This window comes from Apostichopus japonicus, chromosome 14 (assembly GCF_037975245.1).
Source record: "Apostichopus japonicus isolate 1M-3 chromosome 14, ASM3797524v1, whole genome shotgun sequence".
Taxonomy (NCBI): Eukaryota; Metazoa; Echinodermata; class Holothuroidea; order Aspidochirotida; family Stichopodidae; genus Apostichopus; species Apostichopus japonicus.
In genome coordinates, this window is record NC_092574.1 from 16,605,576 (window position 1) to 16,677,664 (window position 72,089).

General features: G+C 37.8%; 3 protein-coding genes and 1 long non-coding RNA gene across 7 annotated transcripts; 1 reads left to right on the forward strand and 3 right to left on the reverse strand.

The window, feature by feature from the left end:
- Nucleotides 1-4,936: 4,936 nt before the first annotated feature.
- Nucleotides 4,937-12,745, reverse strand: LOC139980034 (alpha-amylase 1-like). Its single transcript, XM_071991391.1, has 4 exons — nt 12,618-12,745; nt 9,172-9,379; nt 7,303-7,535; nt 4,937-6,909 (listed from the first exon to the last, which is right to left on the reverse strand). Exons 2-4 carry the CDS (start codon nt 9,330-9,332, stop codon nt 5,648-5,650), a joined length of 1,656 nt encoding a protein of 551 aa, XP_071847492.1. The 5' UTR covers nt 9,333-9,379; nt 12,618-12,745; the 3' UTR covers nt 4,937-5,647.
- Nucleotides 12,746-19,294: 6,549 nt separating this feature from the next.
- On the reverse strand, nt 19,295-22,344 carry LOC139980334 (uncharacterized). The gene is made up of 4 exons (XR_011797542.1): nt 22,131-22,344; nt 21,760-21,806; nt 20,000-20,086; nt 19,295-19,380 (listed from the first exon to the last, which is right to left on the reverse strand). It is a non-coding gene; the product is annotated as an uncharacterized lncRNA (long non-coding RNA).
- A 773-nt stretch (nt 22,345-23,117) lies between these two features.
- On the reverse strand, nt 23,118-34,375 carry LOC139979731 (uncharacterized). Of its 4 annotated transcripts, none has more exons than XM_071990795.1 (4): nt 32,698-34,375; nt 25,980-26,026; nt 25,129-25,215; nt 23,118-24,494 (listed from the first exon to the last, which is right to left on the reverse strand). In XM_071990795.1, the coding sequence occupies exons 2-4, from the start codon at nt 26,020-26,022 to the stop codon at nt 23,242-23,244; spliced, it is 1,383 nt and encodes a 460-aa protein (XP_071846896.1). In that variant the 5' UTR covers nt 26,023-26,026; nt 32,698-34,375; the 3' UTR covers nt 23,118-23,241. The 4 variants fall into 4 exon arrangements, with proteins under 4 accessions (XP_071846896.1, XP_071846893.1, XP_071846892.1 ...); XM_071990792.1 differs by having other exon boundaries at nt 31,734-34,375; XM_071990791.1 differs by lacking the exon at nt 32,698-34,375 and adding an exon at nt 26,675-26,924.
- LOC139979732 (DNA-directed RNA polymerase I subunit RPA49-like) lies at nt 28,453-58,028 on the forward strand. Its single transcript, XM_071990796.1, has 12 exons — nt 28,453-28,609; nt 34,382-34,506; nt 35,101-35,177; nt 37,632-37,779; nt 39,205-39,352; nt 44,676-44,759; nt 46,288-46,384; nt 47,817-47,956; nt 48,817-48,910; nt 49,593-49,715; nt 51,828-52,025; nt 56,060-58,028. Exons 1-11 carry the CDS (start codon nt 28,549-28,551, stop codon nt 51,994-51,996), a joined length of 1,266 nt encoding a protein of 421 aa, XP_071846897.1. The 5' UTR covers nt 28,453-28,548; the 3' UTR covers nt 51,997-52,025; nt 56,060-58,028.
- The last annotated feature ends 14,061 nt before the right edge of the window (nt 58,029-72,089 follow it).

The window sequence follows — 72,089 nt, forward strand, 5'->3', positions numbered from 1 at the left end:
TGTTTGTGTGGATGATACCACTGTAAGTGGGTAACTCTTTATTTTGCTTTTACAACCAATTGATTTGTAACAAATGTTATTTTCTCAAGTTCGATTAAAAGGTGTGCAGACAAATAAATGTATAAACACAACGTCATGTCTCAGTGTTCGTTTACATTCACTGCTATAATTATTTTAGCATCAATTCATTTAGAAACAAATACAATCCCCTTGCCGGTAATGAAACAGTCCGCCTGTCAATATGCATATTCATACCGGTGACTCATAACATCGGCGGATTTTAGTCTGTGTGGCTTTGTAGAGCAAATGCTCTTTTATAGCCTGAACTTTTCCATAAGAAGCCATCCTTGGCTTACCAGAGCCGCAAGCTGACCGAAGTCAGTCTCTTACATTCATATTTAACGTCCATGATTATGAATTGTCAATTGTCATCAACTCTGTAACTGGACGACATACATTAATCTTGGAGTGACTCGAACTCGGGACCTTATGATTGAAAGGCACCGGCGTTAACCACTGAGCTAACACTCCTATATAGGAGCTAACACTCCTAGAGTATGCATTACATCATTCCATGCCTATCTAAATTTTGATTTAAATCATTGTGTTTATCCAACTTTTTCTCATTTCATTACCCTCATTTGGAAGGCTTAATTCCGGAAGGGAACCAAAAAACCAATGAAAATAAAGAACACGAAATTTATGGGGTTGTCTGTGAAATCGTTTTGAACACTGGATCGGTTAACCGTGATTCATTTTGTGGTAGGCTACGTTAATTATTGTCGAATGACAGCCTCTTACACTGTGTTACAGACAGACAGAAATCATTGCGTGTTCTTAGTGATGCTTGATCAAAGTGCATGCGTTTGACACTATACATCACGATCTTTTACTACACCGTCTTACTGAATCGTTTGCAGTCACATGGTACCGCACATTCATGGCTTGTGTCCTATTTGAAACAACGTACCCAGTCAGTTATGATAAATGGCAAGTCTTCAGCTAGTAAGGACTTACTGACAGGCTTTCGCCAGGGTTCTGTATTGGGCCCATACATGTATCCATTGTACATCTCCACTGTTCGCAGCAATTGCAGAGAAACACAGAATTAACATACAAATGTATGCTGACATCACGCAGTTATAATGTTTCATGTGATCCGAAGGATGCTGATACTGTGCTACGTCGACTGGAGAGTGCGATCTCAGAAATACGAGAATGGATGACGGACAACCACCTGAAATTGAATGATGCTAAAACCGAATTTCTAATTATCTGTAAAAGAAGTACAAAGAAGTTTCTGTCACACCAGGCGCGTACGCAGGGGGGTTCGATGGGTTCGACCGAACCCCCCTGCCGCAGTCGACCCCCCCTGCAACTCGAACCCCCTCCGTGAACTAGGTGGTTCGTCAACACGTAGTACGTATACTATTTTTTGCCTTCTCTCAGATACTCATTATGTATAGGCTTGCACAGTTAAACACACGCCCCGTTTAGTTCGATGGTTATTTTTGGTTGCCTCCTATACATTAGTGTTAACTGAATATGCTATTTTTAGAATCCTTCAATAACAGCTCCTGATAGATCCCCCCCCCCAGGCGCGGCGGAACGGAAAAATTATTGGGGGGGCTAATGTGTGGAGACTATCTAAGCGGAGCGCCACCATCGGTTGGCGCGGAGCGTACAAGAAAATTTTGGGCTTTTTCAAACCCCCAGATGGCCGGAAACGGCACTTCCCGAGTGTTTTATGCTGCGAATACCTGGCCCTAAAATATGGGTCTCAAGCCTGCAATTTCTCAGATTGCACGTAAAAAAACATTGTAATTTGTATATTCGATGGTGTTTTAAGAGAGTAGCTATTCTCGTAGTGTACTCGCAAAGACGTTTTTGAGTGTAGTAAGGGCAGTGGCGGAGCTAGGGGTATTGGTCGGGGGGGGGGCAAGAATGGTCTGTAGGGGCGCTTTCGACACTATCTAAGCGGAGCGCCACCACAGGTTGGCGCGGAGCGTACAGAAAATTTTTGAGTAAAGATACTCCCGAGATTGCAGGAAATGACCCTCTCCGGGGCCTTGCTAATTTGCAGATAAACGGAGAATAAATAGGTGTCGTCGCCATTTTGTCGGAAAATTACACCGACAGAATATGACAAATGTCAATAGGTATATGAGAGCGCAATAAAATAGTCAAAAATCGCGAATAAGTAAAAAGTAGTGAAAAGCTGAAAAGGGCGCCAGCAGTCCATTGAGTCTGTCAGGGGGGGGGGGGGCATCCGCCCCTGACTGTATATATGGAAGCTCGATCCGCCACTAAGTAAGGGGATGTTGGAGAACTGGCTGAAATGAGGCAAGTCATTGGCCTAAGACGAAGTTGTGTTACGCTTACCGGTACTCACACTCACTGCTTCCACTTTTCACGGGGCGTGAAGACGGTTGGGGTGACAATGTGGTCTATAGCCAAGGGACGGGCCGAGGGTCCCCCAGCAATTACTAAAATTATTACACCTATTGAGTATACGTGTGCATCGGACAGATCGACAAGTATGCATTGAAAAATGGGCCTTGGTAAATATTGGGGGGGCTTATCATGCATTGCCCCCTCAACTTTTTTATTGGGGGGGCTGAGCCCCCCCAAGCCCCCCGGTTCCGCCGCCACTGCCCCCCCCCCACTTTCGACACTATAGGTGTTAAACAAGGAACAATACACATGCACGTTCCTTTTTACAACCTCTCAAATCAGTAAGATAACAGGGATGGCGCAAGAGGGGAGGGCAGGAGGGCTATACAGTCCCCCAGTCAGGTAGGTCTAGCCCCCTCGTCGGGGAAGAATCCTGATTCGTCGGTGACTAATTAAGCCCAGAAATTATTATTATTGTGTATTTCTTATTATCGGTATGATCATGTTATTACCCGACTGGGTGGCTTAGGTCCCCGACAGGATGGCCAAGGTCCCAAAGGGTGGATAAGGTCCCCGACAAAAATATCGCGCGCGTTGTAATAATATATATATCTATAGATATAGGTGATTTTTTCGGGCGCTTCGCGCCAGTTCTAGTTTCACTACATGTATTTATGTCAGCCGCACCGACAGGCCTTAAACTTCTCTCTTATACAAAGCAAAAACCAAATAGTTTCGCGTTGTATACTATGTAGGTATATTATATACAAATACACTTAATGTTACAACGTGCGCTAAGCGCGCAAAATTTAAGATAAAGACGGTATGTCAGACGACTGATTTTCACTGTCCGAAGAGTGAAACTTGTTACCATTTTGCATGTAGACATCTATCATCTCAGCAATATTTTTCTCGAACAAATGGACAATTCTTCAACAAAGTATAGCACAATTTTCCAGCTAAGCACCCTTCATGCTGCAACAAATTCCAAAGGGGAGGGAGACACCCCTCCACTTAGACCCTTCCCCAGGACACAGGTCAATAACCAAGTATTACTATTAGAACCCCCTTTGCAAAATCCTGCGTACGGGCCTGCACACATCACAGAAATTACAATAGGAGCTACAAAGGTTGCTGCCCGTTACACAGGAGCCGTTTTAGACTCAGAATTAGGCATGATCCCCCATGTTAACAGTGTTGTTAGGATGTGCTACTCGCATCTCCGCCAGATATCACATATCCGCCCACTTCTGACCCGTGATGCCACTGCTACATTGGTCAACGCTATCGTCACGTACCGTCTGGATTATGTCAATAGCCTGCTCTTTGGACTCCCCAATTCTACAACTCGCAAGCTGGAACTTGTTCAAAATAATGTTGCTCGTATAGTTTGTAAGAAAAGGAAAAGAGACCATGTCACACCACTACTGGATCACTGCATTGGCTACCAATATATTTTCGAGTGAAGTTCAAAATTAACCTACTCACATACAAAGCTCTGCACGGTCTCGCCCCCTACTACCTGCCTTGTCTACTTACACCGTATAAACCTAGCAGAACCCTACGGTCATCATCACAGGAATCATGCTCAAGGAACAAGATGCAAGACCGGCGACAGAGCCTTCTCACTCAGCGCTCCCAGATTACGGAACGCCTTGCCGAACTCTGTGCGTGTATGCAATTCCCTTACCACTTTTAAAACTGCTTTGAAAACATATTATTTTAGACTCGCTTTTACTGTGTAATTGACTGTGTTTTAATTGGTAATATGCATACTATACGTTTGGAACTATTTACTTAATTCTTAACAGTTTTTAAATATATTTTTTACTACGTTAGGGTTCTATTTATTATCGTTTAGTATTGGGTGTTTATTACTATCTGTTTTAGGCTTTTACAATAATTGTCTTACTGTACTATAGTTTCTCATATTAATTTATATTTAAACATTGACTATTATTTAATCTTTTGTGTATTCTTTCTTAAAACTATTTTACTATTTACATACTTCTGAATTTGTTTTGGACTATATACGTTTAGGGCTATTTGATTATCGTTTAGTACGGGTGGTTTATATATTGTTGCTTTTGGCTTTTACGTTTTATGCCTTATTGGTTCTATAAATTTAACATTTAGGTTTTTGTTACTATTTGTTTTGTAAAGCGCTTTGAGCAGCTTTGCTGATTATGCGCTATATAAATATTACTTATAATTATGATTGTTACCTCATTGAAATGTTTACGTTACCAACGTAAATATTTTGATTTGAGATAATAAAAGTATGGTTTTATGAGCGTTGTGTCTGCTTCTATATATAAGTGCAGCCGACGGTAACGAGTAAACAATGTATTGTTTGGTTCACTGAAGATCGATGCTGGTATAATATCAACATTAGTAGTTAATTTAGTCAAGACCTTCAAATGTTTTAAAAACTTTCCAGGTAGTTGTTTCCTAGTTTGGGTCGCAACCCAGACTTTCAAAACCAAGGATTTTAATCATGCCATTTTACCCAAAAGAACTATTAAGAAAAAAGGAGAAAGAAAATGATTTAATTAAATTGAAACGCAAAATCGTGTTCGTTCAAATTACATTATATTTTCAAGATGGAATAATTTGTAAATTTTGATTCATTTTAATGATAGTCATCTCTCTAAAAACTCTTTTGTCTTTAAAGTAAGATAATGGTATAGCCGCACGTACAACAAATGACAGAAAGTGTACCACAGAAGGTTACCAACAAAACAAGAGAAGATTTATAAAAACGATCTTTTTTTTTTTACTGCATAATCCGATAGGTCTTCCGAAGATTTCGGTAAAATTGGTCGTCATAGTATAACTTGCAAATCACAATTTTTATAAAATGTATGAAATTAAAGATGACATTTAGACATTTCTGGCTTAAAATAATAATTAAACAAAATATAACGTGCATAGGCAGCATGCATTATCTCGTATCTCTACATAACAGCACCCTCACAATCAATATTGTAAATTGTTTTTAAAATTTAAATTTTTCTTTTGCATTAACAATTTGAAATAAACAAACAGCAGAGGATGTACTCTACATCAAAAATTGTTTCTTTAGTTATTCCGTTTATTCAAGATATTCATCGTTTAAAATATGCCAAAAAGTCTGCAGAATGCTCCTTTAATTCTATAATTGAGGATGACGTCAGATCCTCACTGCAGCTGGCCTTCATGTTAATGTTATAGCCTTTTATATACTCTCAGAAACTACAGACCAGTTAAACGATTACTTATATAGGCCTAGTTCATGAATCGACATCATCGACAGCGATGACACCTGTTGTTTTACGTCCAATAATTCTGCGAAGAAACCAATTTGGTAATTATATTTCTTTTCTCTTTTAGCCTTGGAATGTATATGTATTGCCACCATAGGCGTTTCGTCTGGTTCAATCACAAATGTCGCATACCCCACTTTGTTTACGTTTATCACTACTCCAGTACAGTGTCCGTCCCGAATGTCACCCGAAATTATATCGCAGTAATCACCCGCCGGTAAGCCTGTTTGGAGGGTCTCACATAGTAGAGTATCTTCGTTATTTATAACAAGGAAACCTTTATTTCCTCTACCGAATGCAATTTGATTAAATCCATTGTCCCACCAATTTTTCAGCGGTGTGTCGCCTACGGCGTTCCTAAACCCAACCATGTTCCTTATCTCTCTCCAACGGTGTTCACATACCCAGCCGTTGTCGTGATCGCACAAACCCTCCACATCGAAAATCGGAGACAAAGTTACATTGTCCGAGCCGGTTGACGGAGGGCCCACATCACGGTTGCCCTGGTATTTAAAACTACTCATGACCCTAGTCGTACCGTATGGGTGGGCCAACATAAATGCAGACGCTATTTTATAGAATCTCGGTTCTTCGTAAGTAATTATATTATTGGTATCTCTCTCGCGTTGGGAGTCGTGATTGTCAATGAATACCAAAGCATGGTTGCTTGGCAACATATTCCAAGTCTCACCGAAAGTTTTGAACCATCTAAGGTGGTTAATCCCACGGATACCATCTGCTATTTTGTTGCCATATTTGAACTCTGTAACCTGACCTAACGGTGTGTACTCAGTAGCAGAGATGCATTCGCCTCCATGGTCTATAACCTCTTGATAAATGAATGGCCTCGCACCAGTTTGAAAATATTTCGAGTTGAGATTGTTCAACTGGTCGTAAATTACATCTAGGTCATCTGGCCACATATGCTTCGCAGCATCGACACGGAAACCTGCCACTCCTATATCTAATAGCTTGTTCAAGTACTGGATAATTTGTAAACGAACATGTTCTTCGGAGATATCTAAATCCAATAAACCTTCTAGGTTACAATTGCGGACCTCTACCGGATCTTGATAATTGTGAACTTCTCCATCGATCGAATGGCATTTACCTTTCCCGGTATTAAAGTTTTGTCGACTGTAAGGAACGGCTGGAAAAGAGAATGACTTTGGGTGATGAAAACTTCCTGCTGTGCCTCTCTCTTCATCTCCTACAAATGGAAATGAAAGACCAGAAAAATTAACAAATACGTCAACCACAAATGGGATGGGGAGGTGGTGGGGGAGGTGGTGGGGGAGGTGGTGGGGTAGGCGGATGCACTCTGAAGCGGTGGAGTGCCATTTTTAGAGGACTTTAATAATCACTGAGATCATTTCGGTGTCCTCTGGTGTCTCAAAATTCTATTTTGTTCTGAAGAGGGAGGGATTGGAATCACATATTACATAGCTATCATTAGGCTGACTAAAAACAAAGTTCACCACAATCAGCTTCACGAGCCCTTCTTCACCACTTTGGGGTTGCAGAAATAAAGCAATTTTTATCTTCAGTATTTGATGAAAAAGTAAGAAAGGATTCAATAGATTAAAATTGGATAGTGGATTACCTTTAATTGCCATGTGATTAATGACAACATCAACGTATATTCTAACGTCAGCACTATTACATCGTTGTATCATGTCGCGGAACTGATCCTCCGTGCCGCTTCTGCTCTCTAGATTGTAACTAACCGGTTGGTACCGTTCCCACCATGGCCGAGTGACCGCGTCATCGACTATCATTGCATGTTCATTAGGAGGGGAAACTTGAACACCACCATAACCTTTAGGACCAAGGAATCTGACGAAGACAAAAATCAAATCTTTATTCGTATATTGTTTCAAGAAATATCAGACGTATAGTCCGAGGGTGAGAGGGAGAGGATTGGAGGAAGCGGGATTAAAGAGTGTCTTTCCTTTTCCTATAAAGCCGGATAAGGTGGGGGCAGAATTGTTTCAATTGATAAATTCAATGACGATTCAAAATAAAACTGGCTTTACTTGTTGTAACACCTTTCCTTTTGCAGTTTGAATTGAATATAACATAATATATGATATAATATATAAACGCAATAAACGCTATACGCATAGTACAATATTAACTTGGTATCGGCAAGCCAGGTGTTGCAGTTAAATATATTGAATTAAGTATGGTATATGGTGCCTAACCAGTGAAGCGCAGATGCGCATCTTTAATTTTTGATAGCCTATTTGCAGGTCATACTGTTCATGTGGATTGTTAACCGCGCTCTCTTATCTATCTGCTGTGTCCTTCTGCTAGATTAATCAAATCTATGTTATTTTTTTTTTATTTCAATATGGTCTACATAACTTTGTTTTCACCGTACGTAGGAAGGCTATATCAAATAAAACATTACTGATATGCGTGCTGTTGGAGATGCTGGTGCCATTCAATTGAAACCAAGCATTCCACCCGCGTGAATGAGACATCGAATACAAACCAAAAAATCTATGCAGTTGTAACTTGTATAACATCGTTATTACGTGTTAATTTACACTACTGTTGGCATAGTCGACTGCAAGGACAGTCAAGCTGCTTCGTATACGTGTCTCAGTCAACTATATATAAGTCGTGGTGGATGGATACGGCAGTATGAACATGACGTAGTTAATGTTGTTTGCACGATCACAAATCATGATACATATGCGTTAAAATTATCAGGAAAAATTTACTTGAAATTGCTGCCAAAATCTTTTAACGTTTTAAAAGATATACATGTATGAAACTATATGAAATCAATGTTACGGAATATGGGGATGGGGTGGGTGGGGGGTGGTATAGGTGAATGCCCCTTTGTGCAACGAGTGATGTCATAGTGCCACAGCCAGGTACGCAACCACCTGTTTGTTTTATTACAGGGGAACTAAACTGTCAAGTCGGCCAGGGGAGGATGTCCTGTCTCATTTGAGAAAATTCGGTCAAATGGAGGATGCAAGTTATATGCAAAATAGTGCTATATTTTGACTCTTTTGAAACGATGTTGAAGAATTTTCGACTGTTTAGGACGGTACCGCACATTCATGTTATAAATGTATGTATACTGTACACTATGTTGTTTTTTAATATTCTGTATGCCAATGGGAGGGAGTGGGAGGGGGATGAATCTCCACTGTTTTATCTATGGGAGCCTACCCGCCCCTGACCCCGCGCCCTAACAACCACAGAAGTATGATAAACCTAAATCTATAGAAATTGCATCTGCAAGCAAATACATTGAAGCCTCGCGGTTCGTTCCTGATTTCAGAAATGTAAACAACCTGTTATAGAATCACATATGAAATAGTGAGGTTGACCAGTTAACAAATCAACTATATGTCATTATACTATACTTTGCGCAATTCAAACCGTCTTCATCTAAAGAACTTATAATTGTGTTTCATTTAAGTTTTGGTTTCATTTCACTTGTTAAACATACCTCTCGCATTCGAGTGCGACGTCTGTCCATTTCCACTCGAACAGTTGTACAAGTACTCTGCGTGGCTCCAACATATTCGTCTGCCACTGTGCTACTAGAGTCAACGGACATAGAGTCAATAAAGTCCAAAGCAGCAGACACCCCTCCGATGGTGAAACCATTATCGTAAACCACAGGTCAAGAGAGACACGCTACCACAACTATCCGTCTGCAGTAATAAGAAACAAAATGAGTGGGTAAACCTGCAAGGGACTCCTTTAACTTGGGTTAAGTATGAATGGAGTTACAGCCACGACAAACCCATTAAAAACATCTTCATCGTGTCTTCCCTACAAATGTCCCACTCCATAAATTGAATATCATTGATTGACCTTTGTTCCTTTTGTGAATCCCATACCGAATCAATTCAAATTTTATATTTTAGTTGCGATTTTGTTGAGCCTCTCTGGACCTATCTTAAATGCATATACTTTAATAAAGAAATATCCAGATTTTCGTCTTAAATCCTAAATCGATTTTATTTGGTGCATGGGAAGTTTGATCAAATCTTTAACCTCATAATAACTTTGGTAAATATTTCATCTTTCTTTCAAGCAAGTCCTTCAGTCAATAACATGAATCATTTTCTTTAAGATTTTTTTTTTTGCTGCAAAAATATATTCTCTCAAGCAACATGACTGTTGGGGATAAATGGGAAAAGTTCTGGCTCCTATGCATGGAATAATTTTTGGAACTTATATTAACAATGTTTTGTGTTTATGAAAGGTAAACATTCTTCTTATGTTTTTTGCTGTTGTTATATTTATGTACAAATATGTTATCATAATTATTAATAAAGCATGTTATTTATGTAACTATGTATATTTTTATTTAATTTGTTATTCTTAATCTTAATTATATTAAAATATAAATGAAAAAAAAAGGCTTACGAAGCGAGGTTGGCGAACTTGTTAATTGAATAACACGACTTCGAACAATTTAATGGCTTCCGGGAAGTGTAAAGACTGCAACACGTCACTACTTTACAAACCGAAGACACAGGAATACATCAAATTTACGTATAACTCGGAAATTATCAACAGGGGTGCAGCGGCGTAGCAATAAGCCGTTCAGGCGGTTCGTAGAAACATGGCCCGGCTATATCCAAGAGTTTGTTCCGAAAGTCTTAGTCAACTGCTAGTGATGTTTTTGCATAAATGATTTGAATGAGTAACAACATGCCTATATGTCTTAGTCCAGTTTATTTCCCTAGCAACAGGCTTCTAATTAACAAACGTACTGCCCAATTTGGACACCATATCTAAAAAAAAAATATTGGTGTTTTTCCTCATAATGTTGCTATCATGGAATTGCCTAATTAAGTGTAGTTTAGATGAAGTGGAGCATGAACGGCCTCAGCGCTCACCCTTGAACCTGGGCCCATGAAAACTCAACGCCACAACATAAATGAGGCTTCGTTCTCAACAAGGTGTCTCTTTCAAGATATATGTATATCGTTATTTTTTAGAGTGTTCATTGGAGTCCAGTGGTGATTTACATGTCTTTTTATATACAAGTATGCTGGTATGCATTGCTCAAATGGAAATTGGACGTTACAAGTGAACTATCGCATGCATTTTGAAAACAGATATCGTTCTTGTTATAATGCGCCGTAAATTGGTATATTATGCGCATACACGTATACGTTATTTATAACTTTGTTATATGTCATCCGTTTCATTAACTTTATATGCCTCATCTCTGACTCTTATGCTATAAATAGTAAACTTAAACGCCAGAACACCGCATGAAGTGTTATTCTTGCAGGTATATTCAAAGCCACTCTGCATATATAACTTTGGAAGTGATTTCAATATTCCGGCATCATAAAAAATATGACAGGAGGTATAAATACGCCGGTAACATATCAGAGAGTTAATGGACAATATTAGAAACATCAAAATTACCAATAAACACCTATATAATGTTAATCACGTATACCAGGAGAGGAAAGGGTTGTTACATAACTAATTACTATAATGACGTATAAGTGCCACTGACCGCGGGTCCGTCGCCAGAGTTTGATTTCAAACTTTTAAGAGCAATGGTCTTTTATATATCAGCAGTTCCATTACAATAATATTGACCAATTTCACATGCCTAATTGAAACGAAATCTACGATTGGTGCCATTTACTATTTTTTTTCATAATAAATACATCGAATTTGTCACATAAGTTATATTTGTCATAAAATTAAAGAATGGATATATCAAACTTCAAAAACCTAAAACAGAAATCAGTTTTAATGCAATTACATTATTTGTTAACGAATTCGCCTGTGAATCGGTATACCTTAAAAACAGATCGAAAATACCGATAACGTCACATGTAGACTGTTCTAAAATGTCAACGTAATTATAACATCCACAGCAATTGAGACCTTTCCAAAGACTCTCTGTTTAGTACACTTCCCAACTTATTTTTGTTGTTGAAAGGTGTTGCATATACTCACTGCTAGCTGAATATATAAAAAGGTTTCGATTTTTCTACTAAATCGCCAACGACAGGCCCTATAACCTTTTACATGCATTGGATTATAGCTATATCATAGTGCAAAGCTCCTCTTCATTTTAGATAAGATGTTAAAATGAAAATGAAAATTTGTTTTCGATTGCAAATATTACAAACCAGCCACTGTGGCGACTCTTATGGTTTTTACAAATACAGTATATATATTAGCCGTACTATCCTCATTACAATTGCTTTTAATATTGTGGTAGTTTGAACCGTGGTTTTGATTTGACTAAAAGTTGCTGATATACTTATGCTGAAATACGCACCGCGATGATTCAAACACGTATAAGAAACCACTAAACGCCTCCTTTTTTGAGAGTTTCGGAACATCGGAAGGCAGATTTTACTGAATTTCATCACGAATAGCCTATTTCGTTCCCATTTAGCGCACAGTTTTTATTGCACCCATGCGTGTATATATATATGCGCTCAGTACGGAATGTCACGCCTAACCTAACCAATATTGACAACGTAACTTGTAAGAACCAAAACGGTTAATATGCACATTAACCGTTTTGGTTGTAACAAGTAACGCGTCTGTCAATTGGCTAGGTTAGGTGTGGCATTCGGAATTGAGCTAACCAAATATGACAACCCATTACACAATGTAAGCGAGGGAGAGGATCAGGCAATTCGCACACATTATTTCCATAATGGTCAAAATACTAAGAGTCTGCTCCGTGACTGATGATATTTGTTTTTATTCGTTATGATAAACCATATTCATATATACAAAATGCTAACATGAAAAAAAATAATTTGAATCGTGCTTTAGCTATATGCTCATATTTTACTCTTATTTACGATATGGTATATGACAAAAATTAGTTGCTCAATAACAGAGTATCAGTTAGTCAGGAAATATGACCGTAGTTACTATATTTTAACCTACCCGTATACAACTACACAATCTTCTTCGATCTCGTTAACTGTAATGCAGTGAACACGATGCTGCTTCAGTGATGAGGAGTCCGGCGTGTAACTGTGTCGTCTGATATAGTGCTCTCATTGGTAGAGAGCGCTCGCTTTTTATATATAAATTTTGGCAGGCCAATTGCGCAGTAATAACCAATGTTTACTTGTATTACATCATCTATCTACGGAGGAGAGTAGCTTGACTTAAGCCGGGGGTTAAATCAAAGTTGCCAGCTTTAAATTTTAAGAGTGTCTATCATTCTTCAAGAACAGTGATAAACCGTTAGAGAGAAAGCACTTTAGCTGGTCTTAATTAATTTGCTATAGTTTTTACCACATACATATATATATATATATATATATATATATATATATATATATATATATCTATATATATCTATATATATTTATATATATATATATATATATATATATATATATATTTATATATATATATATATATATATATATATATATATATATATATATATATATATATATATATATATATATATATATATATGTATATAGACATATCTGTTGGCGTGTGTTGGAAAGTAAAATATATCCACAAGAAACAAAGAGGAAAATATGATACTTTCATTTCCAACTTTATTAGAACGTTAAAACGGTTACAAAATATTTCTTAGTTTGTGATACTTAGTTTGTGATTATTGAAGCGAAGCCTGAACTTAGTGCTGGTTTCGTCAATATAGGTAACCTGGGGGCACTTGCAACAATACAGGAGGTAGATGACATTGGCTGAGTCGCAACCAAATCTACCAGGTCTCAGAGTGGTGCCTGAGGCCTGGTGGAGGAAAGCGGGGGAGGGGTCGAGGTGTGTGCACACCAAGCAACTAGGTTTGTTACAGGGGATGTTACCACTGTCGGGCTCATTACTGGGTGGGGCGAGATTAGTTCGAACCAGCACTGATCGGATGTTACGTGGTTGTCTATAGGCTATGACAGTGGGGGCGGGGGGGGCATTGAAAAGTTCAGCTATTGTGGGGTCGGAACCAAGAGTGCCCCAAGTTTGTTTGATTTCATTGAAAAGGGGGCGAAGGGAGGGGTGGTAGGTGACAACGAGGGGAAGTCTATCAGAATCAGATTTGTTACGATATGTTAGGAGACTAGATCGTTGTAGAGACAGAACCCGTTTGAGGTGGTAGTTCAGGATTCGGTACGGGTATCCCCTTTTGAGGAAGAAATCAAGCAGTTCAATGGCCTTATTAAGAAAAGTTTGGTCACGTGAGCAGATACGCCGGTATCTGAGTAACTGGCTGTAGACAATGGAATTTTTGGTGTGGCGGGGATGAAAACTATTAAAGTGGAGATAAGAGTGCCTATCAGTTGGTTTGGCATACACCGATGTCTCTATTTTGTGATCTTCGATCATGACGAGTACATCGAGGAAGGGGTTTTGCTTTGTGGACCGTTCGGTGGTAAACTTTATGGAATCGTGAAAATCATTGGCAAACGTGAAAAAGTTGTCCAGTTCCTGTTCGCCCTTATCCCATAACATAAAAATATCATCAATATAACGTACATAGAGACATGGTTTGTAAGAGGATGAAGAAAGTAATTCTTGTTCCAGGTAATACATAAATATATTAGCATATGAGGGGGCCATTCGGGTGCCCATGGCTGTGCCTTTGGTTTGCAGATAATGGCGACCATTGAAGGTAAAATTATTATGCTCAAGTATAAATTTAATGAGCTGCGATATTTCACAATGTTGGGTGACATCATTAGACGCCATCATCTTATCACAAGCCAGAACACCTTCGTTATGGGGGATATTGGTGTACAGGGCATATATATATATCTTGATTTTCCAACTCATTACGATTATATATATATATATATATATATATATATATATATATATATATATATATATATATATATACATATATCATATATATACATATATCATATATATACATATATATATATATATATATATATACATATATATATATATATATATATATATATATATATATATATATATATATATATATATATATATATATATATATATATATATATTTAAGCTATAACATAGAGTGATAAGAACAGACCTTTGAGAGTGCGGTCAGATCTGAGTTTAAGGCGATAGGACGCCTGACCATTGAAGTACCTGTGCTCCGTACAGCTCGAACAGACATTGCAAGCCCTGTCACATTGAAGCATATCTTCATTTTGCGACGTTTGAGATAAGCGGATAGCAGCCAAGTGAGACCGACAGCGTGTATGTATGTTTGTATATATGCATATATATATATATTAAAAAAATTATATATATATATATATTCTTACTATATACTGAAGCAGATATATAAATAGACTCATAGTAGAATAAGGATTAAGTATTAAGGATTCCTTCGTCATACCACTTGCGACACATTCATTTCATAGATACGGCCTGGCATGCCTCAAACAATGGTAATTATGTGCATTTGTCAGATTCAAAGCACCAGCGGAGTGCACTCTGTACAATCGTTAACACGTGCGTACTACGCTCTCATTGACAGTTATAACTATGGCCGTGGCTATTCTTACAACTAGTCATAAACAATTATTTATAAACTATTCTTACGACATCGGCGAATTCATGCGCAGTAAAGTAAATAAAGCAACTGCGCATGTAGTAGGGGTAACCCTGACCCTAACCCTAAGCCCTAACCCTAACCGGAAATTATTGTTACTCCTGGTTGTAAAAATAGTACTCCTTGTTGTAAAAATAGCCACGTTAAAGCAACTGCGCATGCGTAAAAGGGAATTATTGTAACAACTAGTTGTAAGAATAGCCACTTTGTATAATTATACATGTGGTCGAATGGTACTGACTTAGATCTGTGAATCCTGGTTTTGACAGATGATCGAAAGAGGAAGTGAGGGCGCACTCATATTAATTGTAACAGGCAAAGTAACAACAAGGGTCTTGAACAAAACTACCCTTCACCAAACGGACGAAATCGGTCGTGAAGTGGAATATTTCTGATGTTTGGATCTTTATAAGTAATATACTATTTAGTTTACTTTACATCGTCATAACCAAAGAGAAGTGCTGTGTTATAGAGTCTTCTTACAATAAGCATGCAATGACTATACAATTGCAGAAATGTAATAAGAACGGTAGTATTTGCTGAATGTCATTATAAGGAAGGGAAAGACACTTTCAAATTATTGTCTTATTCTGAAGCTATTGTGTTTGTAAAGCTGCCAGAGACGATTTTTATATTATAAAATAATAAGATTTGATTTGCACATCAAGGGCGGGTTTTTTCTTCTTCACAGCATATAGTAGTTGCCCAATTCATCGATCTTTCTCTGTGTGTGCACCTTGGCTCTTAAGATATGAGTGCCATTAAAGGTATTAATTTTATGAGTAATATCAAACCTTAACTTTGATGATATTATTATAGGTCTGTGCATATCAGAATATTCCTCGAAGCTAAATTCAAAGGAATCATCGACAGCTATATCTGTTGCTCTTGTCCCATTTGAAAGCCACAGGACCAAGTGAAACGTATTCCATTCGTTCTCGGTTGATACTGGGAAGGTTACTTCCGTTATGACGTCACGAGAGAGAGGAGGAACGATGTTTGCTTGGATTCCCTGAAAGGATATCTCTAGAATGAGAATTGGGTTGGTAGCATTGAATTCTATGTATCCCTTGTCGTTATAGACGATATCGACGTTGCGGATAATGAATTCACTGCTGTTAACCGATAACTCTTCTCTGTAACCCGCACCAGACGTGACGTTAATATCGGTATCAAAAGGGGACAACAGTTTGTAAGTTGCATGCCGCCATGACCACCACTCGCCGCTGTAAAGTACAACATGGCGATCCCATCTGGAAACATCGTCGAGACAATCGATCAATGATGCACAGATATAGTCAGCATATGGAGTATTCCAGGATTGGTACGAAAACAATACCAATATTGGCCTCGAAGCATTGATCCTTGTACCCGACATATCAGACATGTAGCCCACATAGAGGGTCTGAAATGCGTCAATGGTTACTTCATGGGTATCGTCAGTTGAATTAGAGGGTGGGGTTAACCGCACAATGGTATCGTCTTCTAAAGACAATATAGCGATCTTTGCGATGTTATCAAGATAATGCATCAGGACCCAGTACTCTCTGCCAATCTCATCGACACCTCTGACTCGGTAAGTAGTCGAACATTGTCGATAATAGTACCGCACCACGGTATTATTGCAGTATTGTTGGACGTAGACTCTCACCGTTTCATCCGCTGAAACAACCACCGTTGTATTCAACAACATGTTACCTATGAAGTCTTGTACAGACGATACTGCGGTATCTGGAACATCAATGTAAATTCCTTCACTTGGAGAAATAGAGAAGAATATATCGTCAATATTTTGATTTATAAACGATATGCAGGTGCGTATCCAGGGGGGGGCGTTGGGGGCGCGCGCCCCCCGGGTAAGAAAAAGAGGAGAGAAAAAAAAGAGAAGGAAAAAGGAAAAAAGAGGGGGAAAAGAGGAGGAGGAGAGGAAGGAAGGGAAAAGAAAAAGAAGAAAGAGAGAAGAAGGAGAAAAGGAGGGAGTAAAAGAAAAACGCCAAGACACCGGGAAGAGAAAGAGGAACAGTGACATCATTACAGCGCTGAAGGGTAGCCAGTGACGGATCAATGATTTCGTAAAAGTGTGCCTCACCCTACCCCTTACACCGACAACTCCATTTTTTTGACGTTTCCATTTTCCTCTCTCACTAATGATCTATATATATACTATATATGGTCTATCATAACGCGTGTGTAGAATTGTGCTATGAAACCAACTGTGGCTGGTCTCGAACTCGACCGTGTCGTCGGGGAACATGACGCATTTTGGGATGGGGGCGACCGCCCCCCCCCCCATTCAGCATTTTTTTAAATGATATCGCTAAGTAATTTCAAAATAGAAAGTGCTTAGATGCAACTTACAAGGCCTGGGAAGTGTCATTTCCAGCGATCTGGGAGACATTTTCGGCCAAAATTTGCTTGTACGCTTCGCGCTAACAAATGGTCCTGGGTAGTGCCATTTCCAGCGATCTGGGAGGCATTTTCGGCCAAAATTTGCTTGTACGCTTCGCGCCAACCTATGGTGGCGCTACGCTTAGATAATTTGCCTACAGGCTTCGCCCCTCCCTTGGCAAATTCCTCGCTTCGCGCCTGTTCGAATTTGTAACGCAAACAGCAGATATCACATCATATCACTGAGCATGAAAATGGCGTTCCAGGATGAAAATCCTCAAAACTGTCCGACTTGCCTGAAAAAATAACCCAAAATTTTCGCGCGCGAAGCGCGCGTTCAACGTGTCAATGTCAATATCATATAAGCAAGCATCGGTTATTACATCGCATGCCATCATGTACCGTACGGTCCGTGAAAATTGCGCAGTATACCGCGGGATGCTAATGTAAACAACGACATGTCTCATGTAGATGTATAAATAGCATGGAGGTCCAATTATGTCAAAACTCTCTTTTACATTAGTAATGGCGAATTAGGGGCTGCACCCCCGCCGCGCAGTGGCGGAGCGTCCATACGGTCAGGGGGGCGGATGCCCCCCCTGACGGACTCAAATGGACTGCTGGCGCCTTTTTCAGCTCTTTACCACTTTTTACTTATTCTAGATTATTGACTTTTTTATTGCGCTCTCATCTACTTATTGACATTTGTCACATTTTGTTGCTGTAATTTGGCGATGACACCTTATTCTTCGTTTATCTGCAAATTAGCCAGGCCCTGAAAGGGTCATTTCCGGCGATCTAGGGAGTATCTTTACTCAAAAATTGTCTGTGCGCTACGCGCCAACCAGTGGTGGCGCTCCGCTTAGATAGTGTCGAAAGCGCCCCTACAGACCATTCTCGCCCCTCCTGACCAATACCCCTAGCTCCGCCACTGCCGCCGCGCCTCCTACGCCTATGTGTGTAGTGTTCGGTTGAAGGAAATATCTGCTATTTTTTCATTTCCTTCAACCAAGTTTTATAATAGCCGTTATAAGAGGTTTAATATTTCTACACCAATAAATTAACTGTGTCTGAATTTTCCAAAATTTCTGACCAACATTCTGCATCACACTTCCCTCTACTCGTGCAATTTTGACCGGTCTGTTAGGGGTTGAAGGAAGTTTTTCTATATTGGTTGTCCATAGATGAAATTTTGTACAACATTATGGGTATGTTTTCAAGTGAGTTTATTCACGAGAAATGTGAATTTTCAAATTCTGAACAAATTTGGGGCTTAAAACCTTGAAAAGTGGGGCTGACGGGTATTGTGGGGCGACGTAGAATCACCTACAAAAGCAAAGACCCACAGGAGATGCGATCAGGTCGAACATGACGTGTGCCGGGTTGACAATCTTCAAAAAGGTTATGGATGGAAAAAAACTATTAGGAAATACTTGGTTCTCAGGCCAAAAGTGTACATCTGGTTGGTCATTTCAAGCCCGAGAAGTGCCGTTTCCGGTGATCTGGGGGGTATAAAAACCAGAAATTTTCTTGTACGCTGCGCGCCAACCGATGGTGGCGCTCCGCTTAGATAGTAATTCGCGCCCCCCGGGTTAGAAAATCCTGGATACGCGCCTGATATGGTACCATTAGTTCCGTTATGATCGCTTCCAGTGCTAATGAAGAGTTTGGTTACCGTTGTTTTGTTTTCCGAACATGTCATTGGTAAAAGTGGAAATATGTACTGAACAATGAAAGGATCTGGAAGGTAAAAGAAGAAACAAATAACAACAAGTGATGCATATTAATAACGGTGTGTGTCCAGAAATCCAGTATGCTATACAAAAAATGCATGGTAGTGAGAAATGTTGCTGATGAAAACAACGACAATTCAGACACGCTGATATACACCAATAAAAAAAAACAATTTTAGTTAGTGGTCACATGACGTGTAAGGATCAATCACGATACAGATGTTAAACAATGAAACGAAGCTTATACTTTCGCAGGTATACGCCTCCAATTAAAACTATCCTATACTTTCTGGTCAAATAATATTAATGTCTTCAACTTGCCTTGAAAAATTGACCAGATGAAAGCAACAACTGTTGCGTTTCAAACGTAAATTATAAGCAAACACAGAAAAAAAAACTCCTAGTTTTTTCTTTTCTTCTTTCTTGTTTAAAAATTTATTTTCTGTAACGAATTCTTAAACTAGTCGTTCTTATTGTTCTTTCCCAAATCGACAAACACAAACATTTATGATTGGACCAATCACATTTCTGTCTGAGCTGAGAGACATGCAACTTGTTTTCTTTGAATGCGAGAATGATGATGAATATATGTCCTTCAAAATAAAACCTCTTACTAACATACTAACCGACATGGGTATCCGGTGGATGATTTTCATTTTCCACCGTACAGGTAAACGTCTTTAAATCTTCAGCGAAACCTGTCCTGTGAAACACTAATACATAGAACGTGGAGGAAGAATATGTGAATACATGTATATTCTATGCATTATACGTAAGATGCAGAGGGCATCACGTGATTATTGTTACTGTGTTTTGGCTATAGCCTATAGTCTACGTGCATGGATATTTGATCAATTTAGCGCGTTCTGGTTGCAACGCTTTGTCGTCTGCAACGCAAATATATATACATCGACGCAAAACATATTGTTATTTGTAACTAGTAGGCTACATCAACCAATGTTTAACGCTACAGTTTCAACAAACTAGATAGGGTTATGTATAGATGACAGACTGACCTTTTTTTCTCACATATCAAATGTTATGAGCAAAGTATATGAAATTATCTTTGTGTTAGCATAATATATTGTATCATTTTGTAATAAGGATGCTAAGGAATGTGTATTTAAATATGTCATTCTCTCACATCTCAATTATGCAGTGCCAGTCTTGTGTCATTTTATTTTACAAACAGATAACGATAGAATTGTAAAGTTGTTATAGTACACGTCAAAGATTCTTCACTAATATATAGATTAGCAATATTTAAAGGAAACTGTGAATGCCTCCTCTAGAGCTGAATTTGTAAGAATGGCTGCTTTATGATGATCAGAATCACCCCTTGTGTACCTGTAGCGACTCTGTATTTACTACCTTTTCATTTCTTTTGTAATATACTCGAGCGCCTTCTTGTTAACGGAGGAACTCTACGATCTATCGTCGTGAACGGACCTAAATTTCTCGCGAGTTGTTCGCTCATTAATTTATCTGTTTACATTGGATTTTTCTCCCTCGGAACATTATATTTCTACGTCGGAAATAACGATCTCTCGAATGGAGTGAACATTATATTATTTATCAGTGCACTGCGCGGGGAATTCGTTAACATAATTCATCGGACCTGATGTAGTTTATTTTACCATTTTATCCATATCATTTTACGTATTATATATAATTCGCCCCGTACGGTGTCCAGCGGCCGGACTCATTGCTATCTCCCTTGTATTATACGGGAACGGACGATGGTGCGACAGGTGATGATACTCAGCGCAGCCAACTCAATAAAGAGGTGAGTGAAGGTCACGTTTGTTTATCCGTATACCCCTTCCATCTCGCTAAATACCTCCCTAACTAAGAAGTCTTAACGTGCAATCGAACAGAAAGTTAAGAAATCCTAATATTTTGCCAAAAATGAATTGTTATAGGTTTTACATATTTTGTAAGAACTAACATTATTTATTTATTGTTTTAACATCGTATTTTATTACTCCATTTTATATATATATATTTTTTAAATTTATACTAGAATAAATCAATTGAAATACATGAAAATTATTATCTACCATATACTAAAACAAATCAGAAAACAACCGATATCTGTAGACTATAAGCTCAAGTTTCCGACTGACGTTGACATAAGATATACCCAAACATATATATTATAGGCCGATTGTTGTTAATGCACTAACCGACCGTTATATATACGGCTGCACGGTTTGTATTGGTTAGTTGGTTTCTAGCGTGGCATCATTCTGTCATCAAGTTATTTCATATATAAACATAATTCGATATCCACATAGTTGGAAATGTTTGGGAAGCGTCCAATTTTTGGTTTGCTATCAACATATAAACATTGCAAGTATGTGAATGAAAAGTATTATTCACTTACCCGCAGAGACGAGGAGCAAAATTGTCAGCGTTATGACCTCCATAGGCCTTAGAAAGAAAGTAAACACGTTGTTAAGTTTGTTCCCTGTACCTAAAGTCATTCATTAGCATATAAGCATCGCTGCATGGTAATAACTGTATTATGTGTAAGAAAGGATACACCCCCCCCCTCCACACCTACACACCCTCCCTTCACCTCTCCCATACCTCTTTCATCCCACATACATATAAATCACCTTTTTAGTTTTCTTTCAATATTCCACGTAATTTAGTATACCTACAGGCATGTGTCGATATAAGACTTAATATTTTATAATATGAAAAACGATAAATTGGTGGAGATTATTACATAAACTTGAATATATTACTTACTCAGACTGGTTCGGCCAAATCTTGCACCAAGCAGCTGGTCAAACAGCAATTTTCCTCCCCCCAAAAACGTGTTTTGTTTTCCAAAACAGTCCCAGACTTCTGTTTGAACCTTCTATAGGAGAACCTGTTATCAACCCCTTGTATAAACCCCAAAACTGATGAATAATCAACGCTACTCACTAGATCTCCAGAATTTTTTTGATTATTAAGTTTTTCCCGTTATTTTCATTATCTCAAGAGCCGCTTTATATTCTTTCAGTTTACATTGTATTCTTTTGCTTTTATATAAAGCGTATTGTCTCACAAAGATTCGTGAAAATAATATTATATATAATTCTGATGTGTTTCTTCAATCATATAAACAAAAGCTCATAACAAAAATGAAAAAGAAGAAGAATTGAATGCTTTTATATTTGTGTCGATATGAGCCTGCCGTCTAAATCCATCGATATTATACAAAGTCAACATTTGTCAGATTAATTAACAAAAACCGCATGTATTGAATACTTTCTTCTTTCCGTGGAGATGAGAAAGAAACTTACCAGAGTAGAAGGCTTTTGATTAAGGTGTTAAGGAAGCGGATATTTTTAGACATTATTGTATTGAAGTTGATCAGGAGATTGTCGATAAAAAAAATGGGGTGGGGTCGAATATACATTTGTTTAGAAATTGAACTTTGGATTTAAGGCAAATATACGCAACGCTTTAACAGCTTTCATTTTATTTATTTTTCTCACATTTTTCATATACACATAAACATATACGTATATATATATATAAATGAAAAAAAAAAAATATATATATATATATATATATATATATATCATTTGTACAAACGGTAATCATATATACATGCACTAATGAGCTTTAACAGAGATAGCAAAACAAATATACACACGTTCAAATTCCAATTCCCATTGAATACTGTATAACGGCAGATACTGTAGCCCCCCCCCCCCCCAATAAAACCCCCAAACAATTATAAGAATTAAGGCTTTTGCATGCTTCTCATTCTGTAGAAGCTATTGTGTTTGTAAAGCTGCCAGACACGATGTTTATATTATAAAATAATAAGATTTGATTTGCACATCAAGGGCGGGTTTTTTCTTCTTCACAGCACATAGTAGTTGCCCAATTCGAAATGCGAAAATGCGAAATCACTTTGTGCGTGCATCTTGGCTCTTAAGATGTGAGTGCCATTGAAGGTATTAATTTTATGAGTAAAATCAAACGTTAACATTGATGATATTATTATAGGTCTGTCCATATCAGAATATTCCTCGAAGCTAAATTCAAAGGAATCGTCTATAGTAACGTCTGTTGCTCTTGTCCCATTTGAAAGCCAGAGGACCAAGTAAAACGGATTCCATTCGTTCTCAGTTGATACTGGGAAGGTTACTTCCGTTATGACGTCACGAGCGAGAGGAGGAACGATGTTTGCTTGGATTGCCTGATAGGATATCTCTAGAATGAGAATTGGGTTGGTAGCATTGAATTCTATGTATCCCTTGTCGTTATCGACGATATCGACGTTGTGAATAATGAATTCACTGCTGTTCACCGATAACTCTTCTGTGTAACCCGCTCCAGACGTTACGTTAATATCGGTATCGAAAGGGGACAACAGTTTGTAAGTTGCATGCTGCCATGACCACCACTCGCCGCTGTAAAGTACAACATGGCGATCCCATCTGGAAACATCGTCGAGACAATCGATCAATGATGCACAGATATAGTCAGCATATGGAGTATTCCAGGATTGGTAGGAAAACAATACCAATATTGGCCTCGAAGCATTGATCTTTGTACCCGATATATCAGACATGTAGCCCACATAGAGGGTCTGAAATGCGTGAATGGTTACTTCAAGGGTATCGTCAGTTGAATAAGAGGGTGGGGTTAACAGCACAATGGTATCGTCTTCTAAAGCCAATATAGCGATCTTTGCGATGTCATCAAAATAATGCATCAGGACCCAGTACTCTCTGCCAATCTCATCGACACCTCTGACTCGGTAAGTAGTCGAACATTGTCCGTAGGACCCCACCGCGGTATTATTGCAGTATTGTTGGACGTAGACTCTCACCGTTTCATCCGCTGAAACAACCACCGTTGTATTCAATAACATGTTACCTATGAAGTCAAGTACAGACGATACTGCGGTATCTGGAACATCAATGTAAATTCCTTCACTTGGAGAAATAGAGAAGAATATATCGTCAATATTTTGATTTAGAAACGATATGGTACCATTAGTTTCGTTATGATCGCTTCCAGTGCTAATGAAGAGTTTGGTTACCGTTGGTTTGTTTTCCGAACATGTCATTGGTAAAAGTGGAAATATGTACTGAACAATGAAAGGATCTGGAAGGTAAAAGAAGAAACAAATAACAACAAGTGATGCATATTAATAGCGGTGTGTGTCCAGAAATCCAGTATGCTATACAAAAAATGCATGGTAGTGAGAAATGTTGCTGATGAGAACAACGACAATTCAGACACGCTGATATACACCAATAAAAAAAAACAATTTTAGTTAGTGGTCACATGACGTGTAAGGATCAATCACGATACAGATGTTAAACAATGAAACGAAGCTTTTACTTTCGCAGGTATATACGCCTCCAATTAAAACTATCCTATACTTTCTGGTCAAATACTTTTAATGTCTTCAACTTGCCTTGAAAAATTGACCAGATGAAAGCAACCACTCGTTGCGTTTCAAACGTAAATTATAAGCTAAAACAGAATAATTGTCTCTCTTTTTTCTCTCCTTTCTTTTTATTGTAATTGATTTTCGGGTACGAATATTTAAACTAGTCGTTCGTAATGTTTCTTCTTCGTTTTATGTGTCATAAAGCTACAAACACAAACACTTATGATTGGACCAATGACATTTTCTATCTGAGCTGAGAGACATGCAACTTGTTTTCTTTGAATGCGAGAATGATGACGAATATATGTCATTAAGAATAAAACCTCTTACTAACATACTAACCGTCATGGGTATCCGGTGGATGATTTTCATTTTGCACCGTACAGGTAAACGTCTTTAAATCTTCAGCGAAACCTGTCCTGTGAAACACTAATACATAGAACGTGGAGGAAGAATATGTGAATACATGTATATTCTATGCATTATACGTAAGGTGCAGAGGGCATCACGTGATTGTTGTTACTGTGTTTTGGCTATAGTCTACGCGCATGGATTTAATCAATATAGCGCGTTCTGCAGGTTGCAACGCTTTGTCGTCTGCAACGCAAATATATACATCGACGAAAAACATATTGTTATTTGTTATACTAGTAGGCTACATCAACCAATGTTTAACACCACAGTAAATCAGCTATTTAGGGTTATGTATAGATGACAGACTGATCATTTCTGAACAAATATTATGAGCAAATATATTAAATTATCTTTGTGTACTTTATGTATTTTTGTTTTAACATCGTATTTCATTGCTTCATTTTATAATTATTTTTAAATTTATACTAGAATTTATTAATTGACATACAAGAAATTCACTTTCTACCGTACAAATCAGAAAACAACCGATGTTTGTAGACTAAGCTCAATTTTTCAACACTTTACATACTATACACCGAAACATATATTATAGGCCGATTGTTGTTAATGCATGCACTAATCGACCGTTATATACGGCTGCACGGTTTGTATTGGTTAGTTGGTTTCTAGCGTGGCATCATTCTGTCATCAAGTTATGTCATATTCACACATACTTCGATATCCGCATAGTTGGAAAAGTTTGGGAAGCGTCCAAGTTTTAGTCTGCTATCAACATACAAACATTGCAAGTATGTGAATGAACGGTATTATTAACTTACCCGCAGAGACGAGGAGCAAAATTGTCAGCGTTATGACCTCCATAGACCTTAGAGAGGAAGAAAGTAAACACGTGTTCCCTGTACCTTAAGTCATGCATTAGCATAAGCATCGCTGCATGGCCGTAAATGTATATTGTGTAGGAAAGGATTAACCCCCCTCCCCTACACTCACCTTCACCATCCCTCTTTCATCCCACATACATATAAATCACCTGTTTAGTTTTCTTTCAATATTCCACGTAGTTTAGTATACCTACATGCACATGTCAATATAAGACTTAAAGGGTGTGAAGACTCGCGCACAAAGAAACGTCTCATGCCGGTTATCTGACCTAGTTTCGAATGAGGTGTAACAGAAGTGTTAGACACCACCATCGATCCTAGAAAATACACACACAGCCTGCTACCGTCGGTAATTAGACACTAGTTAGTACATACAGCTACTATCAATACCCACAACACAGTGTACATAGCAGCGATGGACATCTGAGATCTAGATAAAAGATAAAAAGGTATCACGTTTCACTACTGTCTGCTTTTTGTAACGACAAGAAGAAAACTTCACTTGCAAGCAACGGAAAGTTAACTTTTTCAGAGCGCGGCACGCTGTTTGGGGCGAGTCTTCAATGCCTTTAATATGTTATAACCTTACAAACGATAAATTGGAGGTTATTACATACACTTAAATATATTACTTATTCAATTTCGGCCAAATATCTTGCACCAAAAAATCGTCAAACAGCAAATTCCCCTCAAAAACACGTTTTTATTTGTCCAAAACAGTCCCGCACTTCTGTTTGAACCTTCTATACTGGTATATAGGAGAACCTGTTATCAACCTCTTGTATAACCACAAACGATAAACTGATGAATCCTCCATGCTACTCAATAGTTCTCCAGATATTTTTTAATTATCTAGTTTTCCCCAAATAATTCTAAAGTAATATTTTCTTCAATCCCAAAATGATTCATGAAAAATACTATTCTGATTATGTTTTCAATCATATGAAAAGCTAATAATAAAAAAAAAACAGATAAAAGCGAAACCTATAGATACTCTCATTTTTTGTCTCCCGTCTAGATACATCGATATTACAAAAATTACACAAAGCCGCGAGTATTGAATTTTTGAAACTGATAATCTACTTGATATATTAAAAATATTTGGGCGAAAAAACGCATATATATATATATATATATATATATATATATATATATATATATATATATATATATATATATATATATATATTACAATATATATATTACAATATGTATATATTGCAATATGTATATATTGATTAAAATATATATATATGTATATTAATATCTATATATATATATATATGTATATTAAAATATATTAATAATGAAAATATAGGCCACGTGTACTCTAAAATGGTTATTGCAACTTATTGCATGGTAATTAGTTATATGAAGGATTGGTGATATACAGTATGCTTTCGAATGCGTTTTCGAATGCAAAGTACGTTCTTATTTCCCTGCTGCGTGCAAACATTCCACGTTGAAATATAATCCATTTCTCGTGAATAATGTTTAGTGTGTGGGTTTCAGTGATTCGTACTTGTCTCATAAAAAGTGGTTTAGCCGGAGGGGGGTTTAGGGGGATCAAAAACATTGCTCAGTAGCCATAGTAAGCTTAAGAACGATATTTTTCTGAGCAAGTTAGGTTTCATTGAGTGATTGACACTTTTAGTCAAAGTTCCCTTCGTCGTATGGAACTTGATTGTCTTCTAAGACAACAACCCCATTTGGATCAATATAGAGATATGACATACCTGCGTGAACCTACCCACACGTATTTGTATTTATAGTATCGTTACTATAAACAGGACCGTAGCCACCGGGAGTATGGAGACACGTGCCTCCTCCCCACCACTTTCTCAAACTTTCTTCCAAATGGCTTAGCCTACATTTTATAACACATGCAAGCAAAGTCGTATACATAAATGTATTAAAACTGCTGGGAGTGATAGAACCATTTTGCATCTCAGCACCTTACCGAAACCAATTTCTCTACACCTACCTACACTTAGACCCCTCCCTATACCGGAAGTTAGCCCAGATTTGTGTCCCCTCCCCTTAAATTCGAATACGTAACAGATGATAAAGACAATATGGTGTCATGAAAAGTCCCATCTATACAAGCTTAAATTTATCTTCAATTCCCTGACTCTTAAATGGATATCAAATTGGTTTTTCTCCTCACGTCACGAAGGCTCGCTACGCGCCTGCTCCGAATATGTATGGTTCCGTGACGTCACTCGAGCTCCAAAAGGACTAAAGCACCATTTGCGTGGATGTTCCACGATTAAATATAATGTTCACAATGGACGTTTAGAGAAACATTCATTTATAGGAAATAAACAACGTGGATAACATCTGTTTTATTTTATCTCAAGTATGCTGTGATTTGATTTATATTCATATCTGAATCATTGAAACCCATGATCATCAAAATGAAGTATACAGAAAAGCTTGCACGTAATTGGTGGTACAAAGGGCGCACCATAGGTTGAAAATCCGCACTTGCGATCTGCACGTAAAAATGGCAGTGTCCGTAACATATCAGCAGCTCGAATCCGGCGCAGATGAAAAATTACCAGTAGGTTAGTATGAAACATTTTAATTTGACATTTTAAAGAATTCAAATGATTATTCGCAATGCTATGCCATGTCGGCCTTTTTTCCCTCCCTCCAAATTATACGGTTCATAGTAAACGCATTTGGAAGTTAGAAGGCGACTGACACAAAACCACACCACATGTACCTTCAAGTGCAAGTACTAGTATTGGAACCATTTTTGCGAAATATTCGGCTAGTACTATAGTGTCACAGCGGTATCTGAACAACAAGAAATAAGGACATGAACAAGTAGTTGAATTAAACGTTGTGTTAGATCTTCAACTGGCTAGATATCTACTGAATACAATGAGTGTGTCCGGGGAAAATAAGCTTAAGAGAACCGTGCTAAGCACTGCCACACTAAATACAATTGGTGAAAGTTACATCTTGTAATTTATACAGTATACTAGTCTATGACAATGGATTTCAGAGCATGGGACAGGAAGTTACTCTGTCCACATATTTACCTTTCTCCTTAAACAGAGGTTAAGCTAATGTACTAAGAAATGACTACAATATTTTCTACATGTATGTTAAAATTGCATCTTAAAATCAACACACGGAATGTTTTTCCCACAATTATGTTTTTTAGTAGTCTATGAAAACGGTCACACTAATTAGCGTCAACTCACGACAACTCACGACAACTCAAGACAACTCAAGACAACAGGTTTAAAATAACATCAAATACCATCAAATACAATTGATGTTATCAGAGTATATCTGGAAACACGTTTAAAACTGACTGGAACCAGCGTGCATACAGATCTTTCACGGGAAAAATGTTTTTGTCGTAAAAATCGCCAACTTTTTCCTAACGTTGAATTAGACAACGTGATGCTATTGCGCTTGCGCAATGCCATCGGACCGAACCATTATAATATGGGTAGGTTTGTGCTAGGTTTGGAAAGTACGTGTACAGTGTCGGTAAGGTGGGTTGTCGTAGTAATAAAGCACCAAAGTATGGTGAATGAACTCCAAATCAAATTATTTAATGTTTTAAAATAATGAATACTTCTTATTATTTTTCCATTGTAATTTACATATGTTATTATTAATTTTACAGAGTCTTGCTTACTATCATTTTGCCCGGTTTTATTATTCTCTTCGTCAAATCATTGAATGTTTTTAAAATAATGAATACTTCTTATTGTTTTTCCATTGTAATTTACATATGTTATTATCAACTTAACAGAGTCTTGCTTACTATCATTTTGCCTGGTTTCATTATTCTCTCCGTCAAATCATTGAATGTTTTTAAAATTATGAATATTTCTTATTGTTTTTCCATTGTAATTTACATATATTATTATTAACTTGAAATGGGGGTGTAGGCGGTTTTACACTATCTAACTCAACGTAGTGGCCAAGAACCTGATGTATTTTTAAGGGAGGGCCCGAAGAGCATGAACTTATAGCATGCCCATCATGGTGAAACATAATTGCACCTATTAGGTGAATTGAGTGTACTTTTAATAGTAAGAAAGACTAGCGTAGGTTGTTATGACCAACTAGACCGGTTTCTGCTCTCAACTTTTATAGGAGGAGCTTCATCAGTAGTAAGCCTTTGAATATTTTATATTCGGCATGAGCGTCTCGTTCTCAAAATGCATCTATTTTCTGTGCACGACTTTTTATGGACTCATAGTACATCTATAAGAGCATCTAAAAGAGCTTCGTGTGAACCTTGAGAGTCAGCTGATTCTTCGTTAGTATGAAACCTTAAGTTAACAAGTAAATCTTTGAGATTTTGGGCCCTTTTGTAGGCAAGAATCGGTTCTTTTGGAAACAGTTTGGATAATTCCGCATGTTGCAAAATTAAGTGCCAATGTTTCAAAAGTGCTTTTTTCGAATGCGTGGTTTGATGTGGGGTGTATAGGTAAGCTTGAACACCAGTGGTGGTTCCTTTTGTTTAGGATTGGTAGTGAGGTAATGCCTACGGTTTTCAAATTTTATGCCTTTAGTGGCTGTGGCAATTTCCTCTTTCTTATAGTTACGGAGTAACAGTTTCTCTGTGAACGCATTCTTTTTCTCTAAGAAGTCAGTCTCGTTGTTACAGAGACGTGCGTATCGTAATATTTCCCCTTTAATGAAGCCTTTAAAAGTGGCAAGTGGGTGTGCAGAGTTTCTGAGACTTCTTGACATATATCTAATGCCTCCTCTTGGGGAGTATTGGTATACATGGCGACGACATCGAGTGTAGCAAGTACTGCCGTTTTGGGTAACAGGTGGCTTCCAAAATTTGCAGAATGTGATTTGTGTCTTTCACATAAGTGCTTTGTTTTATTACAATAGGAAGCAAGAAATAGTCCACAAATTTCGATATTTTTTCGGTCGGTGATCCGTTTCCACTTATTATCGGTCTACCGGCAAATTTTGAGTTAGCCGGGGTGCTTTATGAATTTTTGGTAGCACATATACAGTATGACCGGTGTGCGGATTTTGTGGCTATATGGTGACAAGTACTCGAAGGTGCTTTTTATCGATCTCTTTTGCAGAGAACATATCAATTAGTGTTTCCTGGACTAAACTTTTAGTTTGAAATGTCATATCACTTTTAACTTTTGGTGGTGACTAGCTAATTGCCTGCCAATTTCGGCTTGATAGTCTGAGTGATTCATTATAGCAATGCCTGTACCTTTATCGAAGGGTTTGACAATAATAGAGCGGTCGTTTTTAATTGCATTTAGTGCAAAACGTTCTGCCTTATGCGTGTTGCTATTGGCGTTTCGGATAGTAACACTTGCCATTTCGGTTTGTGTTGCTTCCAGATAGTCCTCTAGATTTTTACTAAAAGTCATGTTAGGTGACCATGTGGAGGGTAGACGGAATTTTGTAATCCCTTTTTGCATTTTATTCTGCATGATGAAGCGGATTCTCATTTTTCTTTTAAGGTCTTTTAATGACATGAGAAAGATCACTTCGTTTAGGTTTTACTGGAGTTTCTATGAACTTTAGACCCTTTCCCAACGCAATAAACTCTATATTGGACATGTTTCTGTCTGAAAAACAGTCATAAAAAGTAGTTAAGTAAAATTAGATGGCGCTCGTCGCCTTTTGCCAAGTTACCAGTGTGTGGGCACCATTCTCGATTGAAAAATTACTTACCTGTAGTGTAATGGTTCGGTCCAATGTCATTGCGCAAGCGCAATGGCATCACGTCGTCCAATTCAACGTTAGAAAAAAGTTGGCGATTTTTACGACAAAAACATTTTTTCCCGTGAAAGATCTGTATGCACGCTGGTTCCAGTCAGTTTTAAACGTGTTTCCGGATATACTCTGATAACATCAATTGTATTTGATGGTATTTTAAACCTGTTGTCTTGAGTTGTCTTGAGTTGTCGTGAGTTGTCGTGAGTTGACGCTAATTAGTGTGACCCTATGAAAAGGTTTGGTAATATGTGGGCACATATTTTGCACATTGAAATTAAATTACACCGCAATCTACACACTCTATCAGACATATGATAAATTTATGTGAACCAGGCCAGTAATGAAGTAATTGTAAACATGTTTGAAGAAATGACAAGTACTTTGGCAATGGTAAAAGATTAATAACTAACAAATTTGCGATTATGCCCAATGATTAAACATTGCTAGTACTGAATGTTGCACTGCAGAACAAGCATATTACTGACAAACAAATTCATTAATCTTACCGGAGCAGGTACTTGCCAATTCTTAACACAGCACAGTGCTAGTGTCCACATTGTGAGAACCTGTATACTTTTGTGATATTTGCTGACAAACTGCTTTAGTGTTGTTTTTGATAGGTTTGGCTATTTTTCAAAAGCAGATGATGAGTAGTGCTACCTTGTAGTCGAGTAAACGCAAGTTAGGTTTTAAGCTTGATTAATCGAACTTCCAAAGTGTAATCGTGACTACTGGCGATTAATCGATTACGACTCTCAGCACTAGTATACAGTCCCATGTACACATGTGTAAAAGCAAACAAACTTAATTTTACACCTAAACACATCAAGATAGAAGACAATAACACCAAATGATGAAATTATGGAAGAATGCAAATTAATTTTTTTCCTTTCATTCGTTAGTTTGAATCATACTGTACCTGAAAATTGAGAACCATATGGGTGATTTTACCAATTTCAGGACCAGATAGTAATGGCTTGGACTGGGTAGTTAATGTTTTCAGTCTGTCCCCTGTGGGTACCTGTTCCAATCGCTAAAAAGCACCATCTTTGTCGAACCGGCTGGTTTGCTTCTGTTTCTGCTTCTGTTAAATACTCGTTAAAAACCCCTCACAGGTATCACAACGTCAACGAGGATGTTGGTACGTAGTGCAGCAGTGCTCGAAACAATGCGTATTCCAGTCTTTTATAGTCCTAGGATAGAAACTATACTGAAAAGCACTATGATTATGAGGAATTTGAATATAGGGGCCACGTCTCCCAAGATTCAAGAAGGGATTAGTCTCATTTGGGACTGCAACTAGGCCATTAATAATTTAATAAAAAAGCATGAGTCTGTCCCTTTTCCTTCTCTCTATGAGGGGTAACCATTTCAAAGTCTTCAAGATCTCTTTGGTCACGCTGGATTGCCTACGGAAATCACGAGTTACAAAACATGCTGCTTTGCTTTGAATTTTTTCTATTTTATCTTATTTTACCTTATACTGTAAGGGTCTAAAATCTGAGCTGCATTTTCAAGAGTAGAGGGACACATAGCCATAAAGGCCAATACACTTAATCCAGTAGGGCAAAAGCGCAAATTCCTATTCAGGAAGCCAAGGGTTCTGCTGGTCCTAGAGCATATCTTATCAATATGTGTAGATAAAGATAAATTGTCACTCAACAGGATACCAAGATAAGGTTGCACAGTGACGCACGCCAATATTTGATTGTATAGTAAAAAGTCTAACTAGGGGTGAATAGCTCCAAGCAAAACACATTTAAAAGACTTGCTAGCACACTTTATGTTGGCTTACTTTCCATTGCTATGGTCAATTCATGAAAACCATGAAATGAAGTGCTCCATGATAGGTGCCGCCTCATATTAGGTCCTTCCATTATATACATTATCTCAAGAGAAGACTACAACGAGTTAGTATTATAACAGCTTTAACGGAGCTTACTTTCAAGGAGAATCATTCTTGACAATGCATGTCCTTTCCTCATTCATCCTACAATAGTCACCAGAAGCTGCATGCAGTGTTTCTAAAATGACACTCACTGCTTTCTATTGATGCAGAAATAACCAACTGAGGATATAATGTCTGTCTTCAACTATGCACTTTTGTGTCTACGTTTATACCCTCCCCTAAAGTTAGGATCTAAAACTGCCTTTCTAAAGTAGCACTCACATTGGAGCTGGCTCCTATGACTTTTCATCTGTGCAACTGTCTGGAGGTTAATTTCCCTTGGAAAGCATTATGCTTCCTCTGTTAGACTACTGTACTGTATAAGACACAAAAGTCTTATGCTATGAAACTGATAATTTTATTATTACATTATATGGTAGACCTGTATCAAACCATTGAATTGTAATCCCTCAATAACATATATTCACCAAAACAGGTATTTGACCTACAGGTTGTAAGATAATGACAGTTGAAACTTTCCACAGATAAGAAGGGTTGTTTGCATGATGATATTGAGATGCACCCACAATCAAACAAACACAACCAGGTCCTTTCAAGTTTTCCATTGTAAGATACTGAAGTTTTCTTCCCAACTTTGTGTTCAACCTGGGTGTTTTTTATTTCTCAAACATCTTTTTGTGTTTTGCATTTTTAGTCTCATTTTCTCAGGGAAAGGTGTCAGGTGTGAATAATGGAGTTGATTGGAACCAAACGTCTTTCAAAGTTTTCAAACGGCGCTCAGGGTCAGAGAATGATAAAAGGAGGAACTGGAGAATTGTGGTATATTGAATCAAATTCTTTGTATTACAAAAAGACCAAGTACATCATTGAGATGAGCACAGTTTTAAATCGGCAAAAGTAGGAAAGAACTTTTGCTAGTGGTATCTGCAGGGCTGGAAGAGGTGGGGGAAGCCAGAGGGGAATTGGGGAAGTAAGAGTGGCTATCCTTTTCCCCTTTGGTATCAAACTTCATCATACTGAAATGCAAAATAATAGGAAAATGACTCCTTAGGGAATTATGCTTTAACTGCAAAGCATGCACAATACTTTAAAAGAAATATATGCTATTTGATTGCAGAGTTGCTAACAAATAAATCCCCAAATAGATCACTTGCAGTGGTTGCTAAGTGTAGGCAGCTCTTTCCCTATATTGTTTGTATATTAGGCTAGCAAAGTTGAGATTTACAAAAATGTGAAAAGAGAGAGATGCTTCACCTTTGTTCCAGTAGAAGCATCAATGACATTTTACATTCTTAGGCATTAGTTTCTTTCTTTAGTTTTATAATGCAGATTTTTTTAGTTAGGTTTCTGTCAATTTATTTTAGCTTATATCTATTATTGTTGCCAATTCTGTTGCTTTCTCAATATTCCCAGGCCGCTCGAGGTCATGTGTTGGATTACGTCGGATACAACTACGGTGATCAAGCATCAAAGGCCGATGCAACATCAAAGTAAGACTTGATATATATTGAAGGTAGAACATAGTTTGAGGATTCAAAAATGTACAAATAAACATCAGGTTCAAAAGAAACATTGGCTTCTAGCATCTGAGATATGAAATATTTAAATTTGGTCATCTTAAGGAGAAGCATCTATTTGTCAACATTCTATGATGTCATATACAATGGACTACACATCAAGCTGTTCTCTTTTTTTTTTTTGAACCTATATTTATTCAAGTTGTTGTGTGTACATATGTATGAGTATACATTTATGTGACCCCTTAGCTCGTTATAAACACATAAATCTCAAGCACTGTAGTTGATAATTGGTACAGAGATACCCCATAGCTATGACCCAGCTGATGGTCCTATTGACTTTGATGCATTTTTCATGCATATTAATGAGTGCATGTGACCTATGATGACACACTTAAAAGAGCAATTTCTCCATAAATGTAATTTGTATTGATTTTATAGTTGGATAGATATGTTGGAAGATAATGTCAACATTTTCAGTGCCATTTTGATTTGGCTAAATAAATGTTCAAATGTTACAGACAGGGCCAAATGAGATTTTGGCTAAAGTCAGCTCTTAGACACAAAATCTTCAATTGTTTGGTAATCTTTAATGTGTAAGAATCTATTAAGTAATGCATTAGGAACCCCAACATTGCTTATGTTTTTCTGGTTCATTAATGTTTTAATGCAATGACTGCTTCATTTTGATGAAGTTGTAATTTACATAACAAACAAAAAATTAAATCATCTCAGGTCGTCACACAGTTCTGTTATTTTCCAAGGTTACATAATTGTTTCAATCACAAAAGAAACAGTTCAGAAGTTGTATGGCATCACAGATTAAATTGTGGTATGCACTCTTCCAAAATAAATAGAACAAAGTTCATTATTTTAAGGCTCAACAATGAAATTACTGATGAAGCCGACCTTTGCTACATTGCGTTCCGTTTGAAGCAGCTTTTGTGGTTTGATGCTGCTGAAATTTTGCAATTTTAGGGCAAAGCCATTTTGACCTGTTGTTGTTCAAAGTTAGATTTATTTGGACACTCAGACTCTTTTCTACCATTAAAATGATCTTTGGTGCCATCTTTTGATGGCTGTAGTTGCTAACATAGCAGAATTGCTGAAAAATTCTCTGTATATCTCGGTGAAAACCATCTTCATAGGATTTTGTATCGTAAAGATATGAGTTTTTCAATTTTTCCGGTATTAAGTAAAGGCAAACGTTACTTAAGCTGGAAGTGTCTTTGTTTCGTAAAAATTTTCCAGTCATATATCCAGAGAGGAAAAGAATCTGTCAATAAAAGGATACATTTTGATGAAATTCTAAGTAAAGAGAACTTTGACAGCTAAGCAACATTCCACATGTATCAGGTTTCAAGGATAAATCAACTGGAAGATTATTATAGCCTTTAACTAAAGATTTTGCAGAGCCCAGGCTCTTAATTCTAGGCCAGTTTTCAAGAAGAACTGTGTGTAAGTTTATTGAGCTCACATGAATACAACGTCATAATAGGAGCAGCTTCATGTCAAAGTATCCATCTATTTTAAATGCACAACTCTCTCCAGCACAACTTTCTACAGATAACTTTCTGCAGACAAAAAAATAAATAAAATTGGAATTTTTAATTGTACTTTGGTAATTGGTAGGATACTACCCTTATCCTTGCCTCCCTCCCCCCCACCCACCCTATTTGATTTTTTTTTTAATTCTTGATCTGCCACTGTAAAGGGAAAACCCTATCTTTATTTGTTAGCCCATTAAATCTATGATATGAAACAGCAAACTGCTCTTGTGGCCTAGTAAATTTCACCTGATTAAGCCTTCACGAATTATGCAACTGTAGCAGTGCTGGTTACTTGTTACTGGTCTGTGATTTAAATGCTGGTTGAAACTGCATTTTTTAAGAATGAAAGATCCAAGGACAATTTGTCAAACTCTGTGCCAAATGCACCACTTGCAGGTCCAAGCATGAAAGGAGTGGATCACTGAGCATGTAGCAATTTATCCTTTGTTCTGCAAACAATATTTCCCTCACTTCTCAACCCCACTGAATGAACGGCAGACCCTCCGAAAAAAATCATCTTCTTAATTTTATACGAAGGTGATGCTCATGTGACGAAAGAACTCTCTAAACTTATAATAAGCTGAGAAAAGTCTTGCCCTGTTTTGAAAGATACCAGGATCTAAGAGGTCATAGAATAATAGCTAATTGCCATTTTCTCACATAGGTTATTGGGGTTGGCTTACATTTTAATATGTATAAGTCAATGAAGTCAATTTCAAGAATAAAGTACAGAGTGCACTTAGTCTCAATGAACGAAAGACCATTACGAATTCCAGAGGGTTCAAGTTTTTTTGGGGGGGGGTTTTCTTTTTTTCCTCTGTTGTTGTTGTTGTTGTTGGTTTATCTTGCCGGTCAATGCATCTTTTCCTTTACGCAGGTACATGGTGGGTGTGTTAGATCGGAGTACAGGGAAGATGAAAGCATACGACGCTCAGCTCTTCAACCTCAAACCTTGGGTCAAAAGAGAAGCGAAGAGACCAGCTGCAGCCATCAACGGAAACACTCCGCTTTCTACCCGCGAAAAGGTATCACGTTAGATTTGTGAATGTTCCACCTTTCATTCTCATGAAGCTGTACTAACTATTTTAAACCGTTGATGTATCTTCAAACTCAGTGATTGGCTGTAAAGACGTTGGAGCAAATAAACAGCAAACAATTATCACCGTTGTGGCAAAAATTAAAAACTCAATATAATACATTTTCTCATCAACTTTTCCTTTCCAATTTTGTTGTTGTTGAGTAATCAGTGTTTCCTTGTAAACCTTGTGACAATCTCTATCAAAGTAGCCCCACACCCACCCCCCCAGCCCTCCCCCTCCTGCAACACCACAACTGAGGAAAATTAACCCTCTTGAACTTTTAGGAAAACTTTGCAAGGTCAGAATCACTAAGAGAGTACCTTTTGAAATGTTTTTTGAAATATTTTTTTAATTTGAAGAGGCGATGCAAATTATGTTTATGACATGTATAAAGCTTCATAGGTATCTACAACAGACTGGTTGTCATTATATGTTTGGTTTCCAAGGACATTTCATATTTATCAAATTTACAAAATTTTATGTTCTACATAAATCTCCCAAAAGTCGATCAATAAAAAGAGAAAAAGTAATAGGCTTTGTTCAAACTATTACACCTATTATTATAAATATAGGAGTATTTTCTTTATCAAATCAAAATAAATATTTATTTTAGCTTTTATTGGAGGGTTTCAACATTTCAGGGAATAACTACTACTATGCTGTATGGAAATATTTAGCAAGCAAATTGTTTTCTGGTTAAAATACATGATGTCCAAAAGGGAGAGAGTGCTCATAATAATTTTCAAGTTCAGATAACTTTACTTCACTGTTTTTTTCCCCTTCTCTTTGCTATCTATTTGTCAAGGTGAGGCTGCCCCTTTCGGGATGTTTTTGTCTCTCTTTATTTGTAACTAATCAGGTAGTAGTTAAAAATGTAATGCCTCATTTCAGTGCCAACTTATTCAAAAGTTTAATATTGCTGCTGATTATTAAAATTCAAATCAGGCCATGCAAAAGGAAAAAGAGATAGATGAGTTGGGATGAGGCAGGGATCTTTGTCTGACGGTGTTCAACGTGACAAAGGTTTTAATATTGTATGTTTGTTTATTTTGTTCGTCTATTTCATGTTTTTTTTGTCTCTGTTTGTTTTGTCATTATTCTTTGCAATTAAGTATTTGTCAGGATCTGTGTCCTTCCCTTGGTAATAAAGAAGCAAAGTTTTGTTAAGAATACTGCACATGGCATTTTCTAATTTTCCAGATTTTTTTATGTTTGGCACGATCTGCAAATTTAGGTATATTTGATGAAAAATTACCAGTTTCAAGTTTATTACTTTTTTGTTATCAATCTCCAGGATTAATAGATCAATCGATCGATCGATCCGACAGAGAATCACTCTAAACAAATTTCTCCATCTTTTCATTTGTTTAGAGCGACAGACTGATAGAAACATTTGGCAGCAACAAACAGAAAAGAGCCATGCATAGCCGGCTGAAAAACAAGATTTCGGAAGATTCTATCCATAAGGCAGCCACCACTGCAGCTGAGAATGCAAAAGAATTGCCTGTTGAACTTGATGGTATGGTTCTCCAGTTTTGTCTTTGTTTATCCTTTGTCACTACTCTCTCTCCTTCATGTGCAAGGATGACTTAAAAAGGCAAAATAATTCATTGATATTGATATGTTATAGTCCAAGAACAAAATCAACTCTTTGTAAATGTTTCCATAGCTTTTATGGTTTTCAAGATATTGCAGTCCTTTGAAAAAACACTAAAATTTCTGGAATGCCCCTCAGTACAGGGCTTGAAAATGTCAGTTTTTAATTTTTTATGAACTCTAATAATTCTACCAAAATGTGTTCTTTTTCTACCTATTATCAAAGACAGAACACCTTTGGATGACATTCAACACCATTTGTCTTTGAAAACTTTGTGTGAAAAGCATTGTAAACATGTCATTTTTGAGGCCATCCAAATTTAAATATTTTGCCCATGTAGTATTAATAATGTTGCATCTGAGGAAGTGACCCAATGGTCTGTGTAGTAGACTACATAGTCCAGTCAATTGATTGATGAACATCACCAGTTTCAAACAACCTAGACCGATAGCAGTGGTATTTAACAGTCTACAAAAAACAAAACCAAATTTATCTTGTGCCTAAAGTCATCCTGTTGTCACTGAGTCATCACCTGACCAAGCCACTTAATATTCAGTTTCACACATGATTGGGATGGGTTGGGGGAGGGTGGGGAGAACCTCTTAATAACCAAGAGATCTATGTAGTTACAAAACCATTTTGTGTACTAAACTGAGCATAGCTTTATTTAAAGTTTTAAACTAGGTTGAATAAAAAAGTTCAACAACGTCGTAAATCAGAAATCTTTCCCCAAAATTATTCCCAAGTGACTTCCTTGCATTGGTTTGCTGGTAGTGAGCTCTCTGCTTGTCCAAAACAAAAAGATTATTGACAAACTGCCATATTGTGTAACATCCCTTTATGCAGATGGCATTTTGATTAATGTTTTCAAGCATCTTCATTCTTAATAAAAATGCTCAGATCGACATCATGACGTTTTTCTGTCATTTTTTATGACAAACGAGAATAAAACGGGTCGAGGATTTTGAGTTCATGAAAGTGCTAACAGTTTGGTATCTTCTTCTGTTTTTTTTTCCTTCAGCTTTCTGATAGTAGGGTATCATTAGAAGTAAACAGTCTCCCAGCATTGAAAGAGCTCATTTTGATTAAGGTTTTCAAAGCATAGTCGTTTCTTAATAACATGCTCAGATCAATACCAGGTGGCTTTTCTGTCATTTTTAGCTCATACCAGCATGCTGGTGTGAGCTATTGTTACAGTGCGGCGTCTATCACTCTATCCGTCAACAATTGGTAAAACCGCTCCCACTCACACAGTATTTAATGGAATTTCCACAGAATTTCCACAGTATTTAATGGACCATCAGAGATGGTCCGAAATTTGGGGTCAATGGTCACCTGTGGGCCGTAATGGGCCATTTTGTGGAAATACGCAAAATCCTTCTTCTCCTACAGATTCCATGGTACAATGTTGAGGGTTTGTCACGATAGTACTATGGAAGTTTTACCTTCACGGTGTTCATGAATTTGAGATCAAAGATCAACTAGGGGTCTTTTGTGGCCTGGGCCGCTGCCCTATATTTTTAAATTGCTCCTGTTCGTACAGTGTATGGCCAGTTATAATGAAACTTGGTCACTACGTTCCTCGGGATGAGGGTTATGAGGGGTGTTCGGAAAATTGAGGTCAAATGTCATTTAGGGGGTCATCAGGGGTCATTCTTTGTAATATTTTCAAATATCTCAATCTCCTCAAGATTTTGATGGATCATATTCAAAGTTGAACTGATGATTGTTGGATTGTGTATGAATAAGATGATGCCTAATAATTTTTGGTCAAAAGTTAATTAATTACAATTAATCCCCATTGTTTAAAAAAATCTGAGCCTTCACCTTTTGCCAAAGCTCCTTTAATTTGTCTCCCAGTCTCTGCAGTGTTTGTTTACATTTGTGGTTAAGCTCTGCAGAGGCTGTTAGTGGAATTAAAGCAGGACTGGGAGTTGTTATTAACTGTTGAACTGTAAGCATGAGAGCCCTATAGCCAATCAGCAAACCGATTCTTAGAAGTCTTTGAGCCTGAGGTATGTAGGCAGCCAGCCAAAATTTTGGCAAGGAGTGCTTCAGTATGGAATGCAAAAAGGGCAACCATATTTCGTTGTCTAAACTAAGTTTGTTGCAGTCTAAACTAAAGTTGTTGCTGCTGTTTTACCACGTTGTTGCTCAAACTCACGTTGTTATTTTAACTTCCGTTGTCTAAACATACGTCGTTGTCTAAACTTACGTTGTTGCTATCGGCGCTGTTCAAAATTGCTCAACCGCGTAATGTAAACCAGAATGCAAAATGCATTGAGGTTTCGATGACTTCAGTACACTAGAAAGGTGTTAGTATAAGCAGATCTAGCTGTTACTATAGAAATGGCCCGAACCACCATTTTGATACATTAAATAAACACAGGTCAGTTTATTGTACGTGGCTATACACACCTGCACCAAAAACAATAGGGGTCTTGGAGGTCCAAGCCCATTTGGAGTCACCAAACGCAAACTTGTGGAAACCTTTTTATAAGCTACCGTATCTCCCACAGCCAGCCTATCAGATAACATGTGCGTTAGTACAACTCATACGAATAGGAGGCTGCACGGTAAACAACTTTTAAAATGTTACAGGCTATGCATATACGCTGTGAATGTCGGAAATCAAGTACAACGTCGAGTGTCTAGACAAAGTATCAGCATAAAAATACTGCACTTTTAAACTGATTTCATTGAGCCCCTCCAACAATGTGTAGAGATATTCTGGGAATGTCGGTAATCAAGTAAAACGAGTGTCGAGACAAAATGCCAGCATAAAATACTGTACTTAAAATTGAATTATTGAACCATTACATGATGCCTGGATATGTTGTGAATGTCGTCAATCAAGTAAAACGAATGACAGTAATATTACTAAAGACAGATGTTTTCGTCCCGATCGAACACCAATTGCGTTTATTATATGACCTATACTTCTACTAGTGTTTATAGTTGAGAAGATGCGATCTTATCACTGCCTATACTTTGTGAATGCTCTACACAATATATATATGGCGGATGCCATCCAGTGCCCTAGCTTCGCTGTTTTACAAGGGTGGCCGTCCGACCTTCATTTCGCCTGCCCTGCCACTCTTTCCTCCTCTCCAACTCCGTATATAGTACCTCAATGCTTTGACCTGCAGCGATTTCACCAGCTACCCCAACTCTTCAAATATCCCCGCAAATGTAGTGTGCATATCTCGCTAAATTCCACGCAATTTGTATTAGGCCTGTTCAAACTTTGGAGTTTCAACTGCACATGCGTATATCCTGAAAATTTGTGGAGAAAAGATCATATCACCTTACCTACAACACATAGCCTTAGTCAAAACTCGAGTGTATCTTGGATGATTCGTTTCTTGCATAACATGTTAGCGGGTTTTTGGTCTAAAATTCTTAACAATGCTGAGCGAGGTTTGTGTATATTCCATTTACAACACTCCCTTTCGCAAATCGAAACTCTGAACTGGATTGGTGTTACGAATGAACTTGCTTGGCGGGTTTAGTAAACTAGTTCTGTGAGTCATATTGCCTACGTACTTCAATACTGTGCCCCTCTTGTTACTCACGAAGCGCAGACTACATCCAACCATAGAGCAACTGATCCAACATTTACCCTGGATGCTTTTCAGTATTTGGAAACAACCAACTCCACGAAAATTATAGTATTTAAATAACATTTTTACGCAATGTCGAAACTTCAATGACTACTTTTGACGATGTATGACTTCAGTAGTTTATGCACACGAATTAGTGTTCCACCAGAATCATGACTTGAAGCACGTGGTCAAAGGGACCGCAAAACTTTACCCACGTTTGCAATGAAGAAATAACTGTGGTATAAATGCACATTTTACATTATCAACTCTCAAAAGGGAGAGAACATAACATACTGTGAGATTTAAAGTCCTTTTCAGTATCAGAGATGTTGTGGTAGCTTCCCGCAAAATTCATAGATTGTCTCAACTCATAACTTTCTGTGATAAAACAATTATTCAAATATGACATTAACAATATAAATGTAAATCACGTCCTGGGAGTTGTATCAACTATCATGTAAATATCGTTAACAACGTGATTTTGTTCGACAAATCAGGTTGTTAAGGATATTTACATGGCTGTTGCTACAAATCCGGCATGACATTAACGATTACCCCCCCCCTTTTTCGCGTTACATAGTTAAACCATCATACTTTGCGTTCATTGAGCACTGAAGATGCAAGCATGTGTGCAGACAATGGGTAAGGGACTATTAACCAAACAAATCTCAGGAAATTTGAGAAAACATCATTGGCTGTATTTAGCATGAAAATCTCTGTAATAGATATGTTGTTAGCACTGCACGGAAGCAACTTGCGGTTGATTGTTATAATTTTTTTGAAAAGAAAGAATGATGTTCGTTCACAATGTGTTCACCACGGAACTTTAGATAGCAACGAAAGTGTAGACTGGACATCAACGTGAGTTTAGAGATCAACCGTAAGTTAACTTAGCAACGAAAGTTTTAGACATCAACGTGAGTTTAGACATCAACCGTAAGGTTTATAAATCAACGTGAGTTTAGACATTAAGGCGCGTTTAGTCGTCAACGTGACTTTAGACATCAACGTAAGTTTAGACATCAACGAACAACAGCAACATGGTAAACTAGCAGCAACAGCTTTAGTTTAGACAGCAACAAACTTAGTTTAGGCAACGAAACAAACTTAGTTTAGGCAACGAAATCCGGTTGCCCTTTTCGCGTTCCATACTTCAGGTCTGCTCAGGTAGAGGGGACAAAGTTTAATAGGGTAGGTCAGTGGTATTGTTTGAGAGAGTGGGTAAAACAGGATTTAAAGGGGGAAAATAGGAATTATAGCCAGTGGTATGGCCAGTATTCTGCTAACGGAGGGGGGGGGGGTATCCCTCATGGGCCCAAAATTGGTGGAATCTGAAAAATGGCCTGAAATTTGAGGAAAAACCGGGTCGAGGTTTTGGGTTCATGAAAGTGCTAACAGTTTGGTCTTTTCTGTTTTCTTTTCTCAGTTTTTCTTATAGTAAGGGTAGCAGTAGAAGTAAGCAGTCTGCCAGCATTCTACAAGCTCATTTGCATAAATATTCTTATCGTTTATTTCATTTTTTATCTTTTAAAATCATTTGAAATATTCCTTTGCTCACATGAGATTGCTTGTAGGGTTTTGAAAATAATGAGCAGATCTTTTTCTGTGTATTCCTTAAATCTATACATCTCTGTTCACAGAACCTGACTTGGCTAGTTTTCAGCTTCTTCCCCCTAGCAACAAGGAGACTCTCATACCATCAGAAATATATAGGCTAGAGCACAGTGAGTTCTGTATTACTTTCATATCTTTAGGCTTTCCAGGCCAGTGGAGCTCACGCGATGGCCTTGGTGTCTATCTATCTGTCCGTTAGAAGGCCATGACATGTAAGATACTGGACCAATATGATAGAAAGATAATTAAGATTAACATGCAATCTGAGAATTCAATTTAACCTTACTTGTAAGTGCAGAGCACAATACAGGTGAAAATTTAAAGAATGCTTTACTGCATAGAAATCTCATTTTTCATTAAAATTAGTCACAATATTGGAATAATTTTGGTACACAATATTTTTTTTATTTTTTTATTACTGGAGTAAGCATCCAGAGGTGATTTTTTTGTCTTTTGAGTGGTCAATGTCAAATTTTATTGTACTCGGTCAAAAAAAGCTTTGTATGGGTCCATAACAACTGCTGTTAGTCCTGTCCTGTTTGTAGAGTTAGACTGGGTGTTCCTACCTAGGCTAACAGAAGGCACTATCATTAATAACACCCTACCAGGCAGAACCACCTACCAAAATGTCTATGGTGACCTTATAACTTTTGCCAAAATCAAAACAGTTTTTACTCTCTAAATGGGAAGTTTTTGAGTTCTTTGTCGACAGTGAAGACCATTTCTCAAAGACACCCTGCTATGTTGTAACACACACACAACCAGCTGCATTATAAGTATGTTATGTCTAAATGAAAGAGTGTCTGAAGATAATCCGTGATTTACAGTTTTAAGTGAACTCAAGTGGGGAAAAAACAATTGTACCTTACATTAAATGAAAGCATCCCATGTGCTAATGCAAGGAAATGTAATGTGTGTATTGTTTATGCTCAACCTTTATCTGATTTTCTTAAATATTTTACACTGGTGTCTCAACTTTCATAGTTTGGTCATATTTCTACCGGACATTGTCCCATAGAGATTTTCTTATGTTGTTGTAATTTGGAAATTTTTTTGATACTTTAATATCTTTATTGTTTATGATGGTTTGGAGGAAAAGAAGCAACTGAACCAAACCTGAAGCTTTTGTGTATTAAATATTCGAGACACAGATCAGTTATAAAATGTTATGGTTTTTTAACTTCTTTTTTTCTTGTTGTCCCTCGGACATTTTGGCATTACATATTGGTTGTCCAGACAGCAAATTTGGTTTCCAGAAAACAATGTGACAAATAACAATGATCAATATGTACACTATAGGAGAGATGTGCAGGTTGGGGATGATACCAGTCTATAGTTTTAACTGATAAGGGGGATTTACTGTAATTAACAATGCAATTTGACCATGATGTAAAAAACCAGTTGTCCACCAGATGACCTAGCTTCCTCATTTGATTTTGGTTGTCTAGATAAGAAATCTGATAGTCTCGGACGACAGGGCTACCGTTAGAAATCTTGCCCTGCAGATGTTGTTGATAATAACATGTTATAACAAAGTCTGTAATTACAATCAGGAGGATACACTCCAACCTTACAATGGTTGATAGAAATACTGGCAGGAAATGTTCAATGCTTAATTACTCTTTTGTCTTTTCCTAGTCGTGTCAGAAACTCTGTTAGAAGATCTGGAGGAGAAGGGCAAGGCATTGGTCGATGCATCGGCAGAAGAAATTGAAAAGTGGAAGAAGGAAGAAAGGTGATATTTAGACTCGGGAACTATTTGTTCAATCATTAATATGAGCTGACCCATTGACCTGCAAATTCTGTAAAAAAAAAAAAAAAAATTGCTGAAATTTTGAGTGTGATGCCTTGAATTGGTCATTTGGCTATGCCAGGAAGTACAACAACAAAACAAAAATCATTACAAAATTTGAGCCGGTTGCTGAAAAATGTTTGTTAATGTAATAAATATATTTATTTCTTGAATGTTGTGGGGTTTTCTTTTCTTGAAATCAGAACTAAAACATGTTTGGAACGATTGGAACGAATGTTAAGCTTGAAATCGGAACCTTTCCAAATATTGTCCTTTATAAAATTTGCTTGAGCATGGTCATTAAAATATCTCTCAAAAGGAGCACCAAAAAGAAAAAAAAAAATATGATTCAGTTACAAAATTTACTCCTGAATAATTGTTGTGAAATTCATGTTTGAACGTAATGGCACAATCTACAATCAGTTTAAGTTAAAGTTACATTAAAGTTGAATAACTTCATTGGTCACATTTGTGAGACTATTGTGGTCGAGTGGTTAAGGCAGTGGACTTGTGAGCTAAGGTTTGCAGGTTGGAGTCCTGGCCAGATCATTACGTTGTGTCCTTGGGCAAGACACTTTATCTCCATTGCCTCACTTCACCCAGGTGTATAAATGGGGACCTGTGAGGTAACTTGTAAATGCAGTTGAGTGTATGGCAAGCCAAAAGCCCAATAAATAGAAAAACTTGGTTTATTGGTTGATAATCCAGGTTTTTTTTAACACTCTGAACAAGGGAAACTGAATACCAGAGTGGAAAGGAATCTTTATAACTGCTTGGGAAAGATTGTGTGCAAGAAAGCTAGGAACATTATATAGTTTGAGGTTTACAGCAGAGTTGTAGCAAGTCAGCTCAATTTAAGCTTGAGTTGAGTCATTGTCAGTAGTTTTTATGAGTCTGGGTCGAGCCACTGACTCAAGACATTGTCTGTTCCCCTCAGGGAGAAAATATTTGAATACTTCTCCTCAGCAACTTTCTTTTGAAAATTTTATGACCTGATACATGACCCATCACAGCACTGGTTTTCAGTTCAGTTTTTATGGAATATAGAGAGTATTCTTTGGGTTCTCGATATAAAGTCATCCTTGGTTGCAAATATTCTTCAATCTCAGAAAGAAATTCAGTGATTTAGGTTGCTACTGATAATGACATTTCATTAATACATATTTTTGGTCTTTTTTTTATGAGTTTTCTGGATAATTTGATAGCCACAGACAGAGAAGAGGTAGACACACTTTTCTTGATCTTCTTGAAGAAGCTTTTAATTTGAACAATCCAAAGAAGTTATTAAGCTCATAGGTCATCAAGTTTAGATTCTTACTGATGAACTGTTCTAATGAAAAATTTTGCATCTCTTGATTGCTTTTGTTGCCCACAGTCACCCCCATTTTGTCCTGGAAAAGTTACCTCTATCTCCAGGCAAAAGTCTGTTATCCATCAAAGAGAGGGCAGCTGTCTTAGCCTACATGACGGTCCTTATGCAACTATTTATCACACGTAAAAGGACAGCCCAGGGCAGTAAGTATCCATAGCAACCTATAAATTGTAGTACCCTACAGGATGTGTTTCCCTCCTCTGGAATTTTATGTGTGTGCTGTGAATGTGCATGTATGGTGTATCCCATCGCAAAAAAAAAGAATGATGTGCTACTTTTCTGAAGAAAAAAAAATTTTCAGAAAAAAAATCAATTTAAAATCAAGTGGCTTTTTTGCCTTGATTTTTGGGTAAATATCTGATCTGATAACCTCTGAGATTGGATGGCGTTAAGTATAACTTTGTGTGACTTCAGGTCTAGATGCCACTGGACTGTTATGTATTGCATGTGCAAACCCTTATTTAAAGTTTTTTGCCTTCACTTTCATCGTTCCTGCTCTGTGATTTAATGTCGATAATCATGGTTAAGAGTTTTCAGGTATATTATTATCTTTCCATTAATGTTCAAAATATGGTATTTTTAATTTTATACTTCTGTGACAAATTTTAAAGGCAACTTCAGATTCACTTCCCCGACTCGCTTCCCTGTCTGCGCACAATAACTGCTCTCTTGCTGTTCTAATCTAGAACACTTCTTGAAAGGAGGGCAGTGGACTGAAATGTGTTGGTCACAGAGAGAGAGAGGGGGAAGAGAGTTCTATATGGTTACCAAGTGCTCTAGACATGGTATAGCAAGTGTGCAGTTGTTATTGTTGCGAGGAGAGAGGTGTAGATAAATAAACAGGAAGGTGACATTTGGAAACATTAAGCGATCCTGGAAGATAATACATATCTTTATTATTACTCCTCATTATGATGACGATGATTTCAAAGCATTATTAAGATCATTCAGAGATTTTCAAAGCATTCAGGAGACTTAATGTCTTTTTATTTTGTTTTTGCAGTACCGGTGTTGACAGAAGTTCCTCATAGTATCAAGGAGCATATTTCTGAAACATTGTTCCAGGAAACCAGTACTGCAAGTGGCAGATCGCAACGGTGAATATCAGTGTTAGCCTGTGAATACCCGATTGCACAAAAGATGCGAGTTAACGTCACCGATGGTTTCGATGACCCTGTTCAGAGATTACAACCTTGTTTCCATATTAGGAGATTCTTAGGGAGACTCAGGGACTTTACAATAGCTTTCCATGAGTTCCAATCTTAAAACTCAAAAAGAGATATGGTTTTACAAGGATCTAAATGCATTCAAGTGGGGATGACAGCTTTGTATAGCACTAGACAAAAAGGTCAGGGGTGGATGTTGGATTTTACAAAGGTGGGAGGCATGGCCATGGGTAGTTGAAGGGGAGGGGAGATGGGAGGGGCATTAAAATTTCAGACACGAAATGGTGCATTCTGTGGCATGTTTGGGCTATAGATTACATCTACAGGCAATAACTACTTTAAATGTTTCGTGTGCATGGGGTTGTCACATTCAACAAACAGTTTTTGTTTAATTTATTGCGCATTAACAGCATGTAAACTTTGGTGCAAGGTGAAAATTAGTTCAAGGGAGTAAATTGTATAAAATAGAGGAATGTTGAATTAAAAAAAAAAATTAATCAGCATTCTTAGACTTTCAACTTTTTTAATTTTTGTTTATTTCTTTATTCGTTTGTTTTTCTTTTTGATTTCACCAAAGTGTACAAATTTCCAAATTTTATTGTCTATCTTGTAGGTATCTAACCAAACTCTCTAAGAGCAGGATAATGATTCACCTGTTGCTGTTAGCTTTACACGTCGATGGATTTGAAACCATGCTGGATCCGTTGCAGAAGGACACTGGGGTGTCACAGACAATGTAAGCTTTTTCACAAGCAGCTTGTATTTCGCTCAAAGGCGAACTCTGATCAAACATGCGTCAAAAGTTTTTGCTTGTTTCTCTCAAAGATCAAATCCCAGCTGTTGTAAAATATTCATTTGTAAATGCAACGAGAGAAAATATTGTGTATGAATTATCCGTTTCTCATCAAGTGGCACTTTTTCGGGGTAAATAAAGGACCGTTTATGGGAAAATAATGCTGATAAATTATTGTACAATTGCCAACTTATTTTGTTTTATGTGTAACAGGGGTACCAAAAATATATCCCAAAGTTGGACTCTTAATAGATGGAATAAAATATGAGACTTTTGGGAGTGGATTTCAGCCTTGTGTTGTGGGGCGTTAAACTTCTACTGAATTACTGAGATCAGTGGCGGAGCTAGGGGTATTGGTCAGGGTGGGCGAGAATGGTCTGTAGTGGCGCTTTCGACAATATCTAAGCGGAGCGCCACCACAGGTTGGCGCAGAGCGTACTGAAAATTTTTGAGTAAAGATACTCCCTAGATCGCCGGAAATGACCCTTTCCGGGCCTTGCTAATTTGCAGATAAACGAAGAATAAATAGGTGTCATCGGAAGTTTATATAGGTGTTTCGCCCTTGGAGCATTTTGTCAGATAAAGAATGTCAATAGGTAGATGAGAGCGCAATAAAAAAGTCAATAATTGCGAATAAGTAAAAAGTGGTAAAAAGCTGAAAAGGGCGCCAGCAGTCCATTTGAGTCCGTCAGGGGGGGCATCCGCCCCCCTGACTGTATGGACGCTCCGCCACTGACTGAGATACTACAGGGTTCTATTTAATACAAATACAAACATTTTTGTAGCACTCTCTGAAAACAACTAAGAGGCGGTAAACTTATTGCAGAGGTGCAATAGTTACACCGTCAGACTTCTTGATTGTCTTGTCTTTTTTGGTAGTATTGTATATGAAATAATTACACAATCATGACAATGTACTTTTCCACAACAAATTGCAGAGATCAAGCGAAAGAAACATTCCAATCGAAACATTGGTGTCGTCATCGTTATCTTTGTTATCGGTTTGGTCGAGATGAAAGCTTGCTCCCGGTTATTGTTTTCATCTGGACAAAAACAATAAACAAAGAACACAACACTTTTGAATTTGGTTCATATTTTTCAATCACTCCGTCTCTGCGCATGTGCCAAAATTTTGGGCAAAAACTAGTAAATCATCATTAATCGTGATTGTGTGATAACTTACTGCACAACAATACTGACAAGAGATTGTTAAGACTGTGTATATTGATTGCATAATGGGACTTAACCATGCCTAAATTTTTCTAACATTTTCTGTTTGTTTCAGCTACAATTTATTTTAGTTTATCACCATAGGCAAGATATGTTTTCCAGGAGAAACTTTGTGGAATGTATTTTCTTTGAATTTGTGACATTGGTAAAACTCTGTTTTGAACTAGTGTGTTGATTTCTCCTGCAAGTATGGATTTCTATCACAAAAAAGGAAATAAACCGGGGCTGTGTAAATGTTCCTTGATGATGAATTGTTGGAACTTCATGCAAATATTGTAACAAAATGTTCAGAAGGGGGAGGGGGTGGGGGACGGAGGGCTAAGCCATTGTTTACTGACAAATCAGCATTCAAACTTTAATTGGCTGATAGTATTACAGACAATGTAACTTTATCATGGTAGGGGGCTCCCCCAGTACTCCCCTCCACCACCCCTCCCTCCTCTCCACTACCCCTTTCTCTCATTCTTATTGCATACAGCATCAATATGGAGGGCAGGCAGAGAAGTACCTTGATAAACCAAATCATATCCAACTGCTACTTAGTTCACATTGCATTGTCACCAACTCTTGTTCCCCTTCCCTATCCCTAGCTCTCCCCCTTATCACCTTTTCACATGTAGTATCCTCCATGAGAAAGCAGCAATGAACATTTTGTCCCAAACATTGTTCTTCTGTGAGTGTGTCTGTGTGTGTGCAATGTCCTACTCATCTTCCTACTTTGGTCATTACTGATCAGACCCTTACAAACCAACCAGAACACACCGTACCACTCAATCTTGTCCGTATACATAGTACGTATTAACTGACACTCTCTTGATCACCCAGAATGCACCGGTATGTCAGGAGTCTCGGTGGAAAGACGAAAAAGATACAGGATAAAGAGAAGGGTGGTTCTACTCCTGGTGCCTACTCGAAGTATCAGATGCAACTTACAGCTCCTCTCACCATCGTTACAAGGAACACAGGAAAACCAGCGAAGCATAAGAGGAGATGAAGGAGATGACAAGAGCAAAATAGTTTGAGGTTAGAATGAAATTAATTATTTACTTGATCCTGCCAATTCCTTTGCTGAACATCTTCCACCCACCTCCCCACCCCCCCCCCCACACCATCCTCCTCTCCACTACTTCCATCATTACCTGCTTTCTCATGTATAGCCCCATCAAGGGAAGAGAGGGAGGAAAGAAGTAACAGACAGAAAATAATTTGTAGCTAGGAATCTTCTAAATGTAGATTTGATTGTATATTCGATTGATTTGATTGAAAAAAAATGTGTTGTACAAATCCCCACAAGATGGGTACAGGTAACATCACTTTATCAATTTTAGACATCTCATGCAATGTATAATAACTCTTCAAAAGATATTTATTTTATATGAATGAAAGGTGTTAGTGTAAAGGAGTTAGTTCTGTTTCTATATACACAGTAGTAGTAGTAGTAATGTTGTTCTTGCATAGCGCCATCACTTATCAATTCCTACCTCTAGTTACCATTACTAGTAGTGCTTATACCTGTCACAGTGACAGTGCTTTTCTGAGAAATGTGCAAGTGACCTGCCTGAGGTCCAAGGGCGATCCGGTGACAAGTACCATAAACAAATAACCACGCATCCACTGGAGCCAGCAGCTGGTCGGCAAAGCAGCCAGTATTGATATTAAACATGTAGTTAGTAAACCATCAGGGTCCCATGTACTCTTTTGGCATCAGAGTGCTGTATCCAGGTGGATTTGCTGAGTACCAAAAATTGTTCACTCTAGCCCAAAACCAAGTCTGGGCTTGGGTGGATATGGACTTTTCGTTAGTTTCCCATTGCTGTCGCTGTACCTGGGCCCTGTTGCTCCTTGCTATGCCACTGCGTTATAAGGGGCAGTAGTTCATTATTTCTTTTAGAGCTCTTTGTTTACTTTCTTTTATAAAGTGATGTACCAAGTAAGTCTTCTTAGAGGAGAAAGTTTCTTTCATAATGCATAGTACATCGGTGTCTGTTGTGATTGTGTGGAAAGGGTGAGCATTCTTTCCACCAGAATAATATGACACTACATTATTTCATTTATTTGTTTCTCACATTTAATATTTACAATAATCATAGGGTGAGAAGAGAGTGATAGAGTAGACAAGATGTGAAGGAATTAGAACAAAAAAACCCTCGCAGGCTGGATGAAGTGCCCTATACCCTATGATTGAAGTATTAGAAAGAAATACTACAGTATACAATAGCAGTATAAGAAAACACACACTAATATAACAACAACCCCCCCCCCACCTATTATAACATATATTACAAATATTCATTTTGGTGACACTTGGTTTACAAAGATAATCTTAACCATTGTAGTAATGGTGGTGGTGTGTGTGTATGTATGTATTTGTACTCTGTTGTTTATAAGATAACAGAATGTGTTTTGTTTCTGTTATTAGAATTTACAGAACGATTGATTTACATTGACATTGAGGCTTGCGCTGAAGAGCTGATGTCATTATCAGTTTAGCCTTAAAAGGAGCATATTTGATAGCTGAATTCATGTATAAACCAGATTATTCGTAAAAACGTTACCAGCGCTAATTTTTTTAATCTCTCATGGATTATTATCATATCTTTCTAAAGTAATCCCTTATTGACCTTTTACATCCTGTTTGTTCAAGTTTTCAATTTTTTTTTCAATTCTTTATTCCAGTATAAATTACAAAATTTATAAATAGGACACATAATAATGATACATAAAAGACGTAAGAAATAAGAAATAAGATGGAGGATTAGAATGTGAAAGATTAAAAGGATTATAACAGAGATTCTAAGAACCCATTTTGAATTTAATGGCTGCTCTGTAGATAAATGAGTTCTTAAAAAGCATAATTCTAAAAGTTGGCAAGATAGTAAGATTACGTAGATTGTACTTGTTGGTTCTATTGCACGGAGAGATCAACTCGGAGTGATGTGGGTGATCTTTAGAACTATATATATTCTTAGCTAGTCTCATCATCACATCCATTCACATCACACACACAAAAGAAGAGAAAATCGGAATTGGTACCAGCCAGCCTGGGTGGTGCCAAACATCTCCATCAGATCTGATGGGTAAAGAAAACTTGATACTTTACATAATCTGAGAAAGTTGCTACCCTGGGAATCTCAGCAGAATTAAAACAACTCTAGGTAGCAGTCTGGTCGAATTTTCGTCCCATCTCGTATTTCACCGGGGCATGGATGACTGCTCTACCAAGAAAGGGCTGACTTTGATGAAGTAAACTTGACCTTTGTCAGACGTAACTTGAATCAGCGAGATGCTCTCGCCTTTCGTAAACATATCATTCTAGATAACAGACTTCTTGCAGTCATCTCTGGATCTTCTGGGAAAGACAGAAAATAGAATGACTTGTTTGATTTGATCTGGTCATGTTACACGGTATAAAAGAGAAAACATTTATATAGGGATGTTATACATTAGCATTGTTTTCTTACAGCTCCCTGTTCCCCTTAGGGCTTCAAACCTCTTGTTATGAAACAAACTTTTGGAAATTTATCCAGCTGAGTCACTTGCGTGGTCTTTATATCAGATGAGAACAAGAAAGTCAAAGACCAAAAATCTTCATACTTCTTCTTTTTTCTTTTTCTTTCTTAGTTTATTTCTTTTTTTGTATTTTATTCATGAAAAGCCGTCGATCTTGTTCTTGAAGACAGAAAAAGGTTTTTAGCAAACGATAACTAAAATAGATTAATAAATTATGATCTAATAGCAAGAAGACTTTTTTTTTGTGGCCAGAAATGGGCTCAAACCAAGTTTGCTTTGGAATTAAAGTCCTGTTCTGAGTTTGGTTGTGGTAGATATTCACTACCACTTTGTTAGTGTGCTAGTCAGTGATTGTACTATCTTGCACCAAAATTGGTGACCAAATTGTTTATTGCTCCTTTTTTCTTGCGGGTCCAAACCCTCATAACCCTGGAATCGGTCAAAGTTTCTGAATCCGTTTAAAGTTTAGATCCTAATACCCGCAGCTCTGTGAAATAGGTAAATTGGAAAGTGGAAGCAAAAGAGTTTTGCACAGGTGACCATTTCTTCAAGTTATTCTTTAACATTTGTGAATAATGTACCGCTTCATTTAAAAGACCTGCCGTTAATAATAAAAGTGATGATGATTTTTTTTTTCTTTACCAAAACACTATCGTTGATCTCTCAGAGTGCCACTTTTTGTACTCCTTTTTCCCATTCGGTCCCCTTTCAAACCAATCTAATCAGTTTTGGTGGATTCCCCTAGCCACCTCATGATCTACCACTGTCTTGCTTTCTCTCCCTCCCCAGTCCCCTCCCTCTCTCCCTGTCCCCAGCCCCTCCCTCCCTCTCCCCAGCCTCTCCTTCCCTCCCTATCCACAGCCATTCTGTCTCATTAAAGTCATTAGATTGTCATAAGTGATGTATTTGTATACTATAAGTATAAGGATAAGTTAGGTACAGTGATACTGTTAACTTTAATGTTATCATCTTGCTCATCCCCATCAGCATTTGTTTAGCTGCCATGGCTGATGGTCACCATGGCAACAAGATACATTTCACAGTCAGACTTACTCCATTTATCATACAGTCCCTCCCATTGGTAGAGAGTCTCCAACCAGAAGCATTGATCCCTTTGACCTTAACAGGAAGACAAATTACATTCAATGTAACCTGATCGGTCTATGAGCACAGCTGTACTGACATAGTTTATAATGTTTCAATTGAAAGTGATTCCTACAAAGGATGATGAACAAAGCAATAAAAATGCCCCAATGGTGCTGAAATGTAGTGGAAAAGCTGTCTCTGTTCACCCAGGCAATCATATTGGTGACAACATGTGATATAGCTTGCTATACACTTTTCACTGAAGGAAAACGTTTTACTCTACCCCATCCCCTTCCCCCACCCCCACCTTAGCACCCTTCTGTTGAGTTTGATATTGATCAACGTGATCAAACCCATTTGATTGTATCCTGATATTATTTTACTTTATTTCCATGTCTTAGGGTACATATTTGGCTTCATGTGTTTTCTTTCACCTTTTTTCTTTTTCTCTCGTTCGTTAGGACTCATATCATGAAGGTGCTGCAGCATCTCAGGGTTAGAAGGTGTGCTATGCCTTGCAGAAGTTAGCAGCCAAAGTGAACGGAAGCTCGATACTACTTGATTACCGAAACTGTGAACTCAATTGACATCTATGTTTATGCATGCTGTTGTCTGTGGTACTGTACAGGCCCAGTGTGATCCCTACACAAGTTTCAATATGGAATTATTCCAGTGTTCACAATCATTACAAAATAATGACGCAAGGATCAAATATTCTGTAGTTTTAACATAAATTGAGAAAATTTGTGGTCGATAATAATACCAATAATATGGATTGTTGTTGAGATTGGTGTGGAGTCATATTAATCAGAAGTGAAACTGTCATCTCGCAACTCTCTCTGTTTTCCCACCATCCCTCCTCCCCCACCTTGTCCCACTTTTCCAAGTACACATTATCATTACCATACTACCTACCTGTGATGTTGTAATATCATATCACATATAAAATATGTTTCACATGGTTGTGAAAGTTGTACATTGTCAACTCATGCAGTGGTGGGTCCAGGATTTCTGAGAAGGGAATTATGGGCATTATCTATGTAAGATTAAGGTTATGCTCTGAAGCGGGCAAAGTCTAAACACTATGTCATGGGAAGTGAGTTTCTAATTGCAGGCTATGGCCCTGGTGGAGGGGATCCACTGCATTAGGGGGCGGGGGAGGGGGCTCCAGATCACATTTTTTTTAAATTTTATGGCTAATTTAACTTATACTGTTGCAGATTTGTTGGATTAAGCTTATACAAGACAGAATATGTTTTCAGGTTCCTTATTTTTTCTTTTGACAGTGGAGTATGGGATCATCTAATTGCAGAAAAGTTCAACACAAAATGCAATTTTAAGCTAAGCCTACATTAATGGGTTGGTGAGGGTGGGTGAGAGTAAAATAAGGTCAACAGCAATAGTAGAGAAATGTGGATATAAACTTTTATCTCAACACAAACCACTAAATATTGACATATTGTGATATAGGATAGCACTGCTCAGTCTGTTTGATTCTGGGAATCCAGTCTTGGCCAATGTATGAGGAACCTTGTCATACTGTAGTATTGAGAAGGGGCTTGAAAATTTACTTACTTTTACTGCGTAAATTGATGAGTCTTACAGGCTTTGTTAAGTTATATTCTTCACTATTTATCAATAAATTTGTTACTCCACTGTTTATTAACATGTGTCTGTTGTGGAATTATCAGACTATTTGTCAGTACTTCATTGCAGATCCAATTAAACAATCACAAAAGGTTTTGAGATTATGTCGTTGAGATTCTATGATTTTTTTTAACAGGAATTGTTTAAGGACTAACATTTCATAACACATATATTGCGATGTGTGCAGTTTCACTTATAACACATACATTGCGCTGTGTGCAGTTTCACTCATAACACATACATTGCGATGTTTGCAGTTTCACACGTAACACATACATTTTGATGTGTGCAGTTTCACACATAACACATACATTGCGATGTAGTTTCACATGTAACACATACATTGTGATGTGTGCAGTTTTACTCCTTACACATACATTGCTACGTGTGCAGTTTCACACGTAACACATACATTGCGATGTGTGCAGTTTTACATGTAACACATACATTGTGATGTGTGCAGTTTCACATGTAACACATACATTGCGATGTGTGCAGTTTCACATGTAACACATGCATTGTGATGTGTGCAGTTTCACATGTAACACATACATTGCGATGTGTGCAGTTTCACATGTAACACATACATTGCGATGTGTGCAGTTTTACACATAACCAATGCATTGCAATGTGTGCAGTGATGGAAACATCAGAGTGTAATGAAAAGCCGTTCAAGTTGTTTTGAAATAAATCGTTTACTTCAAAGTTGTTTTACATTAGTTTTAAGGCTTTGTATGTCATTGAAGTTTGTATGTTTTGGTCTTCCATATATTTAAAGTGAAGATTTCTTTGATAATACATATATCATGATTTATAATTGCCTCTCTCTTTCTCTCTCTGTCTGTTGTGACTCATTAAATTGTGCTAAGTAGCTCCCTCAGTCAGTGATGTCCAAGAATATACATTTAATATAAGTAATGTCAAAGGTACTATTCTGTTTTGATAAATATCAAATTTTACTGAAGATCGTTTGGCTCAATACCTTGACTTCCAATCACTATGAAATGTTTACGGACGTTGTAATTTACTGGTTGCTTACATTTATGGGAAAAAAACATGCAAGTTGGTGTCAGCTGTGTGTAAGTCACCAAGTATTTTAGTTCTGTACTTGGGTCTCAGATGATGCAACAGTAACTGGGAACAAAAGGAGTACCTGTGGACGATTTTTCGAAAGACTGAAAATTCCAACGATAGTTAAATTTTGTGGGCTGATTTATCGTAATTGATTATTCTTGGGTAGGAAACTCTTACTAGAAGGTGGCTATACCACTGGTACCACCAATCACTTCCCCCTCACCCCCCCCCCCCCATCCACCCTTACACACACCCTGTGGTGTCCAAAAACAACCAATCTTTTTTTGCTTATAGTGTTGGAAAGAAACTAATACCTCTTTAATTTCTGCTGATTATGGTGAAGTACAGCTCTTTTTGCTTATAGTGTTGGAAGGAAATTAACACCTCTTTCAACTCTGTTGATAATGATGAAGTGCAATTTGTTGATCGGTTGTTTAACCAAACTTTGTAGATAATTTGTAGTAATATTGTTTATAACTAGAAGCTAATTAGGCATTCATTTGCTGTAATAATGTAAAGGATATGTTTAGTTTTCATGTCTGCAATTACTTCGTGTGTGGAATGTGGCAACCACAGACAAACATCTTGCTTCCATTAAAAACAAGGGTTCATTATATCAGAAAATAACATGCTTATCTCGTATGGTTATCATTGAACTACTGGCTTGAAATAAGGTGCAATTTACTGCCATCTTCAAGATATTCCCTGACTGAGACCATTAATTGTCAAATTTAACATTGGTCAGTGTCTGAGTAAAGTGAAGGATGAGAACGTCTCGTAAAAAAAAGCACTTTCTGATTCGACATGGTAATATTTGACCACATTAACTTATAACAGTTTGAACAGTGCTTTCTCGAATAGCGTCCTCTTTAAGAAAAGGTCCTCTATATCACTATCATTTTTTTAACATTGACTTTTACATTCAAGTTTGTTCCTCGGTTTGTTCCAAGCCTGTGTCACTAGAATATGCTAGACTACACTACTAGGACACACAACTTTTCAATTGTCATATCGTGCTCACCACTTGATAGCTGTTGGACTAGCATGGTACTTGTAAATTCGAATACCATGAACGTTTAGATCTTAGTATACCTGAACTTCAACCCATTCGACTGCTCTCTCAAAGTTATCTCCACATTTAACCAAATAATTTCCAAAAATGCTAGTTCTAAATCACCTTCAATCCCCCTCCTTAAGTCCACACCACCTACTAGTTTATTTTATGATTTTCTTCAATGGATGATTTTAGACTGAATGTTAGTCTTGATATATCATAGATACAGAACACTTTAAATGCTAGTAATGTTTATATAGGTCTAAGCCTATTCTTGTTTTCAATTGTTTAATCTTTGCAATCTCCTTTAAGGCTGGAATGATTATGAACTCGGCTTCCTCAGAAAAAAGCCTCAATGTAACAATTAATCCATTATTTAATTAATTGTAATATTGCAACGTCATATGTCACCAACATGGAGACTCTCAGTGAATTCAACACCATTTCTTCTTGACAGACTTATAATGCATTGCAAACAATGTCACGTAATTTGAGTCCAGTTTATGTTTTCATAGTGAGTTTTGTGTCACATCTGAGTGACATATTAGTCTGTGTGGTAGACTAAATCCAGCCACTTCAACTGATGAACCTAAGATTTTTAAAGGGTAGCCTAGTACATATATACATCAAACTTAGATAAAGAAATACCACCTGGATTGATAGCAATGATTTCTAATATTCCCATGATAACATAATCAAATTAATCATGTGCGTGAATTCATCCTTCTACATACAAACGGAAGGGAAACTACCGATCATAAATTTCTGAAAATATGCCAAACCACTCACTTCATTACATACTGTTAGGTAAACTTCCAGACAACTGTTAACCTTATGGAAGGACATGCGCCAGACTCTAATTGTAAAATTGTGAGCGGTGGCTTTTACGTCAATACCTTTGCCTACAGCTGTCGACTCGCGGATACGACGGCGAGCCGATATTTCATTGGAATAGAAATCCGAAGCTTATTTACACAAGAATGTAAACTAAACTTGAAGGAAAAGGTTTGGGATATTTGATCCAAAACTTCATCTCAATTTGTAAAGTAAACACGATGTAATTTGTATGCGAACTACGACAAATCTGTAAAGTATTCAAAGTGAACTGTATATTCTTGTATTTGTTCAAGAAATGAGTTATCATATCTAAATCCGGAAAGATAAAGACGCCATTATGGATAATGCAAACTAGTAATATAGGCTATTGGTAAAACATCGTGTAAATTGAAAAGGAAAGAAAGATCCCTATTGTCCAGTTCTTTTCGAATACCTATTACTGGGTGGTCAAGGAATACTGGATTGATAAAAATCCATAATAAATGGCCCAAAAAATTGTGTTTTGTCATTATTTTGTTGACACGATTTTCAGAACCAATATATTTGAAGATGAGACCACAGGATACTCATTGTACACGAAATATAAAAAAAAACGGCTGAAACTGACATTTATTTCAATATCAGGAATCTGCCTTTGGAAACTTCCATTTTCCGATATCGAATATCGATGAGGCTGATTGTTTTAAAGCTTAGGCTACTAGTTCTTATGATTAGTTCACTCGTTAGGGAACTGTATGGTGAAATAAAGAGAAATCATCGCTGAACTGGTAACAACAATGAAGACTTTCTTGTTTTATTCATGTCGACATGAAAACTTGTAAACACAAATATTGTCACAACTTTATAAATCTCATGCGAATAATGTTCCAAAACTGTCAAGGATTGCTTAATTGTTTCTAATTTATGCATTTTTTGTGACTATTTTAGCAAATCTACCATTGTTGCTGTCATCATATAGTTCCCCTAAATTATTAAAATATTGGAATGTATTAATTAAAGCTGAGGGCTCGAAGCGTGCTTAAAAAAAAAGCATATGGAAAGGTGGCGATCATTTGATCCGTGCATAGTCGACCTCGGGCCTTAAGTGTGTGTTTTATACCTTCCAAAACGACCGTATCGCGATCTTTTGAAAAAAATCAATGTACCGATATCATTTACTGATATCGGCTAAAACAAATTACAGTAGTTTAAACATTTCTCTTTCATAATCTTTTAACCAATCATCATTAATCTGAACTTTACTGTATGTCGTTTTCCGATTAAAAAAGTTTAAATTTTTAGTCCAGTCGGATTTATGTGCTTGCATATTCGTTTATTTTACAAGGACGGTAACTTCAAACTACTCGAATTCTCAGACCGTTTGATCAAACTGCATGGCTAAACTTGCGCAACTAACTTCAAATTCTGTTCTTTCATATTATATAAGCCTATTTCTGATTGGTTAATGTTCACTGTATGTCTTTTTTCCATCGAATGAAAGTTTCCGTTAGAAATTTTTCTTCGAAAACCTCATTATAACGCCTCATTATTTATTCATGAGCTACGTCACGAATCAGCTTGTGCATCAACAACATTCTCACTGATGCTTCGTCCGACAATCGTATTGTGATTTCTGAGGTGAATTTCGAGATTTGTTAAGTAATATGTAATGAAATATGATGACGACATTGCAATAAACATAAATTAACAAGTTGAGAATCCTATTTCATAGTTTCCTTTGAAATAGGATGAATATAGTGATATAAATTGCCCACGTAAACGTTTGTAGCGAACGTACAGGCCTACCGTGCTGTATGTATTAATGCATATGGTTTCGTACAGTTAGGTTAACACTCGTATGTACGTAGGCTAAAGCTATCGCTAGGACTATCACTGGTTGTTTGTTTGGATGATACCACTGTAAGTGGGTAACTCTTTATTTTGCTTTTACAACCAATTGATTTGTAACAAATGTTATTTTCTCAAGTTCGATTAAAAGGTGTGCAGACAAATAAATATATAAACACAACGTCATGTCTCAGTGTTCGTTTACATTCACTGCTATAATTATTTTAGCATCAATTCATTTAGAAACAAATACAATCCCCTTGCCGGTAATGAAACAGTCCGCCTGTCAATATGCATATTCATACCGGTGACTCATAACATCGGCGGATTTTAGTCTGTGTGGCTTTGTAGAGCAAATTGCTCTTTTATAGCCTAAACTTTTCCATATGGTGCTCCTCGAGTCTTTGTAACAGTTGGGCAAATAGGCTTACAGGTCAATCACATAACACATAGCCTAGACCTCGTTACTCAGGGGCGGATCCAGGGGGGGGGCCGGGGGGCCCGGGCCCCCCTTTTTGAAAATCCTGATTTTTTTTTTTTTACCGCGTTCGAGGGAAAGGGCCCCATGCGTGATCAGTGGCGTAGCTACGGGGCGCCTGGGGGCCGAGGCCCCCATGATATAGGCTGGCCCCCCCTGGCCCCCACTGGGAATGGGGTAAAAAAAATGTTGTAAAAAAATAAAAATAAGTGCGATTCACTTATATTTTTTGTTCAATAATTTGGGAAATAGAGTTACACAATTATCTCGTCTGCATCTGGCAGAATAAGAAAATACAATATCTGTAGTAATCATGAGAATGGGTCACACAGCATGGCATGGCAATGGTCGATGCGACGATTGCGACCATATACCACGAACCTTGTTGTGCTGCGCGATATCGATATCTGCTGAAAATATGTTCAGTGCTTCCTCCTAGCGCAACAATCTATCAAAAGATTGGCTACGTTTGTACTGAGCCGAGGTATCAGGTTTTCATATATTGCCTCGAGTCAAATGAATATATGCAGGCGCGGATCCAGCGGGGGGGGGGGTCCAGGGGGTCCGGACCCCCCTGCTCTTGGCCAAAAAAAATAGAGAGAAAGAAAAAGAGAGAGAAAAAAAGAGAGAGAAAAAATAATTAAATTAAACGCCAATTTTAAACATGTAGGACGTCAGAAAAGCGGTTATCCTCACAAGTCATCCAGGTGTGTCTTTTCCGTCAAATGAACTATAGTGTGCACGCGTGCTACACGTGCCAAAAATGCCTAACGATCTCAATTTTCAGACCGAAAAGTTTCAAAATTGAGGTGGTGTTCGAATTTTTTTCAGTGGTTAGGTTACAGAGCGGTAGGCTGCTAGGATGCGCTAACGAATTTTTCATGAGCAAACCCCTCACCCTTCCAGAATCCTGGATCCGGCCCTGCATCAGAGGGGATTGGGGGCTAAAGGCATTATGATTTTTGTATCATCTCAACTCATCTGATATGTAATACCATATATCATAGATTGTTTTTTTCTCACTAATTGAGAAATTGCAGACATGAGATCCATATTTTCAGGCTAGGTACATGCTGCTTAGAATACTCGGGAAGTGCCGTTTCCGGCCATCTGGGGGGTTTGTAAAGCCAAAAATTTTCTTGTACGCTCCGCGCCAACCGATGATGGCGCTCCGCTTAGATAGTCTTACGTTCAGGCGCGGCTGGACCAGTCCGACCCCCCCCCCCTGTCACAAATCCTGCATCCGCCTCTGATATGTCATTGAATATTCCACAAAACAATTTTTTTTTTATGCCCACGAAACTGTCGAAACACTACTGGTAGAGATATAAAATATTGGGAATTCTGAATTTCCTGCAAACATGCGGCTGTGCCTGTTCAATACTCACTACTGTATCGCCTTAAAAAATGATGAGTGGAAATAGTTTCTCCAGGACCGTATCGTATCGTGGGTATCGAGTGCGTCTGATATACGAACGTACTACGTACGTTCGTACGTCTATGATGATATGCACTGTACTGTACTGTACTGATAAAAACATAGGTGAATTTCACTCCATGAGAGTGATCACTGAGCACATTCCGGTATAAGAGTGAATTTCCACTCCATTGGAGTAAATCTTAACTCCTAATAGAGTTATATTCACTCATATTAGGAGTGAGGGTTAACTCCAATAGAGTTAAATTTCACTCTTAATTTGAAGTGCGCCGAGTGATCACTCCAATGGAATGAAATCCACTCATTTGTTTTTAGAGTGTTGCTAGATATATGAAGAAGAAATTTACATACCAATACATGTTATCGGTCATCGATTGACACAAAAACCCAGATTCTGATGACAGCTGCCTCAAGAAACCCAATAAATGGCCTAATTAGCACCGAGCCACCAATGTGGACCATTACCGAAACATCGATGCGTTAGTCTTCCATCCCCTTCCTCTAATGCTATTTAAGTCCACATGTGGGCATATCCTGCAAACCTACCGGTAGCCCACAGGGGTTTGAGTTGGGAGAAAGGCCTTGACAGCTTGAAACGACAAATGATGCCAACTTCCCTCAAGTTAAAAGTCTGGCTGAGTTGGCAAGGCCAGTCAGCATGAAAGAGAAAAAACTTTTTTTGCATTTCTGTCACCAAAGTTGCACATCTTTTTGGTTGCTATTTTGCCTCACAGGTGCCATCTCCTGCGATCTGGGGAGTGCTGAAATCTCAAATTTTCTCTGTATACGCTCCGCGCCAACCAAGGTGGCGCTCCGCTTAGATAGTAACCTCCGGCCCCCCCCCCCCACAAGAAAGAACAGCCCCCCATGGCCCCCCACTCAAAAAATCCTAGCTACGCCACTGTGCGTGTAATTTTTTGCAAAATAAATTTGCAAAAAGAGTACACCATCATTCTGATAAAGTGAAGGTTAGAGGGGCACTCTGACTGCATCAATAGTCTCCATCTGGAAGGGGGCATCCAAGATGAAATGGCCTGGAGTAGCCTGGTAAAAAGTAGTTTGCATCACCACCTCCTCCCCAAAGACGTAAATCCCAGCTCATTGCTCGAAATTGCAAATATATGCCCGGCAAACCATGAATACATGATTTATTGGAAATAAATTTTACTCCAAACTTTCACGAAAAGTAGCACCAGATTGCACCGAGGACCTCCATATTTTGTGAAATTTTCCAAAGGGGAGGGGGGCACCCACTCCCCTTAGACCCCTCCCCCAGGACGACGATTATGCATTTCCCACCTGGGCCCCCCCTTCGGCGAAATCCTGGATCCGCCACTGTTACTATACATGTATCTTGCATGTTTCATACTGTTTCATGCACTCATGTATAGTTGAGTTTACTTTTACAGTAAATAAGTTAATTTGAATGAAAACAAAACCAAAGGAAAAAGAAGGCGTGTGTTTCATCTGTCAGTAAGATTATCAAGTATAACCATCGGGTAATCGTTTGTTGTGGTATACCGCGCACCTGAACACATGGACTTCAGAGGTCTCTTTTCTATGCTCAACGGACTCTGATAAATTTATGATTTTCTTTTTATCCGGTTTTAACAAGTTCTTTCGCTTATGTCGTTTCTTTCTGATATAGGCCTATTACTCTCGGGGGACAAATTTTCTTGATGTTTTTCTTCTGGCACGTGGTTACCTAATCGTCTGTTAGGCTCTGGCAATGGAATTTCAAAGTGCATCTGAACCCTATACCTGTTCTCAGAAATAGTTGGTTTGATGTTTACACTATTTTACCCGTTTCGTCATAGTTTTTATGATTAACACCTGTGCAAGCCATTCTGTGTATAAAGTCTTGCATTGCCCCGAAGTTAAAATGTACGAAAGTCTATAAATTAGGGCCGTGCGAAATCAAATTTGTTATGACAAATTATTAATTTGTTATTATCAATAAGCATAGACTTGACATTCCGACACACGTATGGCCCGCCGAAAGTGCCACAAAATTACCGTTAGCCCGACACAGTTAAAATTGGGATGTCGTTTAGTGCTGTAATTGCGTTGGCACACACGGCAATTCATAAGTGTGTCCAAGTCACGGGTCCATAACAATTTGTAATAACAATTAATAATTTGTAAATGCATGGTCCTAATTAGCTTTCATAACAATGTGCTGAAATTAAGAAGAACGGTCCGTAGGCCTATGCCTACACTTTTTGTCACTTTGTTGGGCGTTTACAACAAATCTTTGTTTCTCGGAAAATAGAAAATTCTTGTGGGTTGTGAGATGTCGTTGACCGAAAATCTCTTGGAAGATAAATGACTTTCACTTTTTTTAATGTTGATAAACAAAAACGAAGGAAAAAAAATCTTTCGACCATGATCACTAGTAGACCAATAACTTCCAATATCGTCGAGGAGATTCCTGACTGTGTAATGTCATTTGTAGACTTGACCAAGTCTTCAATTTTACAGATGAAAGAAATCTAACGTAACAGTCTCACACCGTCGAGAGAAAAAACAGACTTTGCTTACTTGTTTTGGTGTTTTTATTTATTTATTTAATTTGTGTGTGTGTGTGTGTGTGTTCTTCATTAGTACTGAAACTACTATGGGCAATAGCATATCTAAAGACAATTCTCTAGTGAAAACTAGTATACGGAAGCGCAAAAGGGTCATGACTCTGGTTTACTCACCGAATATAAAGAGATATATTTCGTTAACGTACATCGCCAGTGTGAACCCCCGGTATGCTGTAATCATTACTATATTATTATTTTTCTTTCTGATGACTTGTTAAAGCCCCTCATTTGGACATTTCTCAAAGTCCAAAGAGACAGTTTAGGGTATACACGGGTCTCATTAGTGAAACAATTTTACGATTCCTAACCCGAAGAAACCAATTAAAGGAATAATCGAACTTTTCTACATGGTAATAAACATAAATCTTTCTCTCCAATATTTAATTGTTTTTCTTGATCTCTGTCCTACTGAGGTCGTAACCTTTCAACTAATTATTTTCATAAAATGAGATTAAATCTCATCTCTTCTTAAAGATAAACTGAATAGAAGCAATCTAAAAGAATCAGTGGAAACGACGATATTAATTCCATAGCGTAAAGATGCAATATTTTGATAATTCAAAGTTTGTTTGAATATGGGGTTAAGTGTAGGGTGGACTGGGATATATCCGATCTCGACAGACCACACACTATGAAGTCAACGAAACTGTAGGCTTGGACGAGAGATGGATTCTCGTGGGATGTCCGGTTGCACAGTTCGTAATAGTTTCAATTTGTATTGTACTGTGAACTGTTCGCCTTCATGAGAAATCGTATTGACAATATATGTATCATACAGCCTGTTTTGAAATCAGTTTTGTTATTACCGGAGAGTTGTCAGAAAGGTGTAAATAAACCATCAAAATTTCATATTTGCGGTAAAATGAATTATGTGCATGCGTGTTACTCTGTTGTCGGGATCTGGCGACTGAACCGGTAGAAGGAGTGCACCTGCAGGGTATCAAGTTTATTGTTACCAGGGGACCGGTCTGGGGTTTAATAGCTGTAGTGTGGACGTTGACAGAGGTTTGAGAATCAACAGCGTTGTTTGGTACGCGATTGAGGATAAATGTACGCGTCTGGTATCGGAGTAATTCTTACCAGATGAAAAGACCAGGGAATTGTTTCGTTCCTCAGAGACCAAAGATTGTTTGTAAAGTTTAAGAATCATGGCTCCAAACATAATATTATCACTGTTACTCATTGCTAATATGAATTCTTATAGCATCTGTGAGTATGGACGTCGAGTGATTCACACACCTACCTTATTAAAACTATACGTCTTTTAAACCGATAGTTTGAAGTCACCTAAGATATGACTTGGCATGAAAGTAAAAAGCGTTTATGACAAGCCAACGGGACAATAACAGTTGCCCACTTCGGAGAGAGCTCGAAACAACCAATCATTGCAGCGCTTTCACTCATGTGATACGTTTGGCCACACGTCACAGAAATTCCTGAGGGAACGCGCCGTAGAAATTCGACAACGCGCACCAGAATCCACTAGAACGTGTTTTCGAATGCCCGGTAGTTAACGTTATTCAATAAACTGAAGGAGTCTCCCTCAGTTTCTTGCAGCGGCACACAAAATGATCAAGGAGACAATGTGGTTGGGGGGGGGGGTGGGTGATAGGGTAGCATTACCATTTCAATTTATAGAACAAAAAGGTTAACAGCCTCTCCACGATGAGGCTAGCTATGCTTTTCGATATAGCACAGAATTTTTTTTTTTTAACGACTGTCAACCTACTGTGGTGTATACGTTTAACGACAAGGCACGTAAAGAATTCATGAAAGGAGCCATGTAAAGAACTGGGGGCCTAATTGAACAACACGATATTTGCCTTCGAAGCAAGGCTCTGTGCTAGACTTCGACAGAAGGGAAATAGCGTAGTCTACGATATGCGGATGGGCCTGGGCCTGAGTGTATAATAGTTGTATGATTATGGAACGCCAAAAGGGTAGTAGCACCTCCTGTTTAGGGTAGTAGCACCTCCTGTTTAGAGTTGTAGCGACACCTGTGGTCCTTTTGGCGTTCCATATATGATAGGATTCTAAGACTATTCCCAAACGTACCTTTCGTATTCAATTTGGAAATGTCCATTACGGGACTCCGTAGGGCCCATATACAAACATATCCGGATCTACTCGAAAATGTTGAGGTTGATCATAATGATTTATCTGCGTTGTAAATATGCAAGAGCGCCCTTATTTATGGAAACTTCCTTTCCGGCTGATAGGTTCTGTAACTGTCGCAAAAATTCACATGAATTACCTATACGGTGGTACCAAGGGAGTTCCAGAATGGAAGAACGCTACTTGGCAGGCCCGTAGCCAGGCCGATGCACAGGGCGTGATACCCCCCCCCCCCACCGTGCAGACTTCGGTCCCCCCTCCCATCTGTAACACCATCATGGGTGCAAAAAGTTGTATGTTACAGGACATTGGTATTGTTCCCGTCATTTAAATTGCTGGTGCCCCTTCTTGTCTCTCTAAATCAGAATTCCTGGCTACGGGTTTGCTTCCTTGGTTGCAGGACATACCATACCTTGCAAAAAAGTGGCAATTTTGTAGCCTACATAATTATAATAGCCTAGGACTACCAAATTTGGGTTGGGAATATTATGTAAGTATATCAGTGGTTAATTATATTCAACATTATTGAAAGTATACGTCACGTGAAAAGTGAATCAGTTAAGGCAAAGTTAAACTAGGCTTTATGCTTTTGTGGGTGTATACGTTCCCCGTCAGGCACGGAGCTCATAGCCTCCTCAATGAACGAAGAGGACTAACGCTTTGGGGCTCTGCCTAAAAAATATATTTACGATCATAGTATAGAAAAAAGCAAAGGTGCTATAATAGATGGCCACCGTGTCAGTTCAATGAAGGGATAGATACTTGGCGTAAACTTCAACAAAAATTTAGAGATGATATTATAGTTCGAAGATTTAGTGTGTAAGTCAATGTCACCGGATTGTAGATATGCATGGGTTGGCATTTGCTGCCATGAAAACTTTAGCAGTGTGAAGCATTCATGATTGATCTATATACGTTTATGTTTTTCTAATCAAAATTCCCAAACATGCATGCAAAGTTTTCCATTGCAAATTTATTATGTCACAACCATCGCTGTGGTGTTGGTTCATTGATTGTCACATTTTATTTTTTACGGTAGTACCCAGCAAACACAAAACGTTGTCATAACATTTTTAAAAGAGCCTCCAAAATATTTTTTTATAACGTTAAATTTGGTGTTATAAAAACGTCGGTATAACGATTTTTATGCAATATTAATGTTATAGGCCTATTAATGTTTTAACGAAAAAAATGTTTTGAAATAATAGCCTGAAAACGTTTTCGTGACTTATTTATTACACCACAAATAACTTTATCAACACGAAAGACGAAACGTTTTAATAACGTTTTAGAAAGATTTTTGTGTTTGCTGGGTAGAGTAGGCTAGCTAGTCTCCCTGTGTGTAACATGTCAGGGTTCCTGCCTTGAATAGGACACGCCCTGTAAGCCCGGACCCTCGGCATGCATGACGTCAACATTGAGGCCTATGATTTAATATCACGTATATACGGTATACGTTACACTGTACATGGTATACTTTCTTCAAGTCTAAGGCACAGTCACATTACGTCACTCGCAGTACAGATTTCCTTGATTATCGCAATTACGTTCTTTGTAGATATAGCTAACATCTCAGTGTGTTTAACGTCTCTCGTCGATCCTTGAGGAGTATCTTAGTCCAAGAAAGAATGTTTTTGTTGTCAAACATGTTATATGGCCTCCAGAATATACCAACGACTTCCTCTTTAGTAGATTTATAGAGTGTTAAATATTAATGACTTACCACCAGTCTGTTAAAGTTTGTTTGTAGTTCTAACAGGTGACAACAAATTTTTCGACAAGTTGTCGGAAAGTGAGAGATATAAATCTATGGCTTTTCCTTCGATAATTGACGGTCTGTTTAAGATCGGATGAGATTATACCTCTCGAGATAAATCAAGGACACAGTGTGGGAATTAACAGAGGCTGTTATGTGAAGAGTGGAAGTAGCATGGATAAACATTGGAAGTATCAGGGTGAACATTGGAAGTATCATGGATGTATATTTGAAGTATTACGGATGAAGTATCAGGGTGAACATTGGAAGTATCAGGTTTGAACGTTGGAAGTGTTATGGATTAAATATCAAGGATGAACACTGGAAGTATCATGGATGTATACATTGGAAGTATTAGGGATGAAGTATCAGGGTGAACATTGGAAGTATCATGGATGAACATTGGAAGTATCATGGATGAACATTGGAAGTATTAGGGATGAAGTATCAGGGTGAACATTGGAAGTATCAGGTTTGAACATTGGAAGTGTTATGGATTAAATATCAAGGATGAACATTGGAAGTATCATGGATGTATACATTGGAAGTATTAGGGATGAAGTATCAGGGTGAACATTGGAAGTATCATGGATGAACATTGGAAGTATCAGGGATGAAGTATCAGGGTGAACATTGGAAGTATCCTATACATTGGAAGTATTAGGGATGAAGTATCAGGGTGAACACTGGAAGTATCATGGATGAACATTGGAAGTATCAGGGATGAAGTATCAGGGTGAACATTGGAAGTATCAGGGTGAACATTGGAAGTATCATGGATGAACATTGGAAGTATTAGGGATGAAGTATCAGGGTGAACATTGGAAGTATCAGGTTTGAACATTGGAAGTGTTATGGATTAAATATCAAGGATGAACATTGGAAGTATCATGGATGAACATTGGAAGTATCAGAGATGAACATTGGAAGTAAGTTAGGGATGAAGTATGAAGGATGAACATTGGATGTATCAGGGATGAAGTATCAGGATGAACATTGGAAGTATCATGGATGAACATTGGAAGTAAGTTAGGGATGAAGTATGAAGGGTGAACATTGGATGTATCAGGGATGTAACCGGCGGAATTTGGTCACATTTTCCTGGTGTTTTTAAGCAGCTCTTGAGTAAATTTCATCAAATTTTGTTGACAATTACTCCGCCATGACAAAACAAAATTCAGCTTTTTTCCCTTCCTCTTTTAGCATATTAGCCTCAACCTCCCCCCCCCCCCCCCACCCAAAAAATAAATAAACGGGACTTTCGGAAAATATAAATTTGTTTGTACTTTGGTCATGGGCAATTCTTATCATATTAATATCTAAAAGGGTTTTGAGGAGGCAATATTCATGTATACGCATGAACACAGGAAAGTTTGCTGGTTGCTAACAGTGACATACATGACGACCGAGCTTTGCGCATGAAAGAAATAAGTTTCTGTTTCACATGTTTCTTAAAACAATTCGTAACAGAGTAAAAGTCTTACCTCTAATATGTACCATATTGTGTTACTCATTGTCTTCGCGAAACTATATTATATCAGGAACGGTGTATGTATACACATATCCGCATTGTATGCATCTTTTTCTTCAGCGCTGCAAGTTGACCCATAACACAGACCTTCAACAAAGAGAATGAATGGTGGAGAGCTCGCTAGGTAGAAAAGAGAGGCAGAGGAA

Excerpts from the sequence above, each read along its gene's own strand:
- LOC139980034 (XM_071991391.1), bottom strand. The coding sequence starts at position 9,332 with ATGGTTTCACCATCGGAGGGGTGTCTGCTGCTTTGGACTTTATTGACT. Across the intron at positions 7,536-9,171 it reads GTCGCACTCGAATGCGAGAG|ATTCCTTGGTCCTAAAGGTT; the intron begins GTATGTTTAACA and ends TGTCTTCGTCAG. Across the intron at positions 6,910-7,302 it reads TAATCACATGGCAATTAAAG|GAGATGAAGAGAGAGGCACA; the intron begins GTAATCCACTAT and ends TTCCATTTGTAG.
- LOC139979731 (XM_071990795.1), bottom strand. The coding sequence starts at position 26,022 with ATGGAGGTCATAACGCTGACAATTTTGCTCCTCGTCTCTGCGG. Across the intron at positions 25,216-25,979 it reads TTTGCTCCTCGTCTCTGCGG|TGTTTCACAGGACAGGTTTC; the intron begins GTAAGTTAATAA and ends TCTATGTATTAG. Across the intron at positions 24,495-25,128 it reads TCCACCGGATACCCATGACG|ATCCTTTCATTGTTCAGTAC; the intron begins GTTAGTATGTTA and ends TTTACCTTCCAG.
- LOC139979732 (XM_071990796.1), top strand. The coding sequence starts at position 28,549 with ATGGCAGTGTCCGTAACATATCAGCAGCTCGAATCCGGCGCAGATGAA. Across the intron at positions 44,760-46,287 it reads AATATATAGGCTAGAGCACA|TCGTGTCAGAAACTCTGTTA; the intron begins GTGAGTTCTGTA and ends GTCTTTTCCTAG. Across the intron at positions 48,911-49,592 it reads GCAAGTGGCAGATCGCAACG|GTATCTAACCAAACTCTCTA; the intron begins GTGAATATCAGT and ends TCTATCTTGTAG.